Genomic DNA, 60948 nt, shown 5'->3' with positions numbered 1-60948 from the left:
AGGTGGAGCTTGATGAACAGCGTTCACTCACGGACATATTTGATGACGAAGAATCATCAAGAGATTCAGAGCACCGAGAAGAGCCTTATTCTTTAGCAAGAGGCAAAGAGAAACATGATCGAAAAGCACTGGAGAGGTATGAATTTGAGGACATGGTTTCCTTTACTTTGACAACTGGTAGTGGAGTCTCATCGTCTACTTAGAATGGCATGCCGATAGAGGTGGAGTTACTACCGAATTGTAAAGCTTGGGAATCGACGGAATTGCTCATGGAAAAGAAGGCTAAAAGGGTGCAGATGGGTTTACAGAAATAAAGAGCCAACAGAGAAAGTTGTATGGCCTAGGCGATTGGCAGAGAAGCATAGTAGTCTGTCTAAACTAGGTCCTTTACTCAAGTTCAAGAGGTGCTTGGACTTAAGTGTCACTTGTGGATTGTGATAGCACTTAGGGTCTTGGGCGGAGACATCAGAAGTAGATTCGTATTGTTGCGACTTGATGGGTTTCAAGTCAAGGTGGAGATTGTTGACGTGGGTGACTTATAACCCATCAACTATGTGGGACCCTTCGTGTGGCTAATTGGTTTTGGAGTTTACTTGCATATCTATGAAAGGAACATGGTAGTGTCTTTTACTTGGTGAAATGTCACATGGGCCCCGCAAGAAAAGTCCTTGCTAGAGAAGGAGAGGAATTGTGGAATAAAAGACCTACGGTTCTCTTTTACACCGACTTATAGTTGTTATAAAAGCAAGGGTTCAGTCCTTTGTAAATAGGCTTCACAACACTAGCGCCGCAACCTTGGTTTTTGGGTGTGGGAAAGACAGTGAGTTTAGGTTATGTTTTCTTTCTTCTTGGCAATGGAGAATAGCAAGAGAGAGGAAAAAAAAAAGAAGCCTTGTGAAGCCGCATAGTGAGAGAGAAAAATATAGAGAGACCAATTATTATCGTATCCCAATAAAAGAAGAAGAGTTTGTATTTCTGTCTTTTGTATTCTTTTGGAGAATAATCTTTATTGTGTGATAGTGAGATTTTGGTGCATTGGGGTTTTGGGTCTGAGTGATTTTCTCTCTACTATATTTTGTACTCCATCTTTCATAGTGAATTTCTTCGTGATCGCCTCCGCCAGTGTACGTACCTCACATTGAGGGAACCACTTAAATCTTGGAATTATCTTGTGTGTGATTGTTCTTGCCTTATTTAACCATAATTGTGATCGTGTGTTTTTTGCACAACAAAAATGATTCCGATAAGATCAAGCCGGGCTATATAGCTTCAAACTCTCACATGACCGCACCGTCATACCCAGGCGTCAAAGAATGCAGTCTTGTGTGTAATTGTTCTTGCCTTATTTAACTATAATTGTGATCGTGTGTTTTTTGCACAACAAAAATGATTCCGATAAGATCAGGTCAGGCTATATTAGCTTTAAACTCTCACATGACCGCACCGTCATACCCAAGCATCAAAGAATGCAGTCCTAATATGTATTTACAATGAAGTTACATGAAACAAGATAGTTGCTTGATAATTCAAACTTTTTACATAATGAGGGGTTAATGAAACACATTCAAAAGCAGTGAACAAGATATTATGATTATCATAGAGACAATTAATGGAATGGTTACCCCAGCACACTGAAGCCAAAAAGTCGCTATCTTCTCTCCTTAAAAGATATTTGCCGCTTGAGGAGGAGGGTAAACCTTTTGGTTCCCTCCTCCTCCCACCTCACTTACTACTCTATGCTTTTCCCTTTACTGAGTTTCTCTCTTTATGAGAGAACTCTTTTCTCTCTAGAGTTTTCTCAAGATTCTCTAGTCTCTTATGAGGTTTTATTTATTGTTTTTGACGATTTATCCCCGTATCTCCAAAAAACGCAACCACAGTCTTTCCCCCACGCTGGCCACACCTTCCTCCTTGCCAGTCGCCTTCTCCACCACGTCGCCGATCGGATCTGTGAAGTTTGAAAGATGGGTTTTTTCAAAATCAGATCTTCCTTTCTTTGCGTGGACCGGATCTCACGCATCGGACAATCTCCCCACGAAGCTCTCCTCCGCCGAAGCTAATATTGTATGAGTTATTTCTGTTATTTCCTGTGTTTTCTGTTGTTTACATATTATTAACCCGAACTGTTTGGGCTTCAAATTCTTTGTCTGTGTTTGAGATCCTCTTTCCACTATTCTTGCTCTTCTTAATCTATTTGGTTTCCTTGGAAGCCGAATTAAATCCAAATTGTCATCTCTTAGTCTATTTGGCTTCTTTGGAAGTCGGATTAAATCTAAGTTTATAGGGGTTCTTTTACTCCCGATGGTTTTATCCATCATAGTAGGCCACGGCTGTCAAAAGTTGCATTCCCAAGTAACTTTCACCTTCCTAGATTACCTTCAAAAGTTGCATTTCTAAGTGACTTTCATCTTCCTTGATTATCTTCAGGACTCTGAGATACTTGTAGTCTATCTTGATTAGATTTTTGTGCTCTCTTATTTTTATTTTGTCTTTTCCTTTCCCTGTATTCTGCATCTGTAACTTGTTTTGTTATTGCAATAAAGTTGTACTTACAAAAAAAGAAAAAATAAAAAAAATAAAGATATTATGATTATCATTTCATGTGGTTATAACCCATTCATGAAGGACATCTTGAACAGAAACAAAGGAAAGTAAAGAATTTGTTAAGTAGAAAAGCCATCCTTGCAAATAAAGCAAATCCAAATGATTCAAAATGATATGTATATTTCGCGTAAGGAAGAACCCTTTTTGTTTGATAATATTCTTTGGGTGGTGCTTTTTGCTTTGATAAGATAAAGGTAAAAGTTGTTTTCTGTGTTTTGTATTTAATGTTGTCTGTTAATTCTTTTATTTTTTTTGCAAAAAAGCAACATGCAAACCCAAAAAGCATTATCTGACAAACCTTTATTTTCAATTGCAAACTTACAACGGCATCAGAGCCCTAATGCATGTGCTAATGTACACGTATCATTTTTAAAGGTTTGTTAAATCCTTAATCTCCAAAAGTTTAAAAAGAAAATCCGTATATCCAAAAATCAGAGATAAATAATCTACAAAGACTAACATAATCACAAAACACCTGAAACAACATACCATAAATCTTTTCTTATGAATTATGATGGTACTGAAGGATGAGCTGCTCCACTTTCTTACTGAAATGTAACTAAAATTCCATCAGTCATATTCAGAGAGACGAGAATCACAGGACAAGAAAAAAAAAAAAAAAAAAAACGAATGGTATGAGGTTATTTTCATCCAAAGAGTACAACCTGGAACCCATCATTTGACACAGCACAACTATGAACATATTCGTGAAAAAAGCTACCAATCAGTTCATACCAATTATACAGATTATTATATTGGGTTCCTTCATTCACCACATCTTCCCCATATTAAAAGCAGTATTAATTAATAAGAGAGTTGGGACGACAGAAACTGGATCAGAAGTCGACATTTTGGGCCATGTTTTGCAGGGAAAAAAAAATCTGGGTTGAATATGCCCTCCTTCTGTCAAAATGACCTCTTCAAACAAATTAAGTACCTGCAAACAGAACGCAGAAATGATAATTTTAAGTCCATCAACTGATTTGTATATTCAATTTCAATTAGAAAAATGTGTTGAAAGGAAATCTCTACAGACGAATTTTCCAAAATAAATCATGGACTATGCCATTTGTTACAAGAGCCCCTGCTCTCCTGTTAAGGACATTTTTGTGGCCAATCCCCATTAAAAATTATGCAAAGTGGTTACCACCAAATCCCAACAATGTAATCTCGGTGCTGTATTTCGCAATCCAGATAAATATTTGTAGATTTGATTCTTGAAATTGCGACACGAGTCAAATGAATTAACTCTCTGATATAGAGCTATGGGGAAGGCACACAAAATGCAACCATGTCTCAGGTGAGTTCTATTGGACACATCCCTCCCTTAATTTAATTGCCCCCACAACATTTATCTTGTGAGGTCTATTAGCAGTGGAATTTCCCCTTTTTTCCACTCAGGCCATTTCATTCGCTAGTTATTTTTCAGTGCTCATAACATTTATATTGGGGAGTCAATTAATAGTGGTTAAGTGGTACTTTATCAAACCCATAATCATGAAAACATGATTGTATGGAGGATGATTACTAGGAGGGAAAGATGTAGTTGAGAGCAAAAATTCTGGTTATTTTATCTACCACCTGGAGTAGCATGTCGACTTATATATTAGAATTTAAATTGAGATGAAAATATGGCTGAAATGAAAATATAAAAGCATACCCGTTGTATCAAGCAGAGGAGCTTCAGCGTCCAAATCAAAGAGGCCTGTAGAGACCAAGCAATGGTTTCTCTCTATCTTCAACTCTCTTCTTTGCAGCCGCCCTTGCTTTAAGGGCAGCTGCTTCTTCTGCGGATATAGCCTTAGGCTTCCCATCTTGCCTCTTTCTCTTCCCAACAGCAAGCGATGATGGAGCACCTTTAACAGATCTCATGGGGTTTAAAGAAGTTGAAACAACAGGCCCAGGTGCTGGCCCATTTTGAACTTTAGCAGCACCTTTATTTTCTGTAATGGGTCCTGCTACTGAAGCTGCCGGTGGCTTTTTTGAAGTGGGTTGTCTATGTTTAGAATTTGAGGAAAACTGAGGCGTGGCATATGCCTCTTCCTGTGTCACCCACTTGCCTGTTACATTCTCTCCTTGTTAGTATATCACTAACAACATACATCCTTAAAAAAGTATCTTTATAAGAGAGGAGAAGAACATAGCACTTAGTAAAGAATCCAATTCTATGGCTCCGTACCTATTGCATCCGAATAGTAAAAGCCTGAGTTTGGGTCATAGTAGAAACCATTGCTTTGGTTGTAATAGTAGCCTGAAGTGCTATCATTCTCCCATTCTGTCATCATTCACAGCTGTATCAGTTTGAAACAGTGCCACAATCAAGAAAAGAATGATTCATGAACTGCTAAAATAATCATGCTCGTTATTTATCAAAATAATAATAATAATAATAATAATAATAATCATGCTCATTCTAAGAAAAGGAGAACTAAGTCCCTATTTGGTAATTTGGAACAATATTGGACTGGAGGGAGATGAAACTTCTGTTAAAGGACATATATATTTGGCCCACTCATCATATGGCAACTGGAAAGTTAATCATGATCTTGCTGGCTTTTTGAGCGGTGATGAAAGAAAAAGCCTTAAATATGAAATATAAGTTGACTTAAGAAACTCAAGTTTATTTCACATAAGTAGACATTGCTGGTTGATTGTTTTTTTTTTTTTTTTTGATAAGTACATTGCTGGTTGATTGTTCGCTCTCCTGAATAGCACTTACAGTTGCTAACCTGCCCAAGAAGAGAAAAAAATGAGAATAACCAACTAAGGTTGAGGCAAGCTGATAAATAGGCTGTTCTAGCTCAACTTGTTCGCATTTGAGACATGCCAAAATTGGAACATTGGTCCAATTAAACTCTAAGCTGGCTTGCCAGTCTAAATGAGCCTGTAATCAGATTTTTAAAGTATAATCTAGCGTTCCTATCCTTCTTAGCACAAAATAGTTATAGAACACAGTCCAGAGTCTTACCGGCTTAATAGTGAATCAGATTGATAATTATATGTTAAAGTATATTCTATGGTTAACCATCTTATAGAACTATGGAATTATGACAGTACAACTGCATGGAGTTTTACATCATCGATCCAGGATCCTAATCAAGATGAAACTAGTATTTATCATGGTTGGCTTGTTAAACAATCCCTTTACTGTAGCTTGATCTCGTCTTGTCTAATCACAATACTTGCCTAAGTAGCTTAATTGTGAGTTAAGCTCAAGTAGTTGGGTTGTCTATGAGCAGCTTAGTTCATTTGATAGCCCTACCCAGCTGAAAAATAAAACTCAGGACCATACACCTTGACAGCTAATGACTCAAAAGCTGACCTTTTAGGCTTTTACTTCAGAAAAGCAGATCAGATTGCCAATGACATCTTCACATGCAGGGCTTCTCCTAAGTTAGTAAATTCCCTATCATGTTAATGATAAGTAATCACATCATCTTACACCAAAAACTGCAACTATACTAGACTAAAATCCAACACCACAACAAATTGTGAAATCTATGCACTTGCTCTCATTACCTTCATCTTGAGCATTTAATGCTTGGGCATTAGATTCTCTGGCCTCTTGAAACTTTGCTATATCCTTCTGATAGCTACGTTTAGCTTTCTGCAGACATTCAGGATGAAAGTAAAACAATAAGCAACATTGGCAGCATATGAATTACCATAACAAACCGAACCAATAACCACCACCATCCGAAGAGATGTAACGATATATATACATAATTACTTATCAATAAAAGCAAATGGTGTTCTAAATACTCACGGCTTCGATTTGCTCAATGGCATGGACTGCTTCTTTTTGTGCCTTTTCCTTGGCAGCCCCCTCTTTTCGCATAGAATCAAGCCTCTTGGAAACATTATCCTTGTGGCGTTGACCAAGCTCATGATTTCTAATGCTGGATGGATTGTTTGATATGAAGATTTTGCAGAAGTCGCACCATTTGTTGCCCTGGCTAACCCAATACTGGAAATAAAACAATAAAATCGAAATGTTAGTGGCAGCCAGGCAGCGTTATGTCAAAATGTACAGCCCAAGCTTTAGAAAACATTAGCGAAAACAAAAGGGAAAAAAAAACACAGACAAAAAAGAAGAATTTTCAGAAAAATGAAACGAAAACAAAAAAACAATGATAAAACCCTTAAGAGACATCCGAGTTAAATTTGAAAACACTTCTGAAAGACACAAACTTGCCAATAAATGCAAGGGATGTTTCTTGTTGGGAAGTATAATCATAAAGTGTTAAAATTCATGATAATAACCACGTCTGAGAGCATTAAACAAAATTAAATCCCCTGGGAAGAAACCCAAAAGAAAAAAACTCAAACTTCATACTCGTAATCGAAAAACTCACTCTCTGTTTTCCCAATCAATGTTCTAGAATTGCATTACAAGCAAGACAAAGTACAATTACTACTACTACTAAAAAAATTTACAAGTAAACCAAAGAGGATGTAATCAAAGCAAATACATTATACCTCAGTCATAGCTGCGAATTGGAGTTGGCGAAGATGATAGGAGAGAATTGGAAATGTCTGAACCCTAATTAGGGATAACCGATTGCCTGCCCGAGCTTGCAGATAATTCAAATTGTAGAATGGGCAGCCCTAATTCATTACTTGTTGAATTTGAAAACAATCACGTAGGAATGGTTCCGTTCAGTACAAATTAAACCCCAATCTCTTCTTCCTCTCTCGGGTATGGGAGGGTTCTTGCTTTTGCTTTTCCTTTTGCCTTTGTGTTTTGATAGGTTATATTATATTATCACCTCAAGCAGCTGGGCCGGCCTGAATTCTAAAGGGGCCCGGTTTTTATTAAATACTAATTATATTATATGAGAAATTCTTTCTTGTATTCTTTAACCTTTTTCCAATCTTTTCATTTTAAAAATCAATCATTATATTTGTTGAATTTATAGTTGTAAATTCTAGGAATCTAAGACCTTGTTGGGTTCACAAAATGTGTATTCCATTAAGAAAAAAGAATAATTATTATTAAGAATAGACGAGAATGAAATGGAATAATTAGTCATATTCATTAGTTCAGTAACAACATTTCTATTCTAATTGAAATTGAATCAAAAAAAAAAAACTCACTTTTCATCATTCTTTTATTAAAAAAAAAAAATCTCAAATTAATATTTTTAAAAAAAAATTGTTGAATTGCAGTAGGTGGCCGACCACCCCTTTTATATATATAAAACAAATTTAAGGGTTGAAATAAAAATTTGGAAAAAAAAATATTGTCTATTTATTAAGGAATATGTATTCCTCTCATTTTTTAGAAGGGAATACTCATGAGAGAAGCTACTAGGATTATGTTTATTTCCTTTATAAGTATTTCTCTTTTATAAATAAATTAGTTTATAATGTAAAAAACAGACTCAATTGAATTATTATGAAGTCAGAATTTTTTTTTCAAACATCCTGTTGAGTTTATTTTTCTCTTAAGCTTGCGGCCTTATTTTATCTGTTAGTTAGAAGATGCAAATATTTTTAATTGTTGTTACTAAATCTTCCGCTATGTCAAATTTGGACAGCAAATTACTAGGAATATGAATCCTTATATGTATTAAATGGGAAGTTTTGGTAGAGGTATGGCTATGGAGTATATATAGACCTTGCATTTAGTATATTGAGGCGGTTTTCAAGAAAGTCCTACTTCTACTTTAATTTGTTTCTTCCCTCGAATATCCAAAAACACTATTTTTTTTTTTTTTTTTTTTGGTTCCAAGTAAGGTAACTATTACATTAACAAAATAAAGCTACAAAAGGAGGGTGGGGAATCCCAATAAACAACCCAAACACAGTAGTTACAATGCTATAAACTAAGACTAAAATAAAAATGGAAAATTGAAACAGATTCGATCCCATAATTCTTTAACCAAAAAGCCATGGAGAGGGTTGTTGTAAATTGATATGTAGTGTTATCTGAAGACTATATACTTGGATTGTGTTGAGGTGGTGGTAAAGATCTCTTTTCTCACTTTCATGTACAAATGAGCATGCTCTCAATGAATCTTGATAAAAAGAGAGGATTAATCACACTTTATTGAGAAATGAGGTGGGAATGTGCATGAAAAGGGAAGAGTTATAACTGAAAACTATATGAGAGGGCATTGCGTGTGCCTCATGCGTTGGTCAAGAGACAGGTTAACGGTGGATCTTTGGGGTCGTAGGGAAGCCAATGGAAAGGCGCGTGTGTGGTGGAGGTAAACATGCTAGTAATGTGTGACGTTTTGTCGTTTTCATACAAATTACCGCCAAATTTTATAAGGAGATGATAATCATTTATAAGTATGAGTTTTAATAAGTTATAATTTGGATATATAAAGTGTAAATCACGAGAAAAAGGTTGTTTGTGGACATGACTGATGTGATATAAACAAATTACATTTGAAAAGAAAAATTAAATGAGCTTTATAACAATAAATATTATCTACAAGTAGCATTTGGTCAAAAACAAATTCTTTGAACACAATATCAATTTTCAAAAATAAACCTAAAAAGAGAGAGAGAGAGAGAGAGAGAGAGAGATAAGTTACATTTAATTAAGTTGATTTTCAACACACTCAACTCAAATGACTCACCATTGGTTTTCATTTTAAATTCCTTTTTTATGGGAAGTGCTCACTTTTACTACATTAAATTTTAGAATTAATTATATAAACATTAATACTTCATCTTCTTTAATAATTTCTGAAATGGTCAGAAAAATATTTGCAAATTGTCAGTGGATTCGCCACTCACCACCCCCCCAAAAAAAAAGAAAAAAAAAAAAAAAGAAAAAGAAAAAGAAAAAGGCAATGCCTTTGCCCGCTACAGCCGGGCTACCGGAATCGACTCAACAACTCAAGCCGTTTACAAATCAAATCAGTAAACGCTCAAAACCCTCCTCTCTGGTACGGCGGCGCCCCTTTCTCCTCCCAAAAGTGCCGCTCTTCCTTTCTGCTCTCTGCAGCCGCTGCAGCAAATCACAACGAAGCTGCTGACAGGCTCTAGCCGCGATGCCTTGCTCTTAATATCTCTCTGGAATTTAAGAGGAACAGATCTCAGAGGAAGGGTTTCAGATGGATCAGTCATTTTTGTTGATGCTATCGAATCTACTGCACCTGCAGAACTCCCTGGACCCAACCACCTCGTTCCTCTCCTCCACGCTCTCCACCTCTTCGTCCTCCTCTGCCACCGCCGCCACCACCGCATCTGCCACCTCCCCCGGATCCGCCGGTTCCCCAACCTCGTTGCTCTCGACCTCATCCTCCGCCGCGCCTCTCCTTTTCTTTACCATCGCCTCCGTGCTCTCGTTCCTGGCCTCGTCTCGACCCAAAAACCCTTCGGCCTCCTCTCCCAACCGCTCTTCCCCTCGTCCTCCTGCTAGGCCCCAGTCGTCCTCGGCTGCGGATTTCTCCGTCTCGGCCTTTCGGGCTCTCTCCACGGAGCACATCTGGTCCCTCGAGGCGCCACTCCGTGATGCCCAGTGGCGGTCTTTGTATGGGCTCTCCTACCCGGTCTTCACCACCGTCGTGGACAAGCTCAAGCCACATATTGCTCTCTCTAATCTCTCTCTCCCATCTGATTACGCCGTCGCAATGGTCCTCTCCCGCCTCGCCCATGGCTTCTCTGCCAAAACCCTCGCTGCCCGCTACTCGCTCGAGCCTTATCTCATCTCCAAGATCACCAACATGGTCACCCGCCTCTTGGCCACCAAGCTCTACCCGGAGTTCATCAAGATCCCTGTTAGTCGTAGACGTTTAATCGAGACCACGCAGGCTTTTGAAGAGCTTACCTCGCTTCCCAACATGTGCGGAGCCATCGATGGGAGCCCCATCAAGCTCCATAGCCTCCCCAGCGACCCCAATTTGGGTGCTAATTACAGATGCCGATATGGGTATCCCTCGGTTCAGCTTCAGGTTGTGGCTGATCACAAGAAAATCTTCTGGGATGTGTGCGTCAAGGCGCCCGGTGCGACCGATGATGCCACTCATTTCAGGGATAGTCTTTTGTATAAAAGGCTTGCTTCCGGGGACGTTGTGTGGGATAAGGTTATCAATGTAAGGGGTCACAATGTTCGGCCGTATATCGTTGGGGACTGGTGCTATCCGTTGACGTCTTTTTTGCTCACACCCTTCTCGCCAAATGGAATGGGCACGCCCGCTCAGAACTTGTTTGATGGAATGCTCATGAAGGGGCGGTCCGTGGTGGTTGAAGCAATTGGGCTGCTTAAGGGCAGGTGGAAGATTCTTCAAGATTTGAATGTTGGACTTAATCATGCACCGCAGACGATTGTTGCTTGTTGTGTCTTGCATAATTTGTGTCAGATTGCGAGGGAACCGGAGCCGGAGCAGGAGCCTTGGAAGGAGCCGGATGAGAGCGGGCCTCCGCCTAGGGTGCTTGACAATGAGAAGTCATTTTACTATCATGGGGAGAGCTTGAGGCAGGCATTGGCTGATGATTTGCACCAAAGGCTTTCTTCAAGATAAGACATTAGATGTCTGGGAAAAAAAAAAAGGATGATATTGTAACACCTTTGCTTCTCTATGAGGATGTTGTACTTTTTTATCTAGTTCTAACATGCTTCTAATGTTTTATTTGTTCTCTTTATTGCCTTTTCCCCTCCTTTTTAGTCAGCAGTAGAAGTAGATTTTTGGACAAGTTAAATTCAAATGTAATGGCTCCATTCGATATTTATCTAGTTCTAACATGCTTATGAAATTGGTGCATGCACCACAATTTTCAAGAGAACTCTAATAATTAAACGTTGAAACTGAAGAATGACTTTCCAGCAATTTTCAGGAGGAATCCAGTATGTTGAGTGTTAGTTTTGCACTCTTGATTCCAATGTCTGTATGTATGGCAAAGGTCGTTAGATATGTTGATACTCTGAAGCTGCTTAGGGAGGAGTTTTCTCCATGATTACCAGTTTAATTTTTAATTTCTTTTCAAAATTTGGTAAGGTTTGCCCGTCTTTTCCATGTTGCTGAGATTCTTATGCATTCATAACATTGCTTTTGTTGCAGTGTGATACTCTTCACCCATCTGTCGTTGAAGCTAGATCTTTCTATACTTCCTGCCTGTTAAACCCCTTTTTCCCATTTTGAGAGGAAAAGTATATTGTAATGAAGACACTGCAATTAAATTGCATATATATAGTTTGTAGGTTTACATTTACAGAAAAAAAAAAAAAAAAAAAAAAAAAAAAAGGGTCATGTAAGCATTGGAGGGCTCTCTCTGCTGTTCCCCCATATAAAACAGCTGAAGTGCACATTATCCACTCTCTAAGCTGCCATATAAGCCATTGTATTCACATATATATACAAAAAGAAGAAGTTCAATTTCAGCTTCTACACATCCAGCGCTTGCAGACTCCCAAATAGCCACTGCCCTGATTATCACTCTTGCTAGTAGCTCTTCCAACATTGAGCTTTTCTATTCGTACTGCTGACCATCATACCCTTCTTAATGCTGCCTTCCCATCAATATAGCCTACTTGGGATGAAATGAATGGCATTCAATTACGACATAATGATACCAATTGCTAAACTTAATCTTTAACTCCAACTGAATACCCATTGTATAACATGTCAATCGAATATCTATAGTAATAAGACCTACACAGATTAATAGACTTGCATCAGACAAATCAGGAAAACATATGACAGAAAACGAGATAAATATAACAAACAGCATATCTATATATATATATAAAAACTCAGTGGCACCACCAGGACTGATTTTGCATTTTTCTCAAAATTAAATTTGACTAAACCCCACAGCAGGTTTTGTATGTACTACCTAAGCAAGTATAGTTCATATTGCCACTTACTTTTCAGACGAGTTGCCGCCAAGAAAAGGCAAATGCAGTCACAAATAAGTAGTGCAAATGGCACTAGAATTAATTCTGTCAGAACCGTGAGGAAGAATGCAGTGAAAGAGAGAAGGTTCCCTTGACATAGCTCTTCCTAGCTCATTGAAGAATTAAACTTGAAGTTAAAGGGACCAGTGCGCTTCAGCTTGCTTCTTCATCATATCCTCTACTGAACATAAAACATGTGCTCAGTCATCTCGCTATAAAACTTATCTCAACCCCCAGCATAAGTGGATCTCCCACCATTTGGAAGGAGGCCATCCTTAGCCATCTCAGTAAGCACATTAAATACTGCATCCATGTTCCCTTCTTTAAGGTTAATTTCAACAAGTACTTTCGCAAGTTCAGCATCAGTGAGCCTACAACTTCTCAATATGTTCACTATGACCTGATTCAACTCCTCATTCATCCCTTGTATGAAAAGGGCTTTAACCAGAGCAATAACAGTCACAGTATGAGGAACAAAACCAGAATTCAACATTTCCTTGTACAGATTATATGCCTTCTGAACATTTCCATTTCTAGAATGCCCATGTATAATAACATTATAAACTGCTTCGTCAGGCTTGTGGTTCCTCTGAATCATTGACTGAAAAACTTGATCTGCTTCATTCATCAAACCCTTCGTACAAAATCCCTTTACAAGACCAACCACACCCTTAAATTCAATGTTACTACAGTTTTCTATCAGAGTATCATAAGTGACATCATTTGGGACAGACTCCTCATAGAACAACTTGAGCAGAAGCTTTTTTGCTTCCCTTGTCCGAGCCTGCCTGTTAAGTCCATTAATAAGCACGCTGTAGCTAACGGCATCAGGTAGAAAGCCCTTTTGTATCATCTCATTGTGCAAATGAAGTGCCTTACGTAAGTCCCCTTCTACACAATAGGCATTTATCAAAGTTGTATAAGTAAATTCATCAGGGCGCAGACCCATATTCAACATCTCTTGGTAAAGATCACAAGCTTCAACCAGTCTCCTTTGCTGGCAGAGACCTTGAATAAGTGTTGAGTAGGTAATGGAATCAGGTAAAAGACCCTTCTCAACCATCTCCAGCTTCATCTGAAATGCCTTCTCTACCTCCCCATTTCGGCAAAACCCAGATATGATAGTACTATAACTTACCACATCTGGAGCCAACCCTTTCTCCACCATATCTCCTATCACTCCTCTGGCCTCTTCCATCCCCCCCAAAATGCAGTGTCCATTAATAAGGGCATTGTAAGTCACAATCGAAGGTGAGAATCCTCTCATGCTCATTTCATCTAGAACCCGGTAAGCTTCACTCAAGAAACCCTCCTGGGAGAACCCATCAATCAATGTCGTATATGTCCTCTCATTTGGTCTAAGTCCTCTAACGTGCATCTGATCAAAAAACTCCATCGCACGATTTAAATTCTTAGACTTACACATATTATTAATCAATGCTGTATAAGTAACAACATTTGGAGACAATCCATTCCTCACCATCTCCGCATGCAGAAGAAGCGCTTGGTGAAAATTACCTTCCTTACAATAACCATTGATAAGTGTATTAAATGTCACCTCGTCGCAAACTAAACCCTTTCTACTCATCTCCTCAAGTACCTGACTTGTCTCCTTCATCCTTCCCTCTCTACACAACCCATTGATCACCACATTATATGAAATCAAATTCGGCTCCAAGCCCTTCAATGCCATCGACCTTAACAACCGGAACGCCTCATCAACCTTCCCCAACTTACAATTCGCATCAATCAACGTATTATATGTAACCACATTCGGCAAACACCCATTCCTCTCCATTTCGCCGAAAAATCTCAAACCCATTTCCAAATTCCCCGCCCCACAAAAACCTCTAATCAAAATATTATAAGTATACACATTCGGTGACACTCCAATCCTAATCATTTCACCAAACACCTCCTCTGCAAACTTAACCGACCGTTTTGCCCTAATGACCGCATCGAGAATTGCATTATACGACAAAATACCGGGCATAAAACCGTGGTTTTTCGCTAAATTGACAATGTTCAAAGCCTTGTCAATCAACTTCACGTGGGAATAGGACTTTACCACCAAGTCGAAGACCGCCGAGCTGGAGTTGCAGGAATGGTACGAGTCCTTAAGGCAGTGAAAGACCAAATCGCCGGCGTCGTCGACGGTATTGAAGGCCACGTCCTCGGCGAGGGTCTGGGCAGTCTTGTAGAGCTTGAAGCGGGTGAGAATGTGGAGGGAGAGGCACTTGCAATGGATGTTGAAGAACTGGTGGGGTTTGGCCCAGTTAAGGAACTTTAGGATTAGGGTATGGTCGAACTGGACCTTGAGAAGTAAATAGGAGGCCGCTTCAGGGGTGAAATTGGAAGAGAGAGAGTTGAGCTGGTGGGTGTGGCGTTTGAGGTATGTGATCGCTTTGTCAGCGAGAACGGCGTCGGAGGCAGAGCAGAGTGAAGAAAGTGGACGGTGATTTTGGGGTTTCAGGAAGGGCATTTCGGGAATCGGCGAAGCTAGCTAGGGTATATCAGAGACAGACGCTGGGCGGAAACACATAGGAGACAACCTTAGGCGCGGCACTTCTCACTCTCAGCTTTAACATTTCAATTTTCTTTTTCTTTTTAGGGGATTGGGCGATAGAGCTGTCAAATGAAAATAATGGTCATTTCTGTATTTTTAGAAAATAATATTTACATAGAACAAAAAAAGAAAAATGAAAATAATGGTCATTGATGACAACTCTCCAAGCTCTCATGGCTGAAACAGAAGCTTTGGAATGGGATAATCCAGACCAACTGAATATCCATGATGGTAATCATACTACTCAAGAGGGATTTGCATTTATTGGTAAACTTTTAGCGCCTCTTAACATGTACCATGGAGCACCTCTATCCATGGAGGTTTTGGCTCTAAACAAAGTATTTATTTATTGTTTCACTTGAAAGTTATCTGACTCGTATTCTCACTCAAGGACCTTGGAATGTTCGAGGCTCTCTTTTCCTTCAGCCTTGGTTTTCTGACCTAACTATTGATGAAGTTAAACTTCTTCTCTGTTCATTCTGGGTGCAAGTGCATAATCTCCTACATCAGAATATGACAACAAAAAATGCCATTAAGATTGGCAAAGGGATAGGTAAGCTTTTGGAATAAAACAATAATAATTCCTCAGATCTTATTTGTTGTCAATTTATCCCTTTCAAAGTTGAAATCAACACTTCGCTACCTCTTACTCCGGGCTTCTATATTTCTCGTTCAGGTATGAAACCTCGTTGAGTCAGCTTCAAAAATGAAAGGTTAGATGATTATTGTATTCTTTGTGAACTCATATATACTATGACACTTGAGTCCATTAAACTATCATTTAAACAAAGTCTTCCAAAAATATCCTCGTTTTGACACTTAAAAACTAAATTTAATTTACTCCTTATATTAATCAAAAATATTTTTTTGGTGGCTAGAGGGTGGTTTGCTGCCACCCGCCCCCATGGGGATTGCTTGCAATCATAGGGGTAGCTCGTTGTCCACCCTCACCTTAAATTTTGGTGGCCAAATCGAATGAATTAAATCCATGATTTAAAACCCTCAACTCTAACTCTAACTAATTTTGCATTATAATTCATATCGAGTTTTTATTTTTTATTTTTTAAAAAAACCAAAGTGTTTTATTTTCCAGTTATGGAGGCAAACGGGAACCTATCATGTTTTGAAGGCAAATCAGAAAGCACAAGTTCGAGAGATGTGATAAATGAAACATGTATAAATCATCAATAAGAAAATATAAAGACAATATCGTCGCCTGTTCAGGTAAACTAACTACAACTTTACACTGGAATACAAACGGTAACTAACTCCCATGGCCTTAGAAATTAACCAATACAAAGCGCCTGCAGTTTCTACAGGGTTCAAACTCCTCTCGAAGAACACTCTCAAGATAGAAGGCTCATCATCTCTGCCGATGTGGGTCGCCTGAAATCTAAACCTTCCAGATTTTAATCAAACAGCTCAAGTGTGTGTGTATTGACAAGTCCCATGCATTTCATTTGGCTGAAAAGGCATGCATAGAGAGAAGCTGTCATTCCCGACAGATACTACTGCATTATTATTATGTCTTCATTGAGCCTTTGCAAGGGTTCGGGTAGATACGCCATGCAACAACTTGACAAACCCCATAAAGCTTAACTTCCCGTCAGTGTGCCTTATCCAGTCGTTAAGAACAGCGTGAACGGGAATGGAGGGACCAAGGCCAAGCTCCTGAAACAGTGGTCATAGTTCTAATGAAAGACTGAAATGTGACATAACCACAAGAAAATTTCTTATACTGAAGAAAATACCAACTTACTGAAGCAAGTTCTTCAATGACAATCGCCCTGTTACCATCCTTGTCGAAAAGTTCGAATGCACAACGGGCGTGTTGTTCCCAGTGGTCAAGCGCCTCCAGCTGATGCACACTTAATGCAGCTGCACAGAACTCTTCAAAATCCATTCTTCTGTATTGAAGTGCATTCAGCTGTCATGGCATAAAAATTCAAAAGTAGGAACTTTATATAAGCTATAACCATATAACCATATAAGATATTGAGCATCTACACAAACAATTAGCAAAACTGGGTTATTACCGACGCAAGAAAATCAGTGATGCGAGACTCCTTCATTGCATCTGTTGCATTTTTCATCAAGGCCTGTCCAGAACATTTGACCAACAAACACTTCAACTATCTGGTTATTCAATCTGCTGCTGCTGCTGCTGTGTGTGTGTGTGTGTGTGAGTGAGAGAGAGAGAGAGAGACTGACCATCCTAATATTGTCGAAGGTAATGCTGCCATTTTTGTTCGGCTCCAAAAGGGCAAATTGCTCCTTCAGATAAAAGAGTTCATCTACAGTCAATGTCTTAGCCAGGGCCTGCAAGAGGGACAAAGATAGATGGTAAAGGTTTGTTAAAATGTATGCAATCAAAATCCAGAACTTTGAATATTAAAACATGTTCTAATGTATTAATTATAAAACATCTTCTGATGCATTAAACAAGGCCCTGGTTTCAGAACTCTGGGAAGTCCATAAAAAGTTAAATTTTAACATTGCATAGGTATGGAAGAAAAATGAGTACGTAGTCCCTCCATCCCAAAAAGATAATAACTATTATTTTTTTTTCTTTCTTTTTTGGGGGTGGGGGGCTTGTCATGCCAGCTTTAAAAGATAGTAAATAACATTTTAGGAATAACACTATATTTTACACTATATTTTACCTTTTCATTAATAATCGAGTTCTTTCAGACCACATTATCTATTTTGAGACCAGAGGAATACATACGTACATACATTGTATATATAGGTAGCTCTCCTACTTGTTCCGATACTCTCTTCACTTTGGTAGTGGTGAGCAACTAAGTTTGACATGATTATTTTTGTAGTTCATGTAAAAAGGAGAGATAGAACATGTTCCTTGATCACATTGGTTGTCTTTAAGGTTTTAAACTAATTCAGCATTACAACATGAGTGCAATTTTTCTACAAGATTAAATAAGAGGGAGAAGAGCTTAGGCAAGTTTAGAATGCTATACAAGTAGTTGTCAAATTTGAAGCAGGAACGTTTAACCATCTTAAATGACAAAAAAATGCAGTTTAAAGAGGAAGTGATTATGCATTCTATTAATAATGTAATGGGACAAAATATAAGAAACAAAGATTTTAATTCTAGAATTTTGACTTGTAGAAACAATAGCTCCATCCATTTGAAAAGGATCAATTACTAATTCAATCAATTTGGTAAGAAATTCAAGCATGAAGTACTTTCTTTCCAGCAGGGGAACAGCCTTAAGAAAATAAGGTTTTTATTTTTTCATCAGTATAAACATATACACACCCTTAAAGCAGCCTTACGCAAGGGTGACGATCGCATATAAGCCTTCATAAGCCTAAATATTAATATGTCAAGAGGGACTTTTACATCACTATAAGTTTGGATCCAAGGATGACCTGCACACAGAAAAGAAAAGAAACGAGAGAAAGAAAGATTATGGTTAGGAAGATAATGCTAGAAAGTAGAAACCTAATAATTTTAGTACAAAATGAAAACTCACTAAGCGCCTGAGCAGCTGTCATTCGTTTTCGTGGGTCCTTATTTAACAGCCGCTTGACAAAGTCCTTTGCTTCTGAAGATAAAGAAGGCCAAGGTGCTTCATCAAAACTTGGATCAGCTTTCAAGACCGCCCTAAAAATTCCAGATTCATTCCTAGCCCAAAATGGCCGACTACCACATAATAGAATATAAGCTATTACGCCTATACTCCATACATCAGCCTCTGTACTATAAGACCTATGTAGAACTTCAGGGGCAACGTAATATGCACTTCCGACAATGTCATTAAGCCTTTCATCTGTAAGCCACCATAAGCATTAAAACTCCATTGAAATTCTCAGGGCTGGAAGATTGGTAGTAAATAGGGACTCATATGAATTGACAAACCTGGCTTGACAAAATCTGATAAGCCGAAGTCTATGGCTTTCAACTTGGAGTTCTCATCCTTGGAAGTATACAAAAAATTCTGATCCAGGAAAAAGCCATGTTTTAGATGGAGATATAAAATTAAAAACAAAAAACAAAAAACAAATCAAAGTTTATAAGCCCAGATTCAGTTATTGATTATCAACCATGAAAAGGAATTGTGTATTATGTTATATGGACAGGCAGTATGGTCACTTTTGATATCCTTTTTCAGCATCATAATAGTGCAAATTAGCAAGGCCATCCTAGTGGAGAGAAAACATGCATGGATTTTTGTTTTGCTTTTCAATTTTTAACTAAATGATATATCAAGAAGAATGACAAAAGGCAGATACAATAATCATGCAAGTAAGAGCAAGTTAAAATTAATTAATAAGATTGTCAAGCTGCTCAGTTTAAGACAATGACTAACTCGATTGTAAAAGTGACTTAAACTGACACTTGGAGCAATAAAGGATAAACAAAAACTCCAATCATTTAATTCTCTATGGCTTTGAGGATTAGCATATGGAATATCTCAAATTTTCTAAGACAGCAGTGTAGGAGAAGATATAGTACTCTTCACTGTAGTTCAGAATACTCTACAGAAACCCAGCATGCTGCGTAAAATATAATTTTAAACAGGCAAGTACATCATGTTTCTTTTTCGTTCTTTTTGACACATTCATCACAAAACAAGCTAGTTCTTTTTGACACATTCATCACAAAACACGCTAGTCACGGTACTAACAATACTAAGTCTAGTAGTGTAAACTTAATACCACTTATATATCTCAGCTAAATATGCTCTTCTGGCACTTTTATGCAGTTTCAAACTTATATGGTTCATATTACTGAGTATGAATCTGCAGCAAAATCTGTCACAATGGTCAAATCATATGAGTAAAAACAGGTAGTTCACTGTTCTACATTTGACAGGGGTAGGCAGACAGAAGTTTCAAAGGTTACATAACTTTGGCTAAAGAATTGATTGCCATGGTAATACACAATCCAAAATATAAAATTACTTAAGCTTTTCAATTATATACCAAGGTACATATTAACTGCTAAATCACAATGCCTGTCAACTAGTTTATAATAGACCAAGAAAGAGATGGGAGTAGACGGTGAGGGGTTAGTCACGTAACTGATGTTCAGATGATATCAAGCATATAAATTGAAGAAAACATGCAGGTAACAACTTGAATGTACAAATTCATTTAGCGGCCTTTTGAAAATCCCAAAAACATAGTCAGCTGAACATGCACTGACCAGCTTTTGACTCTCTTAGTTTGGTAAAGGCAAGCATGCTGTTTGAAAGTTAATAATTTTGGCAAAATTGCATTGCACTAAAAACAAATCTTAACTTAGCTCAAAGCATATAGCGCAATGAATGAGAGTGGCAACATTTGGTCCCCCACCAGAAATCTCCTAACAGACCCTTTATCAGGCCAATTCTTAGTCTAGAAAACTCTCAAATCAGTATCTCCGTCAATATTTGCATTCCCTACAACCATCCATTTTTAATAAATGCAACCCTCAAGTATGCATCTCATGATATAATTGCATGAAAAGGAAAAGAATGGGAAATGTTCCACCTCCGGTTTAAGATCTCGATGCACCACACCCTGAAGATGACAAAATGCAACCACATTCAGTATCTGTACCATGACAGCCTTTGCCTCATCTTCTGAGTATTTTCCACCCCTACAAAAGTAAAAGAATAACTAGTTGACGACTACAGTGATGCACATCTGAAAGCCCAGGAGAACAAACCTATAAAAATAAAGAAATAAAACAAATGACTACCTTGAAAGTATTCTGTCTAGAAGCTCCCCTCCTTCACATAACCTGAAATATTCACAATAAGAATTAAATTCCATAAGGTCGAAGGTCTAGTACAATGCAGTGAGCAATCATTCCAGGGACTTCTATGTTATAAAATCGTATTTAGTCAGCCACAATTACAGATACCATATGCTTGTATTTGAGAGAGGCACAAGAATATTGGTAAATAAATAAAAAAAATTGTTATAAAGCCCTCATGAACCATCCATAGAAACATAAATTCATCATTCATGTCAACCAGTTATTATTTATATGAGCTGCAGTAAAACATTTGATGTCAAAAAGCAGAGTCTGTTCCAAGCTTACTCCATTACTATGTAGACATTATCGTGGTCTTCAAATGCATCATAGAATTGTACTAGATTGTTATGTCCTGTCAAGGCTCGCAATATTTTCACCTCCCTTCGCACATCTTCAATCGCAATTGCTGATGTCATCTGGCAACAAGGATTAGAACAGCATGAAAAAATAACAATGAACAACCCATAAATGAGCACTATAAAATTTTGTTAAATATTTCAAATATCCAGTTATCCACCAACTCCCAAAAGTTTACTAAACTGTAAAAAAAAAGACCATATGAATAAAATTTTGGAAGCTAACCAAGATGTAAAGAACCAAAGCAGCCCAAAAGGTTATAAGAAGCCCTTTACTTATCCACTAAAGAAAAGGTCATTAGAAATTCTAAAAGACACATCATATCAGATCAATACATTGTTTCCACATCCTTCTGTACTGCTTCAAGTGCATCACATCTTCTATTCCTTTTTAATTTATTCAAGCAGGACCTTAAAGTCATTTGCTGTTTAGCATTCCATCAGATGCTACCAGGTCTAGCTTGGACTTCATTTTCAGCCAACAGGATCATGCATCTCTTCTTTCGCTTTCATTTTATCTTTTAGCACTCATAAAAATGAGGTCCTACTAATACCAATAGATTCAAGGGCCGTCTTCTATTAACAAAATTTCATCATAGAAGCTAAACTATGTTCAATGGAGAGTCTCAAGGATTACTTGGAATTCCAACTCTGTTATCCTAAACGAAAAGATTGACTCTCTACTACCAAGTAAATACACTATTCCCGAATGAGCTCATCATCAAAAATAAGTTTCTTTTACCAATCTCTTTACATTAACAATCTTGGGTATCGGCTATGATTACCAGCTCCCTATTTCATTATTCCATTGACTAGCCAAAATAAATATCTGACTAAATCAAAACTACACTAATTTCAACGAAAAATTTATCTCCTGATTATAATTGCCAACTTCCATCTCTGAATTTTTTTTTTTTTTTTTGATAAGTAACTGCCATCTCTGATTCAGAATAGCTTATAACAGAAACCCAAAACAAAGAAGGTCAACTCCAGAGAATCGTCAGTTGATCACCCATTTGCATTGGCAAGTAGCATTGAAATTGTGGATTGAAGTTTTTCCTCTTTAAATTCCATTCACATGGGCATGGTCCAGTAAGCTGCTCTTTGGGTGGTCTAGTTGCCCCAGAAACCGGAGTTATTTGATGTCTAGCAAAAATTTCCACACTAGCTTTTGGTGCATTTGGAAGTAGAGAAAGCGAAGAACTTTATATGATGTAGAAATTCAGGTTGTACAGTTGAAATTCATTTTTCTCCAGTAGCTACTTTTGCAGCCAATTTCAGGGTTCTTGAACTGGATAATCCTTTCAAACAAAATTTCATACATCTTAGATTGTTATTGTAATTAATGTTACTTGTGTGCGTATATGTTGAGCTTAGACACAGTTTTGATTTCCCAATATCCAAATATCATTATCAATGAATGAGGAGGGAATAACCATGTCAATCATAAAATTATTCTGGATAAATTTGTTTCCTATTAACACTAACTAATCTTCAATGGTTTGAGAGAGGAAGATATGGCAAACGATGAAAATCAAGAGCATAATTTGGAAAGTGCACCAAACTATCTTATATATTTACGTACATTTTAGTCTAACGATTGTCAACTAATTGCAATATGTGGCTTGTTAATTCTGAATTGAATTGAAAATAAAGAAAACATCAATTTAGAAATCAGACCAACAAAACAATTATATTTGCTTTTATAAGATAGCCGCTAAGAATCCATAAACCCATAATTTAATCGAAAACCATCACAATCAGGTATATCAAAGGACATTCCTAAAACACATGCATGTCTATTAAAGATAACTCTTATAAGAAAAGGACAATAATGTATTGTCCGATTCTAGGAACTGTTTTGTGTGCTTTATTCCATAACTGTTAGCTGTATAATGTGCACGTAATACTCCCTCAAAGATTTTTCATTGGATCATGGACAACACTGTCAACGGACAAGGATCCTTTCCATTTTATGGTTAGAATTCAAAGTTAGTACATCTAACGGTGTACATAATTCCATACTATTTAAATTTTTTAAAAGACGTGCTGATATTGACTTCATATACACCGTTAGATGCACCAACTATCCATTTTATATGAAATAGAGAGAATCCTATTCCCACCGTCAACACCATGAAACATGTGGTTGAAACCAATTAAATGGATTGAACTACAAGGGAAGTAGAGTGTGGTCCAATCACATGTTCATATATTCTGTTCCTCCATCTAGAAATGGGACAGTTGACTGATTTTATCCCTTGATATAAAGCTTTTGTCCTTTAATTTAGGTTAACTCTTTGTTCATACAATAATATTCCCAATTATTTGTAACCACCTCATCTTTCACATCGATCAGATCATACACGATTCAAGAGTCGATACAATGTTTCTCTTCTTTTGGAGAAGGTTCAAATCACCACAACAGGGATCTAGTTGCTAACTGACACTTACATGCCTAACCATGTATCTACTCCAGTTCATGTGTGTGACCCAGATACCAGCTTTGGCCAGTTTATGGCAGCTGTAAGTATGGGCCGGTGGTGGGCATTCAATGACTGATTGCGCACATGATTTATCTTTACTGTAGGCCCTTCTTAAGACCCAATTCAAGACCATGACCATTTTCAATGATTAGGTCCTCCCAAACCATTTGGGCGCCGGCTTATCTTGATCCCTTATAGGAACTGTCACATCTCAAGCATCGACAAATTGTTATGGAAAGAAGCCACCGAAAAGAGAAAAAGAGAAATAAACTATAGTTGTATTCCTCATCACACTGTATAGCTTGGTCATTAAAAAGAGTACTATTGAAGGCCAAATGTGATTTAAAAATAAAATATCCCAATCAAGTCCCCTTAGGATAGTAACAAACAACTCAGGCCACTCTGGTGGGCCAAGTGATCATTTCTTACCATTGACCAAGAAAAGAAAAAAAGGAAATAAACAAACAAGTTGGTCACTTTATGCGTCTCCTACTTGAAGTTCAAAACAAATGGAGTCCAAAGAAATTATAATTATGCCCAACATTACCCTCTAGAAGCCTTTTTCCTAAAAAGTAAATGCCTTGAACACACCACCGATTCTCCTAACATCCGCCTCAACCCGCAAATCCCATTCAAACTAAAGGCTAAAGCCTTCAGGATATTCCATCAAGAGAAATGCTACTTTAAGAGTAAGCAATTGACGTGAGAATGAAAATCATCATTAAATTTTGGACGGGTTAATCTATGTTTATATGATATATCAATAATAATTTTCAGTACCACGTCAAGGCACTTGGAGTACACGTAGCACCCAAGAAAATTAAATAATTAAATAATAATAATAAAAATAAAAAAGAAAAAGAAAACAAGAAGACCCAGAAAACACAGCTTCCATAACTGCGTACAAGCAAAGGATTCATCCACCAAGAACAACATAAGAAAATGGAATACAAAAAATGCTACAAAATTAACTCTCAACTCAAGAACTAAGACAGTCAAAGAATCCAAGTTAAGCAAACAGACCTTGGCTTTGGGGATGACCTTGACGGCGACCTGGTGGCCCTTGAGCTCGCCCTTCTTGAACCTGGCGGAGCAAGTGTAGCCAAAGTGGCCTCTCCCAACCTCATCTCCGACCTCCAACCGACTCGTGAACTCCTTGGAGAACCCGAACCGCTTGTCCAGGTCCACCTCACCACCGTCCTCCTCATCCCCCTCCTCCGGTATCGCCGCCGCAGAGGCCTTCGTTCTGCGCCCCTGCCGCCGCAGCAGCACGGCCTTTATGTGCTTCGCCGGCGACGGCGGCGGGAAAGGCCGCCTGAAGAACCGCCTCGGGGTCGAGCTTGCGCTCTTGAGGAAGTGCGCCGGGCTGGGGCTTGGGCTGGGGCTATAAAAGGGGAAGAACCGGGATTTTTTGCCGGTGAGCACCTCGTTTCCGGGGGTGAGAGGAGGGAGTGGCGGTGGCGGTGATTTGGAGTGGTGGGAGGGGGCGTCTTGGTCATTCGGGTCTTCCCTGGAAGCGTAGGGGTTGGGCTTCGATGGCTTGGAGGTGCAACCGCCCATGGTGGCGTCAGAAGCTCTGTGGATTGCTTTTGGTTATGGCATTCTGACGGTGAAGTATTTGAGGGAGTGTGTGTCGGGTTTGGTGAAAAAGAGTAGAACAACTGACGAAGATGATGGTGAGCTGTACAGTCTTACTGGCCACGTGGCATGCACGTGAGCTTTTCTCTTTTACTGTTCTTTTTAGTGGGTAGGGGTGGATCCAATTTCTGATTTCTTTCTGAGTGTGAGTGGGAAACATTTTATTTGGTCTGATTTTTAATTAAATTATATAATAAAATATTAAATAAAATAATAATAATAAAAAAAACCCAGGTCATAAAAAAGAAAGAGAAAATTGGGTAACATATTATTAAAAAGAGTTTTTTTTTTTTTTTTTTCAAAATAATGATAGGAATCCTCCTTTTATCATCGTAAAACTAATGTGGTTTTTAAAATCACCATTGAATAAAAAAAATAAAAACGAAAAAAATTCAGAGTCTGATGTGACGGTGAGATGGGAGTAGAATATGAGTTGAATATTAGAATTACTCTTGTTATATAAGTAATACTATAACAAGAATTGATTCAAAAGTTGGCTGGAAATACCATGTCAGCATTATAAGATAACTGTTGGATAAATATGTGATTTCTAGCGAAATACTACACAAACTCCTACTCTTACACTCTCAAGCGCTAGCTTGCCCCCCAAATGATAGTTGTGTCTGCTTTTTACTACAACATTTTTTAATCCCATCTACTTATTCTCTTTATGCAAATAATCGTATCTTATAGTTTTAAAAATAAATAAATTATTAAAACTATAAGATACGATTATTTATTTATTGTTTAAAAAAAAAAAACAAAAAGGCAGGGTTGGGAAGGCATGAGGGGCCATATCATTTGTATTGCAATTTGCTGCACATGTCGCCATTTTAATTAACATGCACGTAACTTAAAAAAGATTTGCATAAACAAAGTCGGTGTTGACGTACCACCCATGTGCCCAACCTCTCCCACCCACACAATGTCACTAATTTGCAATTAAATCTCTAGTTTGTCCCACTTCCACTCATGATTTTCCCATCTACCATGAACCCTAATTTTTAGTATATGATTATCTCACTCAAATATGTGATCCAGTCATCTTTGCTCAAATAAATAAAATAATAATTTGAAATTTAAACTACCATATATTTTGGAAAATTTTAGTTGGTCAAGAAGATGAGGTGTCTTAATGTAATAATAAAAAAAAATGATCACATCAATTTAATCTACCACGTTTTTTTTTTGTTGGTCAAGAAGATGTGGTATTTAATGCAATTAAAAAAAAAAATTGTCATATCAAATTTGTAGATAGTATGGACTTAAAACAGTGGCGGAGCCAGACAATTCATATCGGTGGTGTCACTAAAAAAATTTTGAGGATGCCGAGTGGTAACTTGCGTAAGTAGGAGAGAAGTTTTTTTTTTTTTTCTTTTTTTGGTACTTGGGTAGGAAAAGAGCAAAAAAAAAAAAAAATTAAAAAAATTAAAAAGCTTTGCCCCCAAAGCCACAAGTGGCTCTGCCACTGCTTAAAAACTAATAAGTTTTTTTTTTACTACTTAAAACCTTGATTCAATATGATGCATCTTATATAAAAGAGAAATATACAATACGAAGAACAACAAGAATAAGACGTTATAATATAAATTAAATGATATATTTATATTTTATTATAAATTTAAATTTTTAAGATAAATGACTATTTAATATATTGTTTGAATTCTAGCTCCGTCATTTTAACATAAATTTCTACTATACTAAAATTCTGGACAATACTTATAATCTCAACTTTCAAGTCCATAGTGTTCAAAGAGTAGTTCAATCGATTGGAGACCACGTCTCATGAAGCGAAAGTCACTAGTTGGAATCCTCCTTTTTCCCTTTTACGTGGACATGTCAAAAAAAAAAAAAAAAAACCCTTCCAAGTCGATATAAATTTATGTGAAAAGTATATACAAAACAAAAATACTATGAAAAATAATGTTTTCTTCCGTACGTACGTAAATATTTAGGTCCCACGATTTAGGTGGGCAGTTGATGATCTTGCGTAATGAGACTCGTCAACCTAGGTGCTTTCTTCTCTAAGCATTATCACGTATCATCCCTTTTTTTCTTTTTTTATTTATTTATTTTTTCCATTTTTTATTTTTATTTTAAGAAACAACTCTTGAATAACCATTAAGAAAAAAAAAAGTTATATATATATATTTGATTAATTTTAGGGCATCCAAGTTAAAGTTGATAATTTTTGACACGACCTGTGAAATCAACACGAAACTAAAGAGTTGGAGTTGAAAAATCTGACCCGTTTAATTACATGAGTCCGATTATAGTCAACTTATATAACTTTATACCCTTAACTTGACACAACTCAAACCCGACACACAAATACAAAATTATCAACTCTACCCCACATATGGCCAGGCACTACATATGTTATTCGTTAGAGAGAAAAAAAAAGTCCCATATAGGTAAAAGAGCCGGACAATGTTTTCCCTTTTTTCGTGTTCTTTTCTTCCCTTTTTTACGTTATAAAAGAATGGAAGGAGACAAAATTCAAAATAAATTATGTTAAAAGTTGTACACATGTTAGCTTTATCTCAATCATTAGTTTAGTAAATAAATAAATAATCAAATATGATAATTAGACATTGATAACTAAACCTGACATCAACCATTAAAGTTGCAGTTTTATTTTATTTTTTATTTTTATTTAATTGCAATATTAAATGATATTTAATTATAACATTTTTATAGAATTAAAAAAACCCACCCCGAAGTTTCTTGCACGGATTTGTTGGCCTCCACCCTCTCCCCCACTTACTCAACAAAAGGACACGGATAAAGAGCACAAAACTGGCATCCCAATGCATATTTTTGACCAAACACAGCCTCTATTATTTTACTCCAAATCTTCTCTCATCTCTTTCTTTCTCTAGTGCTTTTAAGCAGTTCATTGACTAGTCTAGTATTTCTTTTAGACTTTTTCTTTATTTATTTTTTTTGGGACTTGTTATTTCCAAGAATTTATGGTGAGAGTGAAGCATGAACCTTCACAATCTTAGAATAAGACTTTTTATTTATATTTTTTTTTGGGACTTGTTATTTCCACGAATTTATGGTGAGAGTGAAGCATGAACCTTCACAATCTTAGAATAAGATCCGGTCAACATGATAATGCTATGTAATGAATATGTTGTTGTGATGTAATATCGTATAGGAATTACTTTCACACGTATGAAATCTATTTATTTAAATAAATTTTGAGTTATTCGACTATATTTGATGTTAGTGATCTTTATTAGTACGGATTAAATGATTAAATTTATCTATTTTTTTTATCAACTTAAATTTTTAGGAGAAATATTGATTTAATATAGTATTGAAGTAAAGGTATTGAGTTCAAACATTGTCTTTGACTATCTGTCAATTTACCCACATTTTCAGTTAAACACATATTGAGACGACAATTTGCTAGAGATCCTTTATTCGTCAGATATAACAAAATAAAATATGAACCATGAAATAGTTTCTCATCATTCCACTTGTAATGGAGGAAATTCTATTCCCACAAACTTTGGTTTCGACATTTACCTCACATTAGATGACTTTTTTTAGACAAAAAAAAAAAAAAAAAAGAAAATAAAGAAAAACACTTCAAAATACATTAGCACACTATTTTTATTTATTTATTTCATTTTTCTAAGCATCGTCGAATAATATAGTTGCTTTCACTATTTTGGGACAGAAAGCATCTTCTACCTTTCTTAATTAAAAAAAAAAAAAAAATCCACTCGAAGATTGTAGAGCTCTTCTTTCTCAGCTAGGGATATTGATTCCCATCAATTTACTGTTTGAATTATTAGTAATTCGAGTAACAAATGTGAGAGATCGAATTGTTATAAGACATACGTGTCCCAGCAGGTGAGTGGACCGTCTAAACCTAGTCAGATAAGTAAATTCTATAAAAACTCTGACAGATTTACTATCCGAATCACGACCAAAGTTACTGATCATCTCTGATCTCTATCAAGAAGTAAGGTTTATGGTGGAGAAAGACATGAGGGGTCAGCTACGTACGTTATAATCTATTGTTTCTCAAAATTTGTTGCAGGAAAATGCACAGTACAATAAAGGGCTCGAGGACCCTCAAATATAAGGACATGTAAGAAACCAAAGGTGCCTTTCACTGCACATAACATGACCATTACCCTATCAACCCCCCCAAAAAAATGATCATTAAGAGCACCATGGGAAGCACTCCCACGCACAAAAGCTTCACCCACTGCCATCCAAATGGTCAAAAAATTGAGCCCCCAATAAAAAGAATGATGGATTTGAATGGGACTATATATCTCAACGGTGGTCTTCAAATAAAGCCAATGCAAAACCTAGTCTCCACAGAAAACAGCACTATCCTTTAATCTTTCCCTCTTCCCTCTTCTCCTTTTACACCCTTCTTAATTACCACCACTTTTTTGTTTCTTAAAGGGTCCTCAAAATTATTCAATTCCAAGTTAAAATATTATCTTTCTCCTTGTACCATCATCATTGTATACCCATATATATGAGTGGGTTCCCCACTAAATGTCATTTTTAGGGTTTACACAATCTCTTTCTCATCAAGATGTTTTTGATATTCTACCCTAAATTTGACCTACATCCATCGTGTGTATACTTAATCAAAGCACTTGGTTTAAAAAAATGATTTATTGCCTCAAGGTAAAATATTTCTCATTGGTCCCATTAAGAAGAAAGGACCTTTATAAATAAATTTCTTATAAATTAGATAATATGAATTCTTTCCATCAAGTCTTTAAAAATGTCATGTAAGAATAAACACTTACTATTATTATTATTATTATTATTATTTTAAAAAATATGTACTTCTCGCATGCTAAGTGATGCATGATACTAGCTTTAAGAGATGGTATAATTTGAAGATTTTTCTTATGACCTAATTTGTAATAAATTTTTGTCCTTTTTCTTTTAGGAAAAAAAAAAAACAAAACAAAACAAAAAAACAAGATTGTGAACTTAAAATAGCTAGACATCCCAACCCAATATGAGCCAAAGCTAGCCGTGGCTCTAAATGGTTATCACACTTATGTCACACCGGTATGATATGTTTGTGAACTGTTCTTAAACCTAGAGCAAAAGGTCCTCATTGGACACTTATGGTTGCTATCTGAACAAAATATGAGAAAAAAGTAAAAGAATAATGTTATTTAGTACACTACTATACGACTGACATACAATTGCGAGGATGTGTCAGTAAAAATCAGTCACTCGTGTTCTTTTTTTTTTTTTTTTTCTTTTTATTTATTTATTTTTTTTTCTTGAATAATATTACATATTCAACTCTCATCCGGTCATCCCACTCCTAACCCAGTGCTTGACCAAAATTTAAGTGTCGATGAGCACATCAACATCAACTCAGCAAGATAAGAATAGGATAAAAGATGAGTATTTAGAATTATACCTAATTTTTACTATCACGTCAAAATCATGGACGGCGGAAGAGCTTGCTTTAGGGTTCTAAGTCGTCTGTGGTAAGCATATTAATATACCCCCATAATGGCATAAAAGCACCACAAGAAAAAGAAGAAGAATTAAAGAGGGGAAGGGTGACAGATGCTTGACCTTTAGGAAAACAACCACCACCACCTCCCCACAAATGAACAACTAGAGCAGTCCACATCCACTTGATGATCAACGTTCAAAATGTCCACCAATGGGGCCCCTCAATGATGGACATACGTGTGATCCACAATCCCCGCGTAAACTACACATCACAGCAATTAAGAACAAATTTAATTAATTACTCCCACTTTATAATCAACCATTCTAGAAAATACAACATAATAATAATTCAATAATTTTCTCAATTTGATTTTATTATTTCACCTATGCTGTAAAATATAATTACTAGCAACTATAATTTTCCCGAGTAATGTTAGTAGGAAACCAAATTCATAAATAGTTAAGGTGCATGAAGTGATGAAACTCAATAACAAAAAAATCACTCAATAATATTTAGAGCCTATATTTTACTACGCTGATGTGACATGATTTAATAGCATTTGGATCCGTTTTTTAGGTTGACATGTACATTATGAGGTATATTTGGGATTGCGTTTGATAGGCTTAAAAGTGCTTTTAACACTTAAAAAGTCAATTTGAAGAAAAATATTTGTTTAGTAAAAAAATTAAAAACGCTTTTAAGGGTCCAAAAAGCCTAAAAATGGCCAAAATGCACTTTTGACAAAAGCTTAAAAATGAAACTTTTGCTAAAAAACTATTTTTGACGTAAAAACACTATTTCTCAAATGCAATCACAAATAGACTCAAACCGGTTTTATAAACTAAAACCTATTTTAAAATATATTATAACAATTTTAACTAATTTTGAATGGATTTGGGATTATGTTGGCAAATTTTGCCAATAGAAAAAGCATGAAAGAGTTTTTTTTTTTTTTTTTTAAAAAAAAAAAAAAAAAAAAATCTTTACCAAATAGACCAATTTTTACTTGCCACAATTTTTTATATTCTAAAAATACTTTTTAATCTTCTTTAACGTTGTTGATAATAAGGTTGTATATTGAATCACAGACAATAATGTATAGAAGGAGCATATATATATAGGCTAATAATATAAACACTATATTAACCTATGAGTGATAAGCAAGTAACCTAATAGACTAAAGAAAGGTAGACCTAGAATACCTATGAATATAAATAATTCTAACATAATATTCTTAACAAACATAATTCCAAATACTTCATGAAAACATTTCTAAAAACCCCAAGAAGAAGATGGCTTTCTCCACGCTTAGAACTCCATATAAACATTTTTTTTTTTTTTTTTTTTTTTTTAAATCTTATTTGAGCGATCAAAATGACATCATATAAATGTGGGTGGATAGACAGATCTTTCTTAGTTTCTATCAATGCAAATGGAACATATAGTATGGAGCCCATAACATTTCTGTATGCTTAATTTAATAGAGATAGCCTCTAGCTGGACAAAATGCTATAAATGGTTCCCATAATTGACCGTTCGATTCCATTCTCACAACTTGGTAGGATAGTCTCCTCCACAACAACAAGAACTTAATGCAAATCTTTTTTTTTTTTTTTTAAAGCAAAAAGACAGGCGGATGAGATTAACTATCACCGATCCGCTTAGAGCCACACAAAAAGAGTCTAAACGATAGGAGCCGCATGCGCTCCTTTTAAGTTCGAATCCAGTGAATATATTCAATTTCCATAGAAATGTTAGATGCAAACCCCATTGGCAATGCTTTCAAAGCAACAAATCCACTGAATATGGCGGCTTACACGGTTTCTGATACTGTGATATTTTGTTGGAACCTTAAACGACGCAGCATAGCTAGCTAGTTGAGAAAACTTGGCCACAAAATTGAAGTTGCACCTACGTCTTCAATAATCACAAATGGTCCCATGTATATTTTCCGACAGCCAACAAACGAAAGGATTTATTTAGATTAGACATTTCGGATTTGAAATATGATATTTCGTGGGAAAACGACAATTATTCAGATTGTACACTTCTGTGGTGGTAATGTAATTATGCACTCAATTCATCGAACCCAACCAACAGAAGAAGAAGAAGAATAGAGAAAATTAATCATAATTTTTTTAACGGTTGAGATTTAATTTGAATTGTTTTTCTTTACAGCACATAAGTCAAATTTGCTTGCTTTTATCTCGGCCCGTATCCTCTTTGGTTAGATTAATGGTCTAATGCTGTAATTAAATTGGTAATCATCGGAGATATTATGGGTGCCAAAATCAACTACAGTTTTGTCTTAGTCGAGCGAAAAGAACGAATTAAGGACAAAGTTTTCCTCCAAATTAGGTTGGAGGAAATTCCTCCAACCTAGTCTCTAAAATTGACATGTGTCCTCAAACATGTGCTTCTCACATGTTTTTTTTAATACCCTAATTTCCCCAAACCATAGTTAAGTTCACGGTTAGTTTCTCTCTCTCTCACGTTCTCTCTCTCTCTCACTCTCTCTCTCACGTTCTTCTCTCTCTCTCTCTCTCTCTCTCTCTCTCACGTTCTCTCTCTCTCCTTCCCCTCCCGCACGAGACCAAGCTGTCTTTCCAACCCAAAAAATCTCTCCATGGAGAGTTTCAAAGCAACAGAAGAGCACGACACTCCTTCATCAACCCTCGCATCGTCGAAGCCTCAACGTCTTCATTACCCTCGCGTCCTCAAAGCATCAACGTCTTCATTTGCCGACTTTTCAGATTTGACCAATCTGAAGGAGCAATCGACGTCAACCCATCTCTCAGATATGGTTTCTGTGATCAATTTTTGAGATTTTGTGACTAGATCTAGATGGAGATTCGCCACCGTGACAAAGCAAGAAGATTCATGGTTGCCGGGGAAGTGTGGGGATGATTTTATACAGTTGTTGTTTGTATTGAGAGAAATTTACCTGACGGGGATTTGAGAGTTCTTTTTTTTCTTTTTTTTCTTTTAACAAAAAAGTGTTGTATGAACGTGTTTGTTGAAATGCATGAATGGTAGTTGAAGTTTAAGAATTTTTTTTTTGCACATCAATTGCTTGCTAAAATGCATAGTAGAGTTATTATTATCAATTGTTTGCTGAAATTTAGAACCTGCCCCTAATAGTCCACGGGAAGATTGCATTTACAGTTATCTGGTGCAGACAGTTGCATAGCCCGACTACAATTCGGTTCAGGCTCTTGTTTTAGAGAAGGGATGCCTTGATAGTTTAACCAAGGCAATTATCTTGTTCTTCTGTCATCCCTTCACTTTTTATGTTTAGAATTTTAAGTTTTTTGGGTCATGGTATGTGTTGTTTGTTCTTCAAAAGCCATAATGTGTTCTTTTACGAAACTGCTGCCTTTACACAAAGCCGCACAAAGTCGACAATGCTTGAAATAAATGGTAGTCAGTGAAGTGCTTCTTCATGAACTAAAGTAAAAAAATATCTCACTGAGAAGTAAAATAAAAAGAGAAAGGACTTTGTGGTTAAAAATAAACCACAAAATCCAGCAAAAAGAATGGAACCCACAGTAGCTTGTGAAGGTGCAAGTCATTACTCGACAGAGTGGGAGAGTTGATTTTTTTTTTTTTAAACCAAATAGATGACACCAATAATATAAATAATAGAACACAAATGTAAACACATGAACAAATAAAAATACAAGTACTTAACTAAAGATAACTGACTTTGTAAAAAATGAGCCACAAAGATTTGGTACATTTCATATTATTGCAAAGCGAAGAAAAAAGAGAAATAAATTAAATAATAATGTTGAAACATATCCTTAATGTTTAAACCTCCGAGCAACAAGTCAATTTCACTCCAAAGGAAACATTGCTACAAAACTACCAAAGAAAACATTCCAAAACTATCAAGTTATCTCATTTTTACTAGTTTATTCTTCCTTGTATTCTAGATGCCGCTCAACTTGTTGGAGGTTGCTCTCTTGGAAGTTATGTCCAACTATATGGTCTTCTGGTTCTTCTCCAACCAAGTTATTACACATCACAGATTCCTGCATATAATTTTTTTTTTTTTTTTTTTTGTAAATTTTCACTTTAATTTTACGTATTAAAAGTAAATGACTAGCAAGAAATTCGAAAAAAAAAAAAAAAAAAAAAAAGAAAAGAAAAAAAAGAAGAAGAGATAGTTATTTCTTAGAATTATACCTGAGTTAAGCTATCAAACAACTGGAATTCTTGTCTGTCATTGCCATCCTCTCTCTGAGTATTGTCATCAATAGAGTGCTCCTATATATAGCATTAAGTAATTATTAACATAATCCAAAATACATTGATGGACCTATAAAAATTATTGTAATATAGAAGAATGTAAAATATCTTACTTTACTTAAATATTCAAGTGATTGAACTTGTCTTGCCCCGCAAACCTCTTCCTGTAAGTTGCTAACACAACTTGAGGCATATACTATTTTGTTTTGAGATTTAACATTTTTCCGTCGTTCTAATGCACCTTTCAACCTTCTTTTTGGACGTCCAACAGAAGATTTTGTTTTAATCCCAAGTATGGCTTGCAAAGCTACATCCTCATCAGAACTACTATTAGCTTCACCTTGGACCTCTAATTGACACTCCACACCCTCAGAATAGCATTTTTTTTTCTCATTTCTTGCAAATACTTTAATAATTTTTTAGAACATCTATCGGCACATTCATACATCGTCACACTCTCTGCTGCAAGTGTAGAAATTTCACGAAAATTGTGACTTAAATGGGAGTAACACTTTCCAATTGACTCTTGAGAGTTAACTTTAATATCAATCCCACGATAGTCCTTGATAGCACCAACCTTTCCATCCTTTGTCCATCTTTTCAATATATAATTGATTGGAAGCTTCTTAATATTTTTTTTGTCAAGAACTTTTAAAGCATGGACGCATAGAATTCCTACAAAGTTAAGCTTCATGCAACTGCATTTGACCATAGTTGTTGATGCCTCAAACTTAACCAGGTGTTCTTGAGGTCTCTGCCTATATTTAACTTTGTACTCTGTTATATTATCAGATTTACTAGCCTTGTAAATAGTACAATCGCCCATCTTCATGTATTCATCTTGAAACATTTGGAACACTTCTGGGGTGTATAACTTTACAGCATGTCTCAACATCTCAACATCAACTTTTAAAATAGGTGTTGTTTGACTCATTTTGAACTCTGCTTGTAGTTCTTGATGTCGTTTGTCAGCCAAGAGTCTAGAGTAATGTTCCAAAAATCGCAAAAGATTATATTTCGCTTTCAAGTACTTCTTCAACACGTTGTTCATGGACTCACTGCGTTGGATGCTTTTCATATCAGCAGTAAACATATGTCGACCATATACCATAGCCCATTTCTCTTTTACATCAAATATCCCATCCAGCCATTTATTATTCGTAAGATTATACTTCTTAAGCATATTATCCCATGAAAGTAGCCATTCATCTTCATCTTCATAATCATATACACAATTGCCAAAATCATTTGCAAACTGCTTTGATGAATGAAATACATGGCTCAGATGCTTAGCAGCATTTTGATAAATATGCCATACACATAAACGATGATTTGATTTAGGAAACACCTCATTTATTGCTTTGGCCATTGCAGCAGATTGATCTGTAAGTATAGTTGTTGGCTGCTTTCCCGACATTGCACTTAAAAAAGTTTCAAATAACCACTTAAATGAATCTACAGTTTCATCATAAAGTAATGCTGCACCAAAGATAATTGTTTGTTTGTGATGATTAACCCCAATGAATGGTGCAAAAGGTCGACCATACGTATTTGTACGATAAGTTGTGTCAAAGTATATCACATCACCAAAGTGTCCATAATCAACCACTGATCTAGCATCTGCCCAAAAAATATTCATGATAAGATCATTGTCATCTAGTTGTATTGAATAAAAATAAGATGGATCTTCTAATTGCATATTACGAAAGTACTCCATCACAGCACGACCATCCCCTTTCTTCAAAGCCCTCCTCCTATTAGAATGTATATAATTCTTATAGTCAACATCCAAAAAACCAAGATTTTCACGACCTCCAGCTTGCATGCTCAACAAATCTATAGTTTGTTTGATTGATATTCCAGACTTCTCGGCATCATCTGCAATAGCTTTTTGAGCAAGTGTAATCTTTCTTTTCGACCTTAACATGTGTTTCATGGGAGTCTGAACAAACGAATGATTATGTTGCTCATAAAAAGAAATAACTTCTAACATACCATCCTTTTGAAGTTGACAAGTCATTTGTGCTAAACACCCCACACGTGAAATTGGGTGATGAAAAGATACTTGTTCTTTCCGTTTATCAACAACTCGTTTACCTTCTTTTGAGCAACAAAATGTTCTCCTTTGAACAATTCCTAAATTGGATCGCTTCACAAATTGTTTTCTTGCACTGAAGCCTATTCGGTGAGCATATTCTTTGTAAAATTCATATACACTATCATCACAATCAAATTTCATACCAATTTTTGGCACTTCAGCAATTTCTCTGCTTTGTTTACTTGGGGTGTTTAATTTGCTTAAGAGACCATGAACATGTTCTTGTTCATTTAATTCATTGTCCAATGCATATCTTTCATTAGTATCCAATATCTACAATGAAAATAGTGCATTTAACATTCAGTATGAAATAAATTAAAAAAAAAAAAAGTGTAAGCAAATTGGTTAAATGAACATGCATATTTACAAATATTACAAAGATATGCTTGCTAATTCTTTTTCTCTTCCTAACAAACAACTTCTCTGGAAAAAAAAAAAAAAAAATCAAGATTCTTTTATCTTTAAATCACATATTCTCAAAAATAAAAAATAAAAATTTTTTTTTGTCAAAATTCTTTTATCTATAAAGCATATTGGTGACTCTCTGCAATTGTATTGAATAGACTTTTAAGGAAGAAGACTTCATAAACAACTCAAACACCTCAACAACAGAGTTCCATAAGAACTGATCTCAACAAAAGAGGAGTTCCACACAAACTCCTCTGTTCCAACTCAAGTAAATAGAGGTCAGGATTGATGCTAAAGCCATAAATATCATAAGATGAAATTATAGACAAAGTAGCTAAAAAAAAAAAAACTTTTGTTTTAAAATTGATTTAGCCGTTACAAACCCAAAAAATTAGAGAAAACAGAAAATAGAAAAAAAAATTCTAAAGCTTAGAAAACTCTCACCATCAAGGGCTTCGACGACGCGAGAGTTGATGAAGGAGTGTCGTGCTCTTCTGTTGCTTTGAAACTCTCCATGGAGAGATTTTTTGGGTTGGAAAGACAGCTTGGTCTCGTGCGGGAGGGGAAGGAGAGAGAGAGAGAGAGAACGTGTGAGAGAGAGAGAGAGAGAGAGAGAGAGAGAGAAGAACGTGAGAGAGAGAGAGAGAGAGAGAGAGAGAAACTAAGGGTAGAGTTAACTATGGTTTGGGGAAATTAGGGTATTAAAAAAAACATGTGAGAAGCACATGTTTGAGGACACATGTCAATTTTAAAGACTAGGTTGGAGGAATTTCCTCCAACCTAGTTTGGAGGAAAACTTTGTCCACGAATTAATATAGTATTTAAATTCCGCAATCTCTAGAAGGTACTGAACTATGAAAACGGATCCTTTCCATTTCAAATGGTTGGTTGCTTTTGAGGGGCAAAATTATCCACCAAAAGTGAAATTACAATTTTACCCCTCAAATTTTAACCAACCGGCTCCTCTTCATTTTATTTGAAATTGAGAGGATCCCATTCTAGTGAACCATTTGGAAATAAATTTTAGAGCAAGTCTATCAAAATTATAAAAACTACAAATATGAAAGAGCTTTTGGGGTCTGCTTCCTTATTGGGCTACTTGCAACAATTGCTCGGGAAGAAAGTATACTTGAAGGCGCTTTACACTTTTAATGATATCTCCATCACTGCTAATCAACTGCGTCGAGGTAACTTAGTGTGGAAAAAATTCGTGTTCCAGATTGTTCAGTAACAAAGCTAGCACACTCAGTTTGCATGCCAAGCTAGCAAACAAGGCCCGCCATTCTTGATCATGATGATCAAATTGCATGCATCAGCTGCAGCCTTCCAAAATATTTTCAACCAAGACATATATTTGGATCTTCTTCATCAGAATCGAACTCAACCTGCAAGCAAATATCAACAGGCATAAATCACTACACTTGACATCATGGAAAAGGAAATCCTTAGAAAAAGCTAGCTAGTCATATCCATGACCCACAAGAAGTATGAAGAACATTGCCAGTATATATAGCTATCAGACTTTGAACCATTCATTCAAAACATTGCCAGCATATATAGCTATCAGAGTTCGAACCATTCATTCAAAACATTGCCAGCATATATAGCTATCAGAGTTTGAACCATTCATTCAAAACATTGACTCACATTTTCATCTCTGAACCACTTCCCATGACCATCACGCTTCCAACCTGCAGCTGTAAACTTTAGTTCCCTCTCTCGACGCTTATGGAGATCCAAATGCTGCTGCTGCTGCCGCCCAACCACCTTGTCAGCCGCTTCAAATGAAGGACAAGAGCTATTTTGACTCAGATTAGAATTCCTATTCGTAATGTGATCCAGAATTAGTTGTACATCACGGTTGGCATTACTAGTACTCTGCCGAGGCTGAGGAGTTTGGTCACAATGCATCTCTGAAGCGACCTTTCGTGACTGTTCAATCAATGGTTTATCAACTGGCCTGAAATTTTGGTGGCGACTAGTACAATTTGCCGTGCCAATAGAAGAGCCTGACAATGCTATTCGCTTATTTATCTCATCTTGTCTCAACAACTCTCGTTCCTTTAGCTTCAACTCTGTAGCGCGGTGGCTTGATCCCTTGCAATGCATCTGCAATATGGATTTCCACTTAGGGACAACTTTATGGAAAAAAGGAGCAATGTACATATACACATCTACATAAGTACACTGTACACGCTAGAAAAGCCCTCAACAGAACAATTTAACAGGTATATATGAGAAATATTCACACAAATATAAAATCATTCCCTATAAGAGGATCCAAAAAGATTCCTGTATGATTATGAATCTCAAAAACCCAACAACTATCATCTATAACATGTTTCACAACTTATATAAACTTCAAGTAAAACTATCCTTGAAAACTGACTTATAAGGACTGGATACCCAAGCTTATATATGTATGATTAAGATTGTACTTGAGCCATGTGAGACACTTAGAATTATAACATACTACCACCCTTCACAGCCCATGTACAAGCTAGAAAAGCCCTCAACAGAACTATTAAATAAGTATATATGAGAAATATGCACATAAAGATAAAATCATTCCCTATAAGAGCATCCAAAAAGATTCCCATATGATTATTAAGCTCAAAAACCCAACAACTATCAACTACAACATGTTTCACCATTGATACAAACTGCAGGTAAAACTCACTTTTAAAAACTGACTTGCTAGAAAAAGGTGTTCAAGAACTTATATAAACATAGTTAAGATTATTCTTCAGTCGTGTTGGACACTTCAGATCGTAGCATACTACCACGCTTTGCAACTGATATTCACAACGGTCCACTCTATCAACACTGACCTGATAATAGTCTTTTATCTTTTGACGGATCCACTCACCTATCAATTTGGTAGTGGGTGAAAAAAAGATAGCGTGCTTGTGTTGGAAGCGAGCAAGCAGGTGAACGAATCACGAACCAAGTTAGCCACTCGGTAACTAGGAGCATCTCTTCATAGCTGTGATGCTTCAAGCTTGTAGGCCCCGGAAACCAGAATTAAATATCGTGATCCGAGTGTAGCGAAGAAAGAAGATCGATTTGTTGCAAGTGAGAGTCTTATTGCTTTAATTTAAGTCAAAAGGTTCACCTATCAGTATTCAATGACTTAACACTATACTCTTAATCCAAATTATAAGTCACCCCTTTCATGACTCAACTATAAAGCTGCAACTTGTTCGATCTCATACTCGACAAGCTGCATCCAATTCCATGACATAGTGGCTGAATTTGATACCAAATGATACAAAAATCAGGTAGAACTCACTTCAAAATCGACTTACAAAGTGAGAATACCCAAAAGCTTATATACACATGATTAAGATTATACTATTTACACTTAGCATCGTAATCAACCACAAAATTTTATCACACGATGACAACATAAGCGACTCAAAAGCCCCAAAATTTTCCCGATTCAGGCAGTGAGTTTACATTGCCTAAATTCATGCTAGGAAGTTCTTCAATTTATTCTCGGACATAACAAAACCCGACACACAATTTAGCTTTTGCAAACTTGATGGACCATTGCAATTGCAGAACCACATGTTTAGACCACGCCCAACACAATCACATCATCAATAAAAAAAGAAACTAGCAAATGAAACAAGGGATACGTACGGAGAGCATGAGAGGGGAATCGAGGATGGGAGAGTTGGGGCAGAGGAGGCAAGCGTATTTTCCGCTGGAGAGCCTTTTGTACGAAGACCCATCAAGTTGTTCCACCGCCAGATCGTCCACTCTCCGCTTCCTCTGTTGCGCCTCTCTTGCCCAGCTATCTCCTCCAAACACGCTCATCGCTCTGTGTCGGTCTGTCTCCTGTGTTTACACATCCGTATGAATTGGAACTTTCCGTCGTATACACGACATGCCGTTTTAAGTAACGAGCCATTCGGTCCATAGAACCCAACGACACGCCCTTTCTCCTTTTCTTTTTGACGATAATTAATATTTTTGGGAAATTATCCCACGAGGGTACCCCTAATTTTAAATAATTAATGGCTTGAATTTTTTCCTTGTGATAAATAGGGCTTACCAACTGCGAATATATTCATGTCAAATCATGGATAAAAAATAGGGATAAATGTAAAATTAGTTTTTGAAATTGACCTAAATTATAAATTACTCATTGTGGCATAAAAAATAATTTATAGGTTCATATAGTTGGCCTAAATTATAAATTACTCCTAGTGCTAAAAAAAAAAAAAAAAATTATAGGTTCTTAAGGTAGGTCAAAATAACAGTTTACTTCCTTAAATCAATTTTCGTTACCGTAAATTTATCAAGTTATACCCAATAAAAATGCGACACATATTATTATTAATTTCTCATTTTAAAAAATGACAACTAGAATTTTTCACATCATTTTAGAACACCATCTAAGAGTACATATTAGCCCTCACTCTAAGGCCCTGTCTGGTTTGCGGAATAGACCCTTGGATTGGACTAGCTAACACTAGGTATAGCTAATCCTTTGTTTGATAACACTCTATTCTTAAGAATAGTCTATTTCTAGGGGACTACTAATCCCATATACACAAGGTTAGCTAAGCCACTAAAAAATGAGTGGCTTAGCTAATCCTTTTATGTGAGATTAAATTAATTGTGTAAATTGCCACAAACAACCTCACTTGTGGGATTAAATTTCGTTCTTTCTCTCCGATTCTTCTACATTTCTCTCTCTCTCTTTCTCTCTCTCTCTCTCTCTCTCTCTATATATATATATATATATCCCTTTTTATTTTCTCAGTCTCTATATTTCGTTCTCTTTTTTTCTATCTCTCTTTCTATTTTCTCTCTGATTCTTCTGGTACAGTATTTCTACAAGTGCAAACAATTTTTTTTTTTCTATGTCGTCTCCCTTCTTTGTACCGTTTCTCAGTTTTTTTTTTTTTTTTTTTTTTTTTAGTTCTGTTTTTTTATTTCTTTTCATTCTCTGTAGCGTTTCTCTCTGATTTTCTTCTCTGTTTCTGCGTTTTTTATTTATGTACCCTTTTTTTTTTTTTTAATTCTGTTTCTCCGAATCTCTTTTTTCTCAATTTTTTTTTCTTTGACGGAGAAACAGAATCTGTAAGGTTTTTATAAAATACAAATATATAATATGTTTTTTTTTTTTATTATTTCTTTTGATTCTCTGTACATTCTCCAATTATATTTTTTTGATTTCAAGATTGAGTTTGATTCTGTTTTCTCAAACTATATTTTTTTTTATATAAATAATTTTGTAGCATAATTGCAGAAAAAAAAGCCACATACCTGACATAATTAAAAACAAAAAAGAAAAAGAAATTATAGTAAAGTTGTTTATGTTTTTTTTTTTTTTTTTTTAAAAAAAGAATGAAATTATTTAATAATATAAATTATATTTGTATTATAAGGGTATTTTAGGAAATTTGATCACAATATGATTCTATTCACCAATATATTGTATTGTACCAAACGAAGGAATATGATTAGCTAGTCTATTCCAACGTTACAACAAAACAAAGGAATATGAATAGCTAATCTATTCCCAGTAGCTAATCATTTTTCAATGGACTAGAAATTCTGCGAACCAAACGATGCCTAAGTCATACTGCTACAATAAATTAATTTAATCTCTTCTATCTCCAAAATTTTACGATGTGCGTAACCCTCTTTCATTTTCATCTTCCTCGTTACAATTTGGGAGCATTTTGCGAAAATTTGACAGTCACATCTTCTAACCATTGAAAAATAAATAAAAACAACATTCTAGTTAATAAATTGTGACAAAGTTTTCATTCAAATTAAGTTGGAGAAAATTGGGTTACTCATTTTATTAAACTGACATTTGTCTTTGGAGCATGAAAATTGATTTTAGAGAGTAAACTGTTATTTTGGCCTACTCTCAGTACCTATAAATTATTTTTTATACCACATGGAGTGATTTGTGATTTAGGTCAATTACAAAGACTTATAAATTATTTTTTATATCTCAGAGAGTGATTTGTAATTTAGGCCAACCATAAGGACTAATTTTGTATTTATAAATAAAATAAAAAAAATCATTTCCTTTTATCTTTATGTTTGTGATTGTTTATTTTTTGTTTATTTATTTATTTTTGGCATTTCAAAATATATATATATATATATATGATAGATTTCCTATCATAAAGGTGCCTAATAAGACCCTATATATGCTTGAGCAAGAGGTCTATCTGGGGTCTTTTCTAATTTCGAAGATGATCCTCAAGATAGTAGAAACAAACGTAAATGTTGTCAGCTTAATTGCTCATAGTAGCCCATGGTAATAATTGTGAGTGCAATAAAAAACACTGAAAGGATTCTTAATTTCATGGCCAACTGTCGATAGGCACTCAATCCTTTCTCTTTTTTTTTTTAATTATTATTTTTTTCATTATTATTATTTTTTAATTAAGAAGGATAGGCCCGAAAGATTAATTAGACATCAATGAAAATCTAATGTTGCTAATACTAATCATACATATGTTAAAATTCTTCATTGCAGAGATTTTAGTACATGCCTTGACTATTTGGAAATTTCATTGGGCCATTGAACCATATAACAATATATTTTTATATAATATATAATATATTTTTATATATTATATATTTTTATATAATATATTTTTATAATTATAATATATTATAAAAATATATATAATATATTTTTAAAAAATATTTATACATATAACATAATCACTTGATCATTAAATCACAATTTGAGTATTAATATATTATCACTATAATTTATATGATTATATCATATAATCACTTGATCATTAAATCACAATTTTTAAAAAAATAATTAAATCACAATTTGAGTATTAATATATTTTCACTATAATTTACATGATTATATCATAGGATCAATTGATCATTAAATCATTTGATTATATAATAATAAATTATACATATATAATATGACATAACTCTTAAGTATACCAATTCTTACTAATACAACAATTAAATATCTAGAGACTTATTTCCAATGTATGTTATAAACTTATAACACTTATAAGTCTATATGTGTTATAAGTCTATATAAGTCTACATATGCATATGAATAATATCAATACTTAATCATATAATTCAATGGCAATTCAAATACTTTATTCAAGACTTCAAGTGAATCATATTATTAATGTAAAAGGATGATATGATTCGTATAATATCAAATTAAGTAATTGACATTAGATTAAACAATGACCAAGGTGTTACTTATAAACAAAATTTAAGTATTAATGTATTATCATTATAATTTTAGTAATTTATATATTATCACTATAATTGATATGATTATATCACATGATGACTTGATCATTAAATCATATGATTATATAATAATAAATAATACATATATAATATGACATAACTCATAAGTCATAAATCTACAAGTTAATCATATGATTCATGTACGATGATAATCACAATTGATTCAATTGAATTAAACAATATATTACTTATAACTACAATTTAATTAAAACATTATTAGATACTTTATGAATTTAGGATTTAGGAGTTTGAACATTAACATTTACCATTAGATATTAAGTTCAATTCAAAGAAAAAATAGAACAATACGAATATCAACTACTTGATGTTAGTATGAAAGATAAATATGAAAAGTATTGGGGGGGATATAGAGAACAATACGAACATCAACTACTTGATGTTTGTTGCTTTTGTTCTTGACCCGCGTTCCAAGATAAGGGCGTTAACGTATTGGTTGATAAAATTCCATGGGCCTAAGCGGGTGGAAGACATAGTGAAAATAGTGAAATCCCTCATAAAACGTTTGATGGACCACTACAGTAAGTTTAATGCTAGTGATTTGTCTACCATTCAGGCAAATGTAGGAAGTTCAAGTGGTAATTTGAATGTTGGTTGTGATGTCTTGGAAGATAGCGACTACCAATTTAGGAAGATGTTTTCCCAACACGTTGAGGAAGAGGATGATTTGGCATGTAAGTCGGAGTTTGATCGGTATTCATTGGATGAGTGTGAAAAAATAATAAATGATTTTGATATTTTAGGTTGGTGGAAGGTTAATGCGTCCAAATACCCTATCCTCGCAGAGATAGCTCATGATGTATTTGTCATTCCTATTTGGCTATTTTCACTGTTGCTTCTAAATCCGCATTTAGCACCAGTGGGCATGTATTGGATTGCTTTAGGAGTTCATTGTCTTAACTTATTGCTGAAACCTTGATTTGCACACACGACTGGATAAAGAACCGCCTAAGCGATGCCGAGTTGGAGGAGTTTTTGACAGAATTTGATGAGCTAGGTAAATGTTTGTAAATTAGTTATCTGCAACTTCATTAGTTTTCATTATTTATTAATTTCTTCTAATTATTTATTCATAGATGTGACTCAACCTTCAAGTTCAAGTGTTGCTTCATCTTTTGCCTAGAGGTTTGTTAGAGGTTTGTTAGTAACGAAGGTTATCATTTTTTGAATTGTCATAGGATTTTAATTACAATACAATTATACTAAGCATGTTTTGATATGTGTACATGCTTGTGCCTTAATATTATTATGTTTAAGTTTATAACTTTTCTTCTTTTGATGTCTACATGATTTGCTAGAGGACCAAATGAGAGGATTGATGAAGTTTTAATATTTTATTTGTATCATTTAATGTTTTATTTGAACTTATTTTATATGCTTTGTGTTGAACTTTTTTTATATGCTTTTTTTATATGTTGTGACAATTGTCTAAATTCTGAATTTTTTTTATATGTTTTTTTTTTTTTTTTTTTTTAAAAAAAAAAGTTAACCGGTTATGACTTAATATTTAAGAATTTTTTTTTTAAAGTACAAGTAAATGTAAATTTTGGGTCAAATATTTTTTATTTTTCAATATGGGCTCTTTTTATAGCAATTGGGCTCAAGAAGACACTCAAAATACCAAAAAAAAAAAAAAAAAAAAAAAAGAGGTAAAAAAAAGCCCAAAAAGCCCAAAAAAAAGGCCCAATTTTGAAAAAGCGGTTAGCGGGCGGTTATCTATTTCATTAACCGCTAGGCGGTTAGTGGTTGCGGTTAGTGAAATTTACTAACCGCTACGGCAGTTACGGTTAGCGGTTATTGCCAATAACCGCTAACCGTAACTGCCTTGACACCCCTACTTTTGATGGTCACTCAATCAGCTTCAACTGCCGGTTATGACTAAAACATATGAAGAAGCAGTGAGTCAGTGACCAAATGCTTTTGGGAGAGGGTTTCTTTTTATTTTTAATAATCAAATGCGGGAAAATGTTACAAGGGAGGATCATTCCCACTCTTGATCCGAATGGAAGAGAGAATGAGATATCCTATGAAAATGTTTCCAAACACAAGGTTAGAAGTGGCTTATTTAGCAAACCAATTTGCCCTAAAATTGGCACATCGAGAAACTTTCAAAGCCTTTCAACTTTGAAAAGAAGAAAACAGAAGACAAATTTTGGGAGAGGTTGGGGTTTCCTTTACCACAGTTAAAAGTTTTTTGACACACCATCAATGGTGGTGGTTCAATGGCCCAAAGAAATTCCCAAAGTGGTTAGGCATGTACTAAGGCATGAGTTCGAATCTCCGCAATGAAGATCCCACATATGCCTAATTAGTATTAGCCACCTTGATTCCCATTGATGCCCTGGCTGGGTCAGCTAGGCCTGGACAAATTTACCGCCGATCGACTTCTACCGCATCGATTAACTAATGGGCGGTAGACGAAACATTTTTTTTTTTTTTTTCGACAAATTGGGTTTGGTAGGCGAAATAAAATCTGTTAACCGAATCGACTTTACCGACCGCCTACTGACCGACTTCGCCAATAATTTTCAATTTTTTCACATACAGACTTTACCGACCGCCTACTGACCGATTTTACTGACCGCCTATCGGTGTCGAGACAAAAATTTGACGTAATAAGTCGGTGAAATTTTATACTTTACCGACATTTTGGCGAAACAAAAAATTTTCTACCGACGCCCAGCCCTAGGATTAGGCTATGACTTAGTTGAACTTGAGGAAGTAAGTGCTACTATAGTCACACTTAGGTAGAATTCCTATAATTGATTTCTTAGACCTACTCTTTTTGCTCATAAAAAAATAAAAAAATAAGTTTCTTGACGCGGTTTACATGAAGAATATCATTGTAGATCCATTGCCAAACTTTCTTTAAAGTCTTTGGCTGATTTTTTTTCTTCCTTTAAAGTGTTTGTAAAGTTAGGCCTGTGATAGGGCGACCATTATACGACGGGAGAAGTTTCTTGCTTTTGCTCGGCAATCAAGCTTGTTTCTTTGATGATGACTGGTGGCGGGTCGGATGACGTCTGGGCTTTTGAACCGGAGTGAGATAAGATTTGTTAAAAAAAAAAAAAAAAAAAAAATTATTTTAATATAATAACTGATAATTTTATTATAGTACCCCACACGACTAAGAAAATTTAACTAAACTTTTGGGAAACTGACCTGATAGTTTTGTTTCTTTCTTCCATCACTGATGTAACGTCGTCCTTATCCTTCAGGTCCAATGTATCATGGTAAAATTAGCCAGCCAGGTTCAGAAACCAGCACCCGATATTTGACCAGAGGGGTCCAGAAATAACAACTACCCATCATTTCAATTATACTACAGTACTTATATAGTAATTTATTAAATAAGTAACACTAATATATAAATTCATCAAACAGTGTTTACTCCATAAAGCTCCGAAGGTAGGCGCGGTGTGACGAGAACTTCAAGTGGGGTGGCTCTTACGTTTGTTATTCCAAACCTCTCACTCATATCAACCGGTGCATTAGAGGGAGTTGAAATCTCGTACATGTGCAAAAAACTGGCGAGGGCTAAGTGTACCATTTGAAGGGCAAAAGACGTTCCAGGGCATGCCCTTCTACCACTTCCAAAAGGGATCAATTCAAAATGTTGACCCCTAACATCAACATCTTTGTGGGTGGTGAGAAATCTCTCTGGCTCAAAATTCAACGGATTTGACCATATGCGTGGATCTGTTTGGATTTTCCATGTGTTTGTGATCAGCCGGGTGCCTTTTGGGACTTGGTAGCCTCCTATGGTGCAGTCCTCCATAAATTCACGTGGTGCTGATAATGGTGCTGGTGGGTATAAACGTAATGTCTCTTTTACTATTGCTCGGAGGAAGACTAGCTTTTCAATATCTGACTCGTCTACAATTCTTTCTTTGCCCACTTGTCTGTCTAGCTCATCTTGAGCCTTCTTCAACACATGCAGGTTGTTCAACAATAGCGATATTGCCCATGTTAGGGTTACCATGCTGGTGTCACTTGCGCCTGCAATCATAGTCTACAAAGTGCAGTTTTTGTTAAGAGTGATATACTCTCAAACAAATGATCCTGATTACTTAAAAAGCAAAGTTCCACCAACACAATCATCCTAGGGTAAACAATTCATATTCGCGTGTTGAATTAAAATATAGATATAAAATTCTATAAGTCAATTTTAATACAACTCATTTAATTAAACTACTGAGACCTATCAATACGAATCGGCTAATTTCATATAAGTTACGCTAAATAGGTGTGAGAAATTGAGAGTGTGTGTAACATTACTAATTTCTATTAGATTCATGTCATATTCGTGGTAGAGTTGAAAGTAAAATTATCAAAATTAAATGTTATGTGTTGAGTTCTAATTGTGACGAGACATGAGTGTAAAACTAAACTGATTAACCATAATTCGACCGGTTAAAATAGGCGTAATTATGCTAATTTCATATTGAATTGAAATTTGCATTGAAAATATATGTACCCTAATTAAAGAAGTGAAAAAGGTGGAAATTATGCGTACCAGAGATGTGGCTTTGATGATGGTATCAGCATCATAACCTGCAAGGGGTTTGCCATCGAGGATAGAAAGCATCACGTCCATGAAATCTTGCTCCCCTCTGGCGACGCCGCCTGAAGCTCTCTTACGCTTATGCTCTTCCAAACATTCACCAAGAAACCCATCCAATTCCTTTGCAGTTTTCTTCATCGCCCTCTCATGCCCACCAATATCTAACCACCCAAGAAAAGGAATTGCATCCGACACCACAAACAACCCGAGCAAATGGAAGAATTCATCCAGCGCCTTCTGGCAACGCCGTGCCTCACCATCATCATCCACCGCACCAGTAGAAAAGTACCGCTTTCCGGCAACCATTCTAAGTATCACGTTGAGACTCATATCCCCGAACCACTGCTTTAGCTCCACCGAAATATGGCACGACCCGGACCCGTTATTTTTCGCGGTCCAGAGCTTGTATAGCTCTGCTACGGAGGCCTTTACTTCGGAGACTCGAATGTAGGAAAGAAGCTCCAGCCGGCGGTTTGACAGAAGCTGTAAGGTGACTATTTTACGCAATTCACGCCAGTAGGGTCCATGCGGCGCGAAGCCGAACATGGCGTAGTTGTAGCCCAAGTGTTTGACGGCGACGAGCTTCGGCCGCGACGACACCGCCGCGTCGTTGGTGGTGAAGCACTCCTTGGCCATCTCCCAACTGCTCAACACCAAGGCATGATTCAACCCAAGCCGGAGAGTAAAAAGTGGTCCGTACTTGTCGGCCATGGCTCCCAAAGCCCGGTGGGGAGGCTCGGTTCCTGCCAGCAGAGGGAGGTGGCCGATTACAGGCCACGCGCCGGCAGGGAAAGGTGCTAAGTTGGGAGAACGATTTACTCTGGTCCTCCTTAAGAGGAAGTAGCCAAAGAGGAATATGGAAATTACAAGTCCAGTCATGGAAGAATTCAGGTAAGGTGAAAGAAAATCCATTTGGGTTCAGATCTTTTGTTGTGGTAAAGGCAGCAGCTCCAATTATAATCTCAAGGCGTGTGCTTCAAAAATTAATAAACTGCCCAACGAAAGTTATATGAATTTTGAAAGTCACGCTCACCCCCAACTAGTCCATATCGAATATTGGCATATTCAAACGTGACGATACTACTTTTACTTTGATTCACACATTAGAAAATTGCATATATATATATATATTCAAAACACATACTCACCCTTATTTAAAAATGTAAACTTAACAATATTATAGCTCTAAACTGAACATACTTCAAATATATATAAATGTCATTACACATTTTTATACTAACATTGTCGATTTCAAAAGATCCCACACACGACATTTATAACAACGGTTGATTTCAACAAAAGTCAACCCACCTCATGAAAAGCTAAAGCCTCCTGCATGCGGAGGTCAAGGATAATAATCTAAGTTCAAGTAGAGCTCCTTCTCGCCTCCTGCAACGATATTTCAAAAATTCAACAATTTTACAGGTAAAAAAATTAAGTGCATGGCTCAATAAGTAAAAGCTAACAGATTTTCTATGTGTGTGACGTGAGCGTTTATTTAAAATTCGTCTCTTATTTTTACAAAAGTTGGTTCTCAAAATCCATCATTTTTAGAACAAATGCAACGTTTTTTTTTTTAAAAAAAACTTGTATATCAAAATGCCTTAGCAAAATGATGGAGTAAAAGTCATCAACTTAGAGAGAGATCTTTCCTAATAGGATACAAACTTCAAAATTACTTAACATTTTCTTCTCCAGAATTCCATATATACGGTAATACAAATAAATTCAATTGCTAAGAGCATGTTTGAGGTTGCATTAAAAGGGTAAAAAATACTTTTAATACCTAAAAGTTGTGCCAAACAAAAAGCTGGCATGTTTGGTAAAAAATTTGAAAAGTACTTATTGGACTTTTTTAATTTAAAAATTGTCAAAACACACTTTTAGGAAAATCTTAAAATTAAAGCTTTTTTTTTTTTTTTTTTTTCCTTAAAAGTTATTTTTGACTTTAAAAGCTCTACTTCCAACGCAATTCTAAACATGCTCTAACTCGTCATAATGAAAAAGAAAAAAAAAAAAAAAAGGTTAGATCAACACATAGCAGAGCAAGTGCATCACACACATAAATATACTATACCCTCCCCCCACGCTCCCAAAGTTTTAGCATGATTTTACTTTTACCTTCAATATTTAAAAATTGACAATTTACCTTAACAGAATTTCAAAATTTCGCAATGTGACTTATCTATTAGCCATTGTTGTCTTCTTTGACAAAAATAGCTCACGTTCGCCGCACAAGCTGTTTTTGCTGCAAAATTCCTTAAATTGCCCCCCAAACACGCATTCGTTCAATCTCGGTCAATACCCTCAACATTTTTAAAAAATTTATGTAACTTAAAAATGTAACTTATAGGGACAATTTTTAAAAGACAAGAAGCACGGATTGACCAAGATATTTTCTTTGTCTTCAAGCCGACACGTTCGAGGGTTTATTTGCTTCAAGTTGACAAGTTCCAGGGTTTCTTTGCTTCTCTAATTTAAGGAGAACGATAGATCCCTCAAATAAGGATGCAACCTCTGGGTCCACACAAAGCGGTCCTATATTAACTGCATCGTGTTTACTTCTGTGAGTGGTTGATGATTGTGAGAAGGAACCCACACTGAAAAAAATTTTAGTAGAAGGTTTGTGAGTTGCAAAAATTTGAAGGCAAGTAGCTTACTCAATATTTTCTTGTATTTCGTGGGTATTGAAGAGTTCTTATTTGTTTGTGTTCGATTCATATCAGAAAAATTTATTGTTTTCCTCCTAATTAATCATTGTAGGGCTGTGGTCTGGCATTCACAGAAATGGATCCTCTCCATTTCAAATGGAATGGAGAGGAGCCATTTAGTAAAAAATGTATAAAATTTAAAACAAGATTATCCTCATCTTTTAAGAGAAGGACAATTACGTCTCACTTTTTTGCCTAAATGGTTCCTCTTCATTTTAAATGAAATGGAGAGGATCAGTTTCCAACATTCACTATGTGTTGGCCGCCAACTAGTTTTGGTGGCCCTACAGTGGCCGCTAGTTAGGATTGGCGACCTGACAACCATCGTTAGGACCACCGGAGCACCACCACGGTGGCGGCAACATCATTATATATGTTATTTTGATTTTTTTTATTTTGATTTTTGAAAATTTTTTATTTTAAAATTATATTTTTTCAATTTCTGATTTTTATAAAACACTTCCTACAATTTTAACAAACCAAACTTTAACTTTTTTCTTAAACTTGGATCCGACTAAATTAATTTTCAATTTTACTTTTCTTGTTCTAAAAAACTCTCTTCAAAACTTAAATATTTCTCAAAAAGTTTCAAAAAGAGACCCACTTTGGTGAAAGCAAGTCATGTGCCAACGACCACGATGACGATGCTACGAGGAAGGAGCTAGGAAGGTTGTAGTCTTGTAGACCGATGACGCTCGAGTTTCTTGGTCTTTCTTTATTAAATTCTAAAATGTTGATAAAGAATGATGGTGTGGGGCCTGGGTTTCCAACTATTAAAGCTCCAACCCAGAGTGGGAATCAATAAACAAAACTGTCCCAATTCCAAGAGCTGCCACCATCGTTGGTTCTTCACCAAACCTTGGAGTTTCCAACCTCTTATGCTTTAATTTGCAACAGAAAACAGATTGAGGGTGAGCTGAACGTGTTAACCATGTCCGGTGAGCAGATCGTGAATCAAATTTCTGCTGATCAAAATTTTGAGGCCGAGTCTCTTTTCGTGGTCGTCAAAAACATTCTTAAGCGCGCAATTCATGTTGTTGACAATGTCTTGCTGGTATGTATATATCACTACAAAAAAAATGCCATTTCTTCACAAGGCAAACAGTAATATATTTTTGGCACGTCAGTAAATGCTGACGTGTCAAAAGTAGCACGTTAACAAATTATTTACTGACGTGTTAAAAGCTACACGTCAACATTTACTGACGTGTTGAAAACAACACATCAGTATTTACTGACGTGTTATAATTGACACGTCAGTAAATTTGAGCCAAATTTAATCTGACATCATTTTAAAATTAATAAGTAATTGATTAATTTTTTACTGACGTGTCAAATATTGACACGTCAAGAAATATTGACGTGTCAAAGTGACACGTCAGTAAATATAATATATATATATATGATCCCAACATTATTAGGTTAATTTAATATTGTACAATATGATCGAATCCCAATTAACATTCAATAAAATTAATTTTTAGAAAACAAACACCGGCCAGTACTTTAATATATACTTTTCTTTTATAACACGTACCGTAACCCATGCCATTTGAACATTCAAAACTAAAAAAAAAAAAAATTAATAATTTCCAACTGTTAGCCATGTTTTACTCGAGATACTCGAGATACCGTGTATATATATATATATATAACATGCATTTTTCTTGATCTCGTTCATTTAATTATGAGATACCCAATTTGGTATTTCATTAATTAAAATAATTAAAGTAACAATATTGGTGATCGATGATATTAAAGTTTTGACAAACACACACACACACACACACACACACACATATATATAAACCATGCACGCTATATATCATTTAGGTTTGAGCCATGCACGTTAAAATGAAATTGTTGTTTGTAAGATTAACTGCACTATTCACGTACATAAAATAAAACCAAATACATGGGAACTCAAATGAAATACAAAAGAGGAAAACATAAATTATATTAGTATTAATATAATTAATACTATATTATAAACATATAAACATGTATAAATATATAAAATCAATATATATAATCAATATATATATATATATATATATATATATATATAATATAAATAATATTAATATATATTAATATATTACTGACGTGCCTATGTGGCACGTCAGGAGCGTGCCTTGGGAAGGCCAGCAGCGTCTCATCGCACGCACCTACGCCTGATATATATATATATATATATATATATATATATATATATATATATATATTTTGATTTTCCCTCTCTCCCCTGCTTCATCCCCCCAGCCACTGCACTCGTCTCTTCTCTCCCGCCAGCCCCTGCATTTTCTTCTATCTCCTCCCTCACTCTTTCTCATTTTCTTCTATCTCCTCCTTCATTTTCTCTGTGAGCAGCTCTATCTCTCTGCCGGAGCGTAGTACGTACCACTCTCTCTAGCTAGCTCACTCCCCATCGCCGGCCGCCACGTCCACTTCGCCGTTGCCGTCTCCGGGGATTCTCCGGCCGAATCTGCTCCGCCAATCTCCTCCATCTCTCTTGCAGGTATATATATATATTGTTTTATTTTATATATAAAATTGTTTTATTATTGCAGAATATATGCATTGTGTTGTTTTATAATTATTATTGCCGAATATATGCATTATATATAATATTATTCTATATATATTGCAGAATATATAAAATATATACATTGTGTTGTATATTGCAGAATTTTATGTTTTATTTTGTCATATATTCGCATGATGTTTCAATAATGTATGGGATTGAGTATTTGTGAGCATGTAATTGATGTTAATTTTTTTTTTTTTTTAGGAATATCTATTAATTAATTACTTATTGTACGTTGGATATGCAGATGCATGCAAAATGATGTTTCTTATGCTAGGTCGGTTTTTGTTTGAAAATATAATTGCTTTTTAAATGTGGCTCTGTTTTGTTTTTTTTTTTTTTTTTTTGGTAGGTTTGTTTAAATGAAAAGGTTGGCTTATTAATAAGGAATTTATAACACATTACGTCAATTTTAATCTATCATTCATTTCAATATCGTTTGACCTTCTAATTAAGTACGTGTAGTGCGTGGTGACATATAATATTTATAGAGATTTAATTTAAGTCTTTGTTTAATTAATATTCACAGTTAATGTGTTTTTTAATATTCTTTTAACCATAAACGTTATGGATTAATTTGTAAGTTATAAATTCACACACGAGGGTTCACTTCGAATTACATGGATTTAATGGGAAAAAGAGTTGGGAAACGTGCAAAGCTTGTCAAACTTAGAGAGACTTCAAATGAATAAATAAAAAGTCATGACTTTGTTTTTTACACTATTTTTTTTTTTTTTTTTCACACTTTTGTTTTGAGTGTTTTTTACAAGTCTAATCATAATTAAACACATAACGTAAACACTTGCAAAATATATTCAATTCGATTCTTACTTCATTCTATCCCACATATATTATTTTTCAAACCAAAAAAACCATACAAAATGGTTTAAAGTTTTGGTTAATTTGAGGAACTTATAAGTTTGTTCAAGTTGAAATATAACGCATTAAAATTAATATTACCTAAAAACTAGTTCGAATTTTGTTACAATTGTGAATAATATGAAAGAAATTAATCTAATGTGTCAATAACCGAAGAAACGTTCGGACCAATAATATATATTACGAAAACATACACCATATTTGCAAGACACTCAAAATTCTTTTAACCTTTATATATATCATATAAAAAAGAAATAAATACACCAAACAAAAGAGTTGTATGACCCATGCATGTCATCACCTACTAATTAATGTCAAAGTCTAACAACATTTAAGCTATATTTATTGTATTTAGGGTCCTCATAACGAACCTAGCTCGGTAGATGTACTAGAACAACCTTATAAGTTATAACCTAGCTAGAATTAATTTGTTTAGGGTCCCCACCAAAGAAAATGCTTAAATTTTGGATCAAGTATTTTTTTTTTATTTGGTTTTTATAGATTAATTATAATAGATAAGGGTTATAAATACACCCTTCAGTACGGATGAATGTAGATACGTATGAATATGTATATATTTTTGGACATAAACAATTTAAACCTATATGAGAATATATAGGTTTATATTTTTAATGTGGTTCAAATATTTAGGTTTCGGTTTATGTTCATATACATGCATGTGCTTGAAATTAGGTATACAATTTGTAAGTCTTATGTATTTATTCCTAATTCATGTACGTAGATAAAAATGGACAAGAGTTAGATGACAAAGTCTAGGGGTACGAGGGAATACAGAGACGGGTGTAGATTGCTTGTGGAGTTTGCAGTTAGTAACTGTAGAACCCCTGATGGATTCATCTATTGCCCTTGTAAGGTTTGTCGAAATAACCGGCGCCACCCGCCGGGTTTCGTATTCGACCACTTGACAGGGGGAAAATGAATGATGCCGGAATACACACTTTGGTTCTATCACGGTGAGAAGCATGTACAGGGTCTTCAAACCGGGTCTAATTCTAATCGCCCGGCCTCAGATGCGGGTGCAAGCGCAAATCAGGGTGGAGACATGCACGGAATGTTGCGTGATTTATTCGGCATGCACGAAGTAGTCAGGGAAGACAATTGTGAGCCTCAGGCCGTGGTGCAAGGGGGTGAGGAAATTGTGACCGAAGAAGCCATTGAAGCCGATGCACTAAAGTACTACAACCTACATAAAAAGGCGGAGAAACCACTTCATACTGGGAGAAACCACTTCATACTCCGATCCCATCGCGGTCAGTGTCCACCTCCTCTAACTGTTCGAGAGAGCCTCCAAGTTTGATCCCTACCTCACGTCCCATGCACGCTAGAGGCAAGTTCATCATACGCACCCAAAAGGAGGCTTTTTCGAAGGTGAATTTCGATGGCGAGGTATGACCATCAAAATCTTCTACCATGAATAAATTGCCTTCAAACACCCAAGGTCTGCCCTCCAATACCCAGATCTTACCCCGATCCGATTCAAATTCAATCAAGAATAAATTACTCCCTAGGATTTTGAAAGTAAAGGTCCCCTTCAATCTCCACCAGCGCATCAGTGTGGTCTTGATTGTCTCCTTACTAACCATCCTATCGGACACTAGTTTGCCTACCACATAGGATTGGCCTCTCTTAATCACCCCTTGTACTTTAGACGTGTTGATTTCAATCTCTCCATCTTTGCCTTCCGATAGGGTCAGATTCGCGCATAGGTTCGAAAGCTCATCCGCCATTGTCGCAAAGATCTCAAAGTACTCTAAAAAAAACCTTAACGTTTATGAGAAACAGTTCCTTCTCATCTAAACCTTATCTAGAGAGAAAACGATAACTTACAGAATTGACGAAACAGCAGAATAGTCGTCTTCCACCTTCTCCCTAACAAAATACAGGCAACACAGTAAGCACCACCTCAAAGGCTGCACCAACTGCTGCCCCCATTAGGTTCTTCGGAGATGGAGACTTTTTCTCTCTGCCTCTTCCAACTTGTTCTACCTTTCACTGAGTGAGATGGCAACTACATAGTTGGTGGAACTTCATTCTTCATATCCAACTATCAACTATGATCTCAAAGAAATCGCTTCTAACTATTTTTTCCACTAAAATCTCTCATGGCCAACTGTAGATAGGCATTCAATCCTTTCTTTTCTTTTTTTTTTAATTTATTTTTTTATTTTATTTTTTTTATTTTTTAATTAAGAAGGATAGGCCCGAAAGATTAATTAGACATTAATGAAAATCTAATGTCGCTAATACTAATCATACATATGCTAGAATTCTTCATTGCAGAGATTCTAGTGCATGCCCTGACTATTTGGAAATTTCATTGGGCCATTGAACCATCACTTTTGATGGTCACTCAATCAGCTTCAATTGCCAGTTATGGCTAAAACATATGAAGAAGCAGTGAGTCAGTGACCAAATGCTTTTGGGAGAGGGTTTCCTTTTTTTTTTTTTTTTTTTTTTTTAAAAAAAAAAAAATCAAATGCGGGAAAATGTTACAAGGGAAGATCATTCCCACTCTTGATCTGAATGGAAGAGAGAATAAGATATCCTATGGAAATGTTTCCAAACACAAGGTTAGAAGTGGCCCACTTAGCAAATCAATTTGTCCTAAAATTGGTACATCGAGAAATTTTCAAAGCCTTTCAACTTTGAAAAGAAGAAAACAGAAGACAAATTTTGGGAGAGGTTAGGGTTTCCTTTATCACAGTTAAAAGTTTCTTAATATACCATTAAGGGTGGTGGTTCAATGGCTCAAGAAAATTCCCAAAGTGGTTAGGCATGTATTAGGGCATGAGTTCGAATCTCCGTAATGAAGAATCCCCACATATGCCTAATTAGTATTAGCCATCTTGGTTTCCATTAATACCCTGGCTGGGTCAGCTAGGCCTGGGCAAATTTACCGCCGATCGACTTCTACCACACCGATTAACTAATGGGTGGTAGGCGAAACATTTTATTTATTTATTTATTTTTCGACAAATTCGGTTCGGTAGGTGAAATAAAATCTGTTAACCGAATCGACTTTACCGACCAACTTTGCCAATAATTTTCAATTTTTTCACATACCGACTTTACCAACCGATTTTACTGACCGCCTATCAGTGTTGGGACAAAAATTTGGCGGAATAAGTCGGTGAAATTTTCTATTTTATTGACATTTTGACAAAACAAAAAATTTTCTATCAATGCCCAACCCTAGGGTTAGACTATAGCTCAGTTGAACTTGAGGGAGTAGGTGCTACTATAGTCACGCTCAGGTAGGATAGCCACAATTGATTTCCTAGACCTACTCTTTTAGCTCATAAAAAAAACAAATAAATAAATAAATAAGTTTCTTGACGTGGTTTACATGAAGAATATCATTGTAGATCCATTGCCAAACTTTCTTTAAAGTGTTTGGCTGATTTTTTTTCTTCCTTTAAAGTGTTTGTAAAGTTAGGCCTGTGATAGGGCGACCATTATACGACGGGCGAAGTTTCTTGCTTTTGCTCGGCAATCAAGCTTAAGGGTTTCTTTTATGATGACTGGTGGCAGGTCGGATGACGTCTGGGCTTTTGAACTGGAGTGAGATAAGATTAGTTAAAAAAAAAAAAAAAAAAAAATTTTAATATAATAGATGATACTTTTATTATAGTACCCCACATGACTAAGAAAATTTAACTAAACTTTTGGGAAACTGACCTGATAGTTTTATTGCTTTCTTCCATCACTGATGTAACGTCGTCCTTATCCTTCAGGTCCAATGTATCATGGTAAAATTAGCCAGCCAGGTTCAGAAACCAGCACCCGATATTTGACCAGAGGGTTCCAGAAATAACAACTACCCATCATTTCAATTATACTACAGTACTTATATAGTAATTTATTAAGTAATTAACACTAATATATAAATTCATTAAATAGTATTTACTCCATAAAGCTCCGAAGGTAGGCGCGGTGCGACAAGAACTTCAAGTGGGGTGGCTCTTATGTTTGTTAATCCAAACCTCTCACTCATATCAACCGGTGCATTAGAGGGAGTTGAAATCTCGTACATGTGCAAAAAACTGGCCAGGGCTAAGTGTACCATTTGAAGGGCAAAAGACGTTCCAGGGCATGCCCTTCTGCCACTTCCAAAAGGGATCAATTCAAAATGTCGACCCCTAACGTCAACATCTTTGTGGGTGGTGAGAAATCTCTCTGGCTCAAAATTCAACGGGTTTGACCATATGCGTGGATCTGTCTGGATTTTCCATGTGTTTGTGATCAGCCGGGTGCCTTTAGGGACTTGGTAGCCTCCTATGGTGCAGTCTTCCATAAATTCACGTGGTGCTGATAATGGTCCTGGTGGGTATAAACGTAATGTCTCTTTTACTATTGCTTGGAGGAAGACTAGCTTTTCAATATCTGACTTGTCTATAATTCTTTCTTTACCCACTTGGCTGTCAAGTTCATCTTGGGCTTTTTTCAACACATGCAAGTTGTTCAACAATAGCGATATTGCCCACGTTAGAGTTACCATGCTGGTGTCACTTGCTCCTGCAATCATACTCTACAAAGTGCAGTTTTTGTTAAGAGTGATATACTCTCAAACAAATGATCCTGATTACTTAAAAAGCAAAGTTCCACTAACACAATCATCTTAGGGCTAACAATTTGTATTCGCGTGTCGAATTAAAATATAAAATTTTATAAGTCAATTTTAAAATAACCTATTTAATTAAACTACTGAGACCTATCGATACGAATCGGCTAATTTCATATAAGTAACGCTAAATAGGTGTGAGAAATTGAGCGTGTGTGTAACATTACTAATTTCTATTAGATTCATGTCATGTTCGTGAGTAGAGTCGAAATTAAAATTATCAAAATTAAGGGTTAAGTACTTAATACCCCCTCTGGGATTTGGAAACTTTATTTTTACTTCTTTGGGGTTTCATTTTTATCACAGGACCCCCCTGAGGTTTTGATAAAGGACCAAGTTAGTCTATCCGTTAGTTGACCGTTATGACTGACACGTAGACCAATCAGATGTTAACACGTGGCACTTATTTAATTTAATTTTTTAAATTAAAAAAATGTATTTTTTTTTTAAAAAAAAAGAAAAAAAAAAGGAAAAAAATTGGGGGTGGCTCGGCCACCCCCTAGGCACCAAGAGCCACCCCCATGGAGCCTTGGGGGTGGCTTCGACCACCCCCAATTGTGGTTGGGGGTGGTTTCGGCCACCCCCTAGGCTCCGTGGAGGTGGCTCGGCCAACCCCAGTGGGTAGTGGGAGTGGTTTTGGCCACCCCCTTGGCTGGCCAACCCCATGGCCAAAGAGCCACCCCCAAATGGCCAAGGGGGTGGCCGAATTTTTTTCCTTCTTTTTTTTTTTTTTTTTTTTTTTTTTTTTTTTCTGAAAAAAAAAACGTTT

General features: G+C 35.7%; 7 protein-coding genes and 1 pseudogene across 11 annotated transcripts in view; 1 reads left to right on the top strand and 7 right to left on the bottom strand.

Moving 5' to 3' along the window:
* Window positions 1–3090: 3090 nt before the first annotated feature.
* LOC132185433 (C2H2 and C2HC zinc fingers superfamily protein) lies at window positions 3091–7321 on the bottom strand. Its single transcript, XM_059599209.2, has 6 exons — window positions 7084–7321; window positions 6371–6571; window positions 6124–6211; window positions 4784–4879; window positions 4265–4664; window positions 3091–3541 (listed from the first exon to the last, which is right to left on the bottom strand). The coding sequence occupies exons 1-5, from the start codon at window positions 7090–7092 to the stop codon at window positions 4300–4302; spliced, it is 759 nt and encodes a 252-aa protein (XP_059455192.1). The 5' UTR covers window positions 7093–7321; the 3' UTR covers window positions 3091–3541; window positions 4265–4299.
* A 2083-nt stretch (window positions 7322–9404) lies between these two features.
* Window positions 9405–11199, top strand: LOC132180216 (PIF / Ping-Pong family of plant transposase). The gene has a single exon (XM_059592988.2). The coding sequence runs from the start codon at window positions 9675–9677 to the stop codon at window positions 11082–11084; it is 1410 nt and encodes a 469-aa protein (XP_059448971.1). The 5' UTR covers window positions 9405–9674; the 3' UTR covers window positions 11085–11199.
* A 210-nt stretch (window positions 11200–11409) lies between these two features.
* EMB2745 (Tetratricopeptide repeat (TPR)-like superfamily protein) lies at window positions 11410–15063 on the bottom strand. Of its 3 annotated transcripts, none has more exons than XM_059592985.2 (2): window positions 12428–15063; window positions 11410–12212 (listed from the first exon to the last, which is right to left on the bottom strand). In XM_059592985.2, the coding sequence occupies exon 1, from the start codon at window positions 14937–14939 to the stop codon at window positions 12684–12686; it is 2256 nt and encodes a 751-aa protein (XP_059448968.2). In that variant the 5' UTR covers window positions 14940–15063; the 3' UTR covers window positions 11410–12212; window positions 12428–12683. The 3 variants fall into 3 exon arrangements, with proteins under 3 accessions (XP_059448968.2, XP_059448970.2, XP_059448969.2); XM_059592987.2 differs by having other exon boundaries at window positions 11410–12090; XM_059592986.2 differs by having other exon boundaries at window positions 11410–12087.
* Window positions 15064–16163: 1100 nt separating this feature from the next.
* On the bottom strand, window positions 16164–25278 carry LOC132181658 (CDPK-related kinase 5). The gene is made up of 11 exons (XM_059594902.2): window positions 24659–25278; window positions 21079–21209; window positions 20734–20775; window positions 20523–20631; window positions 18907–18985; window positions 18521–18817; window positions 18304–18416; window positions 17235–17342; window positions 17060–17122; window positions 16783–16950; window positions 16164–16694 (listed from the first exon to the last, which is right to left on the bottom strand). Exons 1-11 carry the CDS (start codon window positions 25193–25195, stop codon window positions 16554–16556), a joined length of 1788 nt encoding a protein of 595 aa, XP_059450885.1. The 5' UTR covers window positions 25196–25278; the 3' UTR covers window positions 16164–16553.
* Window positions 25279–34550: 9272 nt separating this feature from the next.
* Window positions 34551–38013, bottom strand: LOC148587494 (protein FAR1-RELATED SEQUENCE 5-like; annotated as a pseudogene).
* A 479-nt stretch (window positions 38014–38492) lies between these two features.
* LOC132163807 (uncharacterized) lies at window positions 38493–41351 on the bottom strand. Of its 2 annotated transcripts, none has more exons than XM_088513665.1 (3): window positions 41143–41351; window positions 39145–39606; window positions 38493–38882 (listed from the first exon to the last, which is right to left on the bottom strand). In XM_088513665.1, exons 1-3 carry the CDS (start codon window positions 41317–41319, stop codon window positions 38835–38837), a joined length of 687 nt encoding a protein of 228 aa, XP_088369791.1. In that variant the 5' UTR covers window positions 41320–41351; the 3' UTR covers window positions 38493–38834. The 2 variants fall into 2 exon arrangements, with proteins under 2 accessions (XP_088369791.1, XP_088369792.1); XM_088513666.1 differs by lacking the exon at window positions 41143–41351 and adding an exon at window positions 40405–40722.
* A 6276-nt stretch (window positions 41352–47627) lies between these two features.
* Window positions 47628–50393, bottom strand: LOC132167811 (cytochrome P450 CYP82D47). 2 transcript variants are annotated; one of them, XM_059578839.2, is made up of 3 exons: window positions 49313–50393; window positions 47959–48808; window positions 47628–47824 (listed from the first exon to the last, which is right to left on the bottom strand). In XM_059578839.2, exons 1-2 carry the CDS (start codon window positions 50270–50272, stop codon window positions 48173–48175), a joined length of 1596 nt encoding a protein of 531 aa, XP_059434822.2. In that variant the 5' UTR covers window positions 50273–50393; the 3' UTR covers window positions 47628–47824; window positions 47959–48172. The 2 variants fall into 2 exon arrangements, with proteins under 2 accessions (XP_059434822.2, XP_059434823.2); XM_059578840.2 differs by having other exon boundaries at window positions 47628–47819.
* Window positions 50394–59360: 8967 nt separating this feature from the next.
* Window positions 59361–60948, bottom strand: part of LOC132185140 (cytochrome P450 CYP82D47) — a 3070-nt gene continuing 1482 nt past the window's right edge. Inside the window, exon 2 of the mRNA XM_059598956.2 lies at window positions 59361–60086. Coding sequence (XP_059454939.2) covers window positions 59451–60086 — 636 coding nt within the window. The 3' untranslated portion in view covers window positions 59361–59450. The remainder of the gene's footprint in view (window positions 60087–60948) is intronic.

Source organism: Corylus avellana, chromosome 2, assembly GCF_965113065.1.
Source record: "Corylus avellana chromosome 2, dhCorAvel1.hap1.2, whole genome shotgun sequence".
In the NCBI taxonomy this organism is placed as follows: Eukaryota; Viridiplantae; Streptophyta; class Magnoliopsida; order Fagales; family Betulaceae; genus Corylus; species Corylus avellana.
Note: the sequence above shows the minus strand (reverse complement) of the source record. Positions and strands in the feature narration are given on the sequence as shown.

Bases quoted from the DNA above. Each gene is read 5' to 3' on its own strand.
- LOC132185433 (XM_059599209.2), bottom strand. The intron at 6,212-6,370 runs GTGAGTATTTAG...GAATGTCTGCAG, and splicing joins CCATTGAGCAAATCGAAGCC to AAAGCTAAACGTAGCTATCA. The intron at 4,880-6,123 runs GTAATGAGAGCA...GAATGATGACAG, and splicing joins ATTAAATGCTCAAGATGAAG to AATGGGAGAATGATAGCACT.
- LOC132180216 (XM_059592988.2), top strand. From the start codon at position 9,675: ATGGATCAGTCATTTTTGTTGATGCTATCGAATCTACTGCACCTGCAG.
- EMB2745 (XM_059592985.2), bottom strand. From the start codon at position 14,939: ATGCCCTTCCTGAAACCCCAAAATCACCGTCCACTTTCTTCACTCTGC.
- LOC132181658 (XM_059594902.2), bottom strand. From the start codon at position 25,195: ATGGGCGGTTGCACCTCCAAGCCATCGAAGCCCAACCCCTACGCTTCC. The intron at 20,632-20,733 runs GTAGTCATTTGT...TTACTTTTGTAG, and splicing joins CTAGACAGAATACTTTCAAG to GGGTGGAAAATACTCAGAAG. The intron at 18,986-20,522 runs GTGGAACATTTC...TTCCTGGATCAG, and splicing joins ATCGAGATCTTAAACCGGAG to AATTTTTTGTATACTTCCAA.
- LOC132163807 (XM_088513665.1), bottom strand. From the start codon at position 41,319: ATGAGCGTGTTTGGAGGAGATAGCTGGGCAAGAGAGGCGCAACAGAGG. The intron at 39,607-41,142 runs GTACGTATCCCT...TCCATATTGCAG, and splicing joins ATTCCCCTCTCATGCTCTCC to ATGCATTGCAAGGGATCAAG. The intron at 38,883-39,144 runs GTGAGTCAATGT...ATTTGCTTGCAG, and splicing joins AGTGGTTCAGAGATGAAAAT to GTTGAGTTCGATTCTGATGA.
- LOC132167811 (XM_059578839.2), bottom strand. From the start codon at position 50,272: ATGGATTTTCTTTCACCTTACCTGAATTCTTCCATGACTGGACTTGTA. The intron at 48,809-49,312 runs GTACGCATAATT...TGCACTTTGTAG, and splicing joins TCATCAAAGCCACATCTCTG to ACTATGATTGCAGGCGCAAG.